Consider the following 60948-nt stretch of genomic DNA (forward strand, 5'->3'; position numbering starts at 1 on the left):
AAGGAAAAAAATAACAACGGATTCCAAACTTCCATCTTAATTCAGTTGCTTGTTAATTTAATCTTTTTTTTTTTTTTAATTTATTATCTGAAAACTGCAGGACCACAGTAATTTGTTCTATTAGTAGTACAATTTCCACCTGTAGTATACTAAGTTTTATGTCTGGAAGCATACATCAGCAGGTAATTCAATCATTGACTGTGTAATGCTCTCCTTTAATAAGGAAGAGGCTCATAATCTTAATCTAATTAAAGAAAAGAGAACTGAAGAAAAATTTGTTGATACTGGAGGATATTATCTGGGCCACTGGCAGCAAGCCCACAACTATTCATCAGGAAATCAGTATCTTCAAATATTTTCATCTTTAGGTGTGGAGGGTACTTGAAAGCAGCTGGCAGTCCCATGTCTCCCATTAAATGAGGGGTTTTTTCCAGCTATAGCTGGCATTTAGGTATGGAGAGTTGTACATTTGGACACTGAGATTTATGAGGAGCTGAGCATACACTTAGTTTTGCTTTTTTGTGCCAGTGCATCTTTGGACATTTATCCTTCAGTTTGCTGCCTCAGGGATGTGCTTTATATATACACAGCCCATCTTATTCCCAAACATCACCTCTGATGTTATTTCAATTCTATGTCCTCCCTGAGAACTACGAGTTCGATACCAACTATTGCCCTGTACCATGAATGAATAATTTTGTTTTCATTGTCTCTTCCACTGTTATGCTCTTGAATGACATTTTGGACTAATAAGTGCTGTAAATGCTGTTTGAAAATTGAGTGTATTTTACCAGTTTGGATCTTTTTACTTTGTCTGCTGTGAGAAAAGAGAAATAAGAATGTGAATTTACTTTTTCCACATTTCATACTTCAGCCATGTACTGTCTGGTGGTGAGAGCTCCTAAATATTCAGTAGCATCAGCCCAAACCCCTCCACAGCATCCCAGCAAACTAAATTATATTGTCTGACTGCTGCTGATGGAAATAGTTTCCTTTTTCATAAGCGAATAACCCCAAAGGCAAAAGAAAGCCTTATTAAAGTAAAAGCAGAAAAATAGAGTAGTAAATCAGCAGGCTGTGGTCTTGCCACAATACGTGGGGGAGTCACTGATCCCATCCCACCTTGGATAAGTCCCACACATGGTTCCTTGCCCACTCTCCAGAGACCCCATCCCTGCACCTGTCGGGGCATGCAGTTCCCCAGGTCCCTGCCATCCCAGAGGGAGCTGGGGGAGGGGATGAGCTGGGCTAAATAGCATTAGTCAGACCACCCCATGCCTTTGCAGTGTCTCTTCAGAAATTACTCTCCCTCTTTTAAACGTCTCACCTCTAAGTGCTGGCCTTGCCTGTGCTGGTCCTCACCTCAGGACACTGTATCAGCACTTCACTAGTGTTTGTATCTTTCCTGAAACCACAGGTGATGGGAGGAAGATGACATTTCTCTGACTGAAATATAGAAAAGTGTTTTGTTCTTTATTCTGTTGTGGACTGAAGGAGCCAAAACCACTGTCCATCTGCCAGGAAAGATCAAAACCCAGACCTTCAGGACACTCACTCGTTGCACAGCTCTGTCCCTTCCTAGTCCTGTTTCTGGTTAAAATTCTATCATCCAGCTGTTAAAGGGCCCCATGCCAATACCTAGACATATTTGGATATCTAGCCAAAGATTTGATTGCCCTTGCCAATAAAAATGCACTTGTTCAAGCCAGGGCCAAAGAATAGTTTAGAGTGGACCCGCCACAGAGAATTGCAGTGTCTGCCCAGCTGTCTAAGTGCAGTGACCACAGAGGCATGAGAATAACAGGAGCTTTGTCTCTCCTCTCTCATTGACTGCTGCTTCCAGACCTTCATTGTAATGAAAATGTATGAAAGAGTTCTACATGCTTGGTGGTCATGCAACATGCATGATCATCCAGACAGGCTATTAGAAGAAGCCTCGTGATCACAGTTTTTCCCTGAAGTAGCTCTTTTTTTGACCTAGGTGAAGATCAAATCCATCTTGGTGCATTTAGTGATAATAAGTCATCCTCATAAAAAGGTTCTCAGCACTTAAAAACTCTTGATGACTTGCTTCAGAAATTAATTGTCCTCAGGATTAGCAATTTATGCCTAGCTTCTCCTCTAAATTTGACTAACTTCAGATTTTTACTAGTAGCTTTTAGACCTGTTTCAAATAGGCTGAAGAGCTGTTAATTGTGAATTTTCTGTGCTATCTCCTCTCCTGTAGCCATAGTCATTTTCATATGCCATAATTAAGTTAGTTCTTCATTTGGGAGGCCTGTAGATGTGCTGCAGGGAAAATGTATTGAGCATGGAGAAGCTGCAGTTATTTTTCATCCCCAGGAAACAGGCTTCAAAGGCTGCTGTAGCTTAGCTTTCAATGGTGTGATTACCAAACCTTTCAAGCCTTCATGATTTATTATGGAGAAGTATCTTGGTTTCAAATGCTTCCCCGGAATTCTTTCTCCTTTTGAACATGGAAGAACTCTTTCTGGTGACCCAGTTTTATTTTCAGCAAGGATAAGTTCAAACCAGAGGGTTAAGAATGATCAATGGCCAGGAGATGATGGATCAACACTAAAAGATTATTATGGTTACTTGCTTAAGAGAAAGGCTTGATTCTTACTATTTTTGATGCTTCCTTATTCCCCAGTTGCCCACCCAGGTCTCCTAGTGTGCTCTACTCATGGACATTGATCACAGGTTTTACAGCATCCGCTATGGCCAGAGTCACACAGAACCGTAGGAAGATTTAGCAACCCACATTGGGTATGCAGCAGAAAAACAGGCATCTGACATTGAGGAGGTGTGGCTGGTGTCACCGGGGTGCCTGGCTGACTTTGCCAAGGTTGTGATATGTCCCAGGTGGGTTGTTGAGCGGGGGCAGCTTCAGGGGCATATTGAGGGCTTGGTTTGACAAAGCAGAACCATCATGGCAAAGTGGGGTCCTGGTGTATAGCTGGAATCACTTTTCAAATCTTTCTCTTACAGTTCGCAGAGATGGGGTCTCCGTAATACTTCAGTTATGAAGGAAGAAGGGCAGCTGAATTGTTGTTTTGCAATGGAGAAGCCAGAGGGAGAAGCACCAGCACTGTGGCACCCACCTTGTTGCTTATCTCCCTGCAAACATGTGCCCCAAATCCTCTCCGTGCTGTATTAAGGAAAGGAAAAGCTTCAACATCTGCTCTCTTACATCATCTTTTCCAATTTTGCATCCTATAACCCCCTGGTGAAAAGAGGAACAATGACTTCATATAGCTGCTGCTTGATTCTTTTGCTGTTTACCTGGAACACTGCTGCCTATGGGCCAAACCAACGGGCACAGAAGAAGGGAGACATTATTCTTGGAGGATTGTTCCCCATTCATTTTGGAGTGGCTGCTAAAGATCAGGATCTAAAATCAAGGCCAGAATCAGTGGAGTGTATAAGGTAAGCTAGTAAAAGGGAAATAAAAAGTTCTGGTGAGGAAGTCTTTACATTTCTTGACTTTAAATTGTGTAAACATGGTCTGTAATCTGATGCTTGCAATTGGAAGGGATGATGTAAATAATAGAAAAAACAAGTGTGCTGTTAAACAGTAACATAAACAATATTTGGACACTAAAAGAGGCCAGCTACCTGGAGCTGCCAAAATATTAATATACTGATATATCTGGCCATTCACAGGGAACATTTGAATAGTATCGGAAAATGATCTTTCCTAGCAGAAGGACAGAAAATTACCAATAATGCCCTTTAGTTCATTTGATTAAAGTAGTGCATGGCAAAATAGCTTAGAAATAATATTTTATCCAGTTCTGCCTGTCATCTTCTAAGACTTTACAAACTGATTAGTTGCCTAAACAACTGTCATAGGGAGGACACACAAGTGTAATTAAGCTGGGATCATTTTGGCTTCTTCTGTGTGTGCACAGGAAAGTTGTGAAATAAATGTATGTGCAACGTCTACTTCATGGGGCAAGAATCTCTGCCAGCTTTTCAGCATTTTTTTCTTTCCCAAATGCAGCACTTTACAAGTGGAATGCTGGAAAGCAATGCATGTTTTCAGCTCCATTGTCTTCTTCTCCTGCTCCAGCTGGCAGGGAGGACAATGCAGATATTTGCAAACTAAACAGCTTTCATTTCTGTCGAGTCTGGATCAGCTTCAGTGACTGTCTTGACATGGTCACATTATTGGAAGAGATCATTGGAAAATGTTCTGCCACAAGTACTACAAGTGTGTGGTTGCCAAAAGGCATGTTAATGAGGTAGCATTGCCAACAACAGGAGAATCCTGAAAAGCCAGACTAGCTGTTTTAAGGACACAATGGGAGATCGTTCTGGGTGGCATTCAGTCGGCTAAAAGGTATCTTCCAGCTGAAATCTGCCTGGTTAAAATCCCTGTTCTTCTTACCCCTGCACCAAGAACATGCAGGTGCAAAAGAGAAAAACAGTGGCTGCGGAGGCAGGCATTTGTGGCATATATCCTTCAGGGAGCTGGATGAATTGTGAGTTGATAACATAATGCTGTTGGAGAAAGAATGAAGGTCAGAGATCTAGCTGCAGAGGTAGTAGAAACTACAAAAGGAACAAGGGGATGATTGGACCAGAAATGACTGGAAGTTACTTCATTGCACACATCTTTACCAGAAAATGTCCATTTGCAGGAAGTGTTTAATTCAAAAGAGGTTGGATTGAGTTATCAGGTTTTAATAATGGCGATGATAAATACATGGGAATGTTTGTGTGTATTCCCTGTTATTGGTCAAATTGGGAGCAGATGTATTTCCTGAAAGGATTTTCTATTTTAAGCAGTACTGAAGTCAGAAAATTCCTCCTGCTGGAGTCGTACAGAAATGTCTCAACACAACCATGGTGGTCCTTTTTGGTTTTGGACCCTGTGATCAGGCATTAGCCCATGGCAGGGTTGTGCATGCTGATTCTAGGAGTCCAATACATTCTTCAAGGTATTTGGTAGAATCTCACATTATCACATGTGAGTTTCCTAAGTTCCAGGCAATTGACTGGTCTGGAATTATCAAACTTATATTTTTGGGGGGAGAAAAAAAATATATGTTCTAGTTTCTTCACAAAGTAAATCTCCCAAGTCTTGTAGTGTCAAAAACTTCTGTAGGGTAGGAAATCCAATAAAGAAGCATAAATGTGACTGTACACGGTCAAACCAAAGGTGCTAAATCTGTCCCATACCTTTAACTCCCTTGTTGCCCTTCTCTGAGCCTTCTCCAGCATTGCTGTATCTTTCCAAAGCTGAGTTTTATGCCTGCCCCCTTTTCAGACAGCTGCATACAGCTTTTAATCTCTTCACTACATAGAAAAATGTATCTCATATCACGTAAGAAAATTAGACCCAGATCACTCTGGGAGTATGAGCATCCTCTCTCTCCTCATGCTCTCTCACACCAGCAAGTCATCAGACCATATGAAGAGCTCCACGACAAGACCTAAGGATCCCACTGAAACCCTGTGGGTGGTTTGTTTTAAAGTTCAGTATCAAACAACTTAAGATAACATGGTTTTCCTCTCTTTTGAGGACTGTTCAACCTGATCTGTGCTGTTTGGACATTTTCCCACACATTTAGCTGTGTGTAGTGCCATCCCTATGCTCCCAAACTGGGCTTCCCAATGGATAGGACAACTTTCTCTCCACTTTTCCAGTTTTTATGTTCTTCATGCTCTTTAGGTGGCTTAGCACCTTTCTCTCCAGCTCAGCAAACGTACTGGCCTGAACCTACCGTGCATGCCTGGCACATGATCATTCAGAAACCACATACATAACTCAGCATTGAAAGGAAAAGGGAACAGTCACAATCTGTTCTCCATTCTTTTTGTGCTGTTGCTCCTGAAAATGCATCCTTGTGCCCTAAACACTGAGTTGTGGAGTCCGAAGTGAAAATATACTCATGATTTTGCCACACCAAATGTCAGAAAGGAATACACAAAGCGAGAGCAGTTTTGTTTCCTGTTTACTGTTTCAGCAATCACGGATCCTGCACTTGATATAAATACACTTCCTATCTTTGTATGCCTCAGGTGCTGCTGCAGCAACTTTCCTTATAACATTTGCTGATGCATATCTGATGTGTGCAGTAGAGGCAGAGACTAAGCACAGCACCAGCAAGCCCTGACCCCCATTCCATTCCCTGTCAGCACCCCCAGAAGCCTATTCATAACCTGATTTCTCTGCCCTTTCTTGATTTCAGGGAGATTAGCAGTACTCCTGTATTCTGATCATCAGTCTAGCCAAGGTCCCACACTGTGACACAAAGCTTTCAAGCTGTGAAACTGTGGTGAGACACTGTCCCCATGTCCTAGTGCAAGACTCACAGGGCATGGCTCCAGGACTCTAGCCCACTGAGTTCCTCTGTCCATCTGAGAGAACAGAATTTTAATTCTAGCTCTTGCAGATGTATTTGCTAATCCCTTTGCAGACCTGAATGTATAACAAGATATTTAGAATTTCTTCCCTAGGATGAAATTACATCCTTTTCTCTCTCTTCCATTCACCTTCTGAATTGTAATTTTTTAATTTTTTATTTTCTTTGTTCTGCATAATTCCCCTTGCCCACAGTCCTTGATTGTAAGACTGGTAAGCAACTCATTACACCCGTGACTGCAGGAATTCAGCAAATGACTGAAGGTCTCCCCTTTGCATAGCTTAGAAATAACAGTGGTAGTAGCAGCAATAACATGCAATTAATGTACTGGAAATCTAGAAAGAACTGAGAAATTAGTATGTGCATGCAGCTACTAGAGAAAGAGGGGTGCTGGTGTGATCGAAAGACATACGCAGGCTCTGCCACCATTTCTGAGTGTAAGTACCTGTCAGATATGGGAGGGTAAGAGAAAGCTGCATTCAGAGCTTTCACATCACTTTCTCCTCTTTTTCCTTCATATTCCATTGCTTAGTCCCTTGCAAGTATGATAAATGAAGGTCATGAATACACATGAGGCTGTGAATTATTTCTTTATGGAGACTAGCAAGAATCAGGACCAATTTCCCTGCCGGATCCAAACAGTAAGAGCTGTTAAGACCAAACCGTACAAACGAACAGGGGATGGAGCTATGAGGAACTTAAACCATGCAGAGAGCTTTGTGTCCCTTAATTTACATAGCCTTGCTTTGAAACATTTACTCAGACTTTTAAGCCATCCTGAGCACCATTTGACAGACATGTTTGGTATCTAGCAAACTGGTCTGCTGCACAGCTGTGCTCTGCAGATGTGACAGTTACAGTGAGGTATTGTTCCCGATTTCTCTCTCCCTGTTTGTGCTCCTCCCTGGGAAGAGAAAGATCGGTGGGTTGAATACTCTGAGAGGTGGGAGAACAGGCATCAGAAGGGGAACCTTTAAGGAAGGAGTGTAAATAAAAATTCCCACCTGCACCTGTGGGCTCTGAATTATTCACATTAAAATCTCATTTAGAGCTTAATGGCCACTTTTCATAGCACCACATCTCAGAAATGTTAAAATGTAAGACTATGTGAACATACCTGTAAAGTAATATGGCCGAAAATGAGCTTTGGAGCCTGCTTCTTTTCCACCAAGAAAATACCAGTGGCTATTTAAATATTCTGGAAATCTAATGAAAGCTTGTTTCTGATAGTAAATCCTGTACAGTTTCTTTGTGGAAATTACCAGTCAGATTTCTGCATGGTTGATAGAGCATTCCAGTGACTGATCATATTAATCACAGCAGCAGCATAGCGCAGGAGGTCAGCTGCATCAGTGGGACCTACTGCCAGGTTCAAAGGCTGCTCTTAGCAATCCCTCATGTACACACCAAGCCAAGAGGAACCTATCTGCAGCCCCTTGCTGGGATCTTACAGTACAGTGGGAGAGAAATTATCCACAAAATATCCATTCATAGAAATTGAAAGAATCTTGTTTCATTTACAGCAGTCTGGCAGCACTGCCTTTGTCTGACCATATCTGTGTTACAGAACTGATTACAATACTGTCTCAGATGACTAAAAGAGAGCTTGTCTGAAGCTCTATCAGGTGTTGGAGCAGGCAGAGTGAGGGGTGCTGTCTTTGTCCCACCTGATCCTGTCCTCCTAAGCTGCTGATGGTGCTATCAGGAGAGGTGCAAGTGAAGAGAACCGCATGTCTCCTGCCTAGGTTAGTTCAAGATAAATTATTGAAAGCATTTCAAAAATATTTTGGAGTCTGGCTCCCAGAAAACAGCTCCTACTCTGCTTTCCCTCCAAAATAAAATTAATCCAAATGCAAGTACATGAAGTAGAGGCCTTATATGGTAAATATACACTAATCAGGAGCGTATGTCAAAAAGGAAAATAAATTGCCTATCATGGGCCTTAGTCTGCATTTACTGAATTAAATGCCAAATATTTCTTTGAAGTGAAGTATAAGACAATCCAGTTCACTGCTTTCAAAGATACCCTCTCTGAAGATACCACCTTGTGGCATTTAAAAACAATAAAGCCAAATTCCTTTCAAGCAGGTAAAATAATTTTGTGTCATACTTTGCCTGCATAATTTAAAGTGAGCAGGTTTAAATTTGCTTTTACATATATTCAAATGTGTGAAGCTTTTCCCAGTAGTATAGTGGTATCTTTGAACTTCCCAGATTCTCAGTAGTCTTCCCTTTAAACATAGAAAATGCAATCAAATTTTTCTCTTTTACATCAGGAGCCTGAATATGGCTCCTTGCTTCAAATCCTATTCATATTAAAAATATCTGTAAACATGTGTAGCTTTTTAAAAAGAAGTGTCACAAACCCCTTCCTTGTTTCCATTTATCCCAGTGTGCATTACTGACCACGTGAGGTAACACTGTGTGCTGAACACATCTTCTTCCTGTGCACAGCACTCACTGACTCAATCCCTCTGAGACTTGCCCTTTTATTTCAGAGCTCTCTCATTGCATCTCATCTCTTAATGGTTTGAAACTAGACCAAAAAGTATTCTAAATTACCAAATTACTTGTATCAGTAACCCACATTCCCATGCTTCTAAAGGCTAATCTTAATAAAGCTAACTGTCTCTTTGGTAATAAGTTATAACTAAGGACTCAAACTTTCTGACCTGAGGAGATCTGTACTGAAATTGTGCTGTCTGGGCTTTGAGGTACAACCTCAGAGCTGAACCTCATTTAGAATTTGGCCAAAGATGTCTGGAGAGGTGAAGTCAAGTTGAATAAATGAAGTTTTTGAGACTTAAAGGTAAACCTTAGATGTGATATCTTTAGAAATTCTGATCCCAGATGAATCAGATAAAACTCATGGAATGGAAGTAATGTGGCTTTGTTCATTCAGCTTTGAAAAAGTCAGACATAGCTAACATCAATTTTGGAAGCAATTAATTTAGTCCAGCAATTAAAAATGTTCAGGTCATATACCTCAGAGACTGGAAGGTTGCAATTTCATGAAGCTTGTCTTTAAAATCTTCACCTTAGTAATGGAAACATTTCCCTAAGCATTTCAAAATGTAACTCATGTGAAACTTACAATTTACCATTTCATATAGAACCTGTTCTTGGGCAGGCTATTTCCCCAGGCTTTTCCAGTTTTGGGGCCCATCACCTTTCCCAGTGGATCTCAAGCATAACAGCATTGATACTTTCCTGTTTTCACCTGCAACTCAGCACAAAACTGCCAACTAACTGGTATCCTGACCCATAGTGCGTTCCAAGGAAGGACAGGTTTCAGTTCATGAAAGTTTCTGCCATTCTAGCTGCATTGCCCTAAAACACAGCAGCCCCTCAGGCACACAACTGGTTGCCAGGGCAGCTTTATAGGAGAAAACACAGTAAAACTTCAGAATAACGTGTCAAAGGTACTTTCTTCCTCCTGCTTTCCTCAAAGAAATTTTTCTCCTTTTTGGATAAGCAATCATCCTGCTTCAGATTCTTCCACTGCCTGCCTACTGATGCCATAAACAGGGACTCCCAGCTCCTGCAGCACATTTGCCACCAATACACAGCTCCGGGTTAGCTCCATGCACAGGTGCGAGACAATCAGAAAACTCAGCTTCTCCATCTTAGGGACAAGAGAAGGCTTCAAAAAAACAGCTTCAGTTTCACAGGCCAGCTCTGGGGGCATCTTCTGAGTTCATGTCTAAACCAAATGTGTGAGAGCACCATAATAATGAGAAAAGTTACTCCTTCAGTGAAGGCACTGAAGTATCTAATAAATGAGTTACCAGTTTACACCAGGATTTGTATTTATAGCTTATCTCTGTTCTCTGGTATGAACAGTGCGGCTGTGCTCTCTCTCACAAAGTGAAGTGTGTCATGTGAGGCCGAATTTCCCTGAGCAGAGCTCCCAGGCACCTCTGCATCCAGAAGCATGCCAGTGCTCTGCCTGCCCAAAGCCAAGAGGAGCTGACACACTCCAGGAGTATCCCTGAGCCTAAGTCCCAGGCAGCATCAGCACAGGCTTAGCAGACACTGCCATCTGCATTCAGAAACATGTCAGAGGAGCCTGGAAGCAAACCTGGTAAGTGTAGCTTTGAGTCAGAGGATCACAAGTGATCCATTTCCTCAGGGATCACAAGATCAGGTTTAGGGTCCTGAGCACAAGGGGCAGGCCAGAGTCATCAGTCCACACATGCTGTCTTTCAACTTTCCCAGATTTTAGGGGACTTAGAAAACTTCACCTCTGGAGTGAGGTCCCAAACTGAAAAGTTGAGAGCCAGAACTAAACCTCATAGCGTAAGGGCGCCTCTTCTGTAAACACTGGAGACAAAAGCAAAACTTTCCAAATTTAGTAGGATGAAAGAAATAGTGTAAGTTGCTTTTGCCTTTTTGTATCTGGAATTTTACCCTCTGTCTTTGCCTCATTCCTGATCTCCTCTTCTTGGATTTCCTCCTTCTCACTCTATTTTGTTTTTAATTTTGCTCCCCCAGGTATAATTTCCGAGGCTTCCGCTGGCTCCAGGCTATGATCTTTGCCATAGAAGAAATAAACAGTAGCCCAACTCTCCTTCCCAACATGACCCTGGGATACAGGATATTTGACACTTGCAATACAGTCTCAAAAGCCCTGGAGGCCACACTGAGTTTTGTGGCCCAGAACAAGATAGACTCCTTGAACCTGGACGAATTCTGTAACTGCTCAGAACATATCCCTTCCACCATTGCAGTCGTGGGAGCAACTGGCTCTGGCATCTCCACTGCTGTGGCCAATCTGCTGGGACTCTTTTACATACCTCAGGTATGGTTCCACCTCACTTGTTTAGGTTACAAGAAGTGGCCTGCTTCTCTACTCTGCAGAGGTTAAGTAAAGATCACTTAATCTTTGCCATTTCCAATAGAACTTTAAGGAGAGAAACAATAAAATGGGGGTTGGGAGGGGGGTGGGTGTTGTTATGATAGAAATGTGTCTTGCTAGCACTTTGCAGTCCCCAAATACAAGTGTTACTGAGCAGCCAGTAACAACATTTGGCCAACAGCAGCTTAGTCTAGGAGGACTGAAGTCCTCTAGAGTGGTTTAATCTGTGAATACAGGTGTTTTAGGTCAGCCAATGACAGTTGCCAGACCTGACAGCTTAGTTGTGCTGTTACTTCACAGTGGTGACTCTCTGGTCTGGCCCAGCTCCCACAGAGAGCCCACTCCATGCAGAGTTCAATCGCTGCCAGCTGCTCTTTAGGTCTCTCACCATCTCTGATCATTCAAGTAGGTGACCTGTAAAGTTGTTGCTTATGCTGATCAGGTGCTGTGGAGGTTTCTTCTGAGCTGACTTGCCTTTCTTTTGCCCTAGGGGACCCAAAACAAGGTTTGTGAAATCACATGGATATGCCCCTTTGTCCTGAGGTCCTCCGTGCGGTGATGTGGTTGTACCAATTCCTGTGTCACAGCATCCTTCGGGCTGCATTCTGACTCTGCTGGGGCCAGTGCCAGCCTCCATGGTCCCATCCTTTTGTTTAAGAGGCTTGTTGCTCTGCCAAGACCTTAAGCAAAGTACAAGGCTGGCTTAACATTGTTGCTCTTGACTTTAGATTTCTACACTGAAGTCACCTTTGGAAAAAATGCTTGGCCTTATCCATTTAAGTGTTACCTTGTATAGCCTAACACTTCCAATTCCTCTTCTAAAATTGATACAGGTGCCAGAGCTCACAAGAGGCCTTATAACAAGATTGTGTCACAATGTGCTCTCAGTCTGTCCTGAGAGATATAACTTTGCTTCACCCAGGGTTCCAATTCCCATCTGCATCATGAATGAAGAAGGAAGGATTGCCCTGTGCACAGTAATATATCTTGTCTGTTGAGTCTTATCACTCTGACTTCTTTGCAGGAGTCTGAAAAACTGGACATTTGGTCTCTAAGCAGGGCAGGAATGGTTTAAGATGTGATATCTGGGTATTGCCCAGAGTGGCATTAGAAGTTGGCATGTAATAAACACCCTGATGACATCTTATGAGGCATTGTTGATTTACACACCACATTACCAGGTGAACAAGGGCAGTCGAGAAGGGTTGGTGAGTTCAACTGAACATAAGAGATGTTTGCAGTTTGCAGACTTTCTCTTTAAACAGAGAATGACATTTGTCCTGTGAGGCAGTAGCCTTATCTAGAGGCTGCAGAAAAGGGTAGATGTCAAAAGGTTCCATTCTGGAACGAAGTCTCAGCCAGGTGGTTGAAGCATGACAACTGAAAACAGGCTTTTAGACTGGCAGCAGTCAGGTAGAATTGTCACAGCCATTTTTAGCAAGGCCATTAGCAAATCCAGGCTTGTTAGGCATTGCATTTCAGTACAAGTTGAAGGTGTATTTTACAATTAATGTACAGCTCATTACTCATTCTGTTGATGTAGACAATGAAAATGTTATGACTTCTGCTCTGTTTCTCAGTACCCCACCTCAGTGTCCCCTTACAGCACGTGTGGCAGTGGGATACATTGCCTGTACCTCTTGGCAAAAGGTTGAAGGGGCTGAGAGTAGCACTGGGGAAGAGCCTGTCCAGGGGGGAGTACAGCTCTGTGAAAGGAGGGTTTACTCCTGTGGCCCTTGAAACTGCACTGGAAGACCTTCTTTTCTTTCTTCTTGCAGAAACATTAAATAACAGAGTTTAAGGAGGAGATCAGGTTTTCTGTAAATTTCCACTTTGTACAAAATGAACTGTTTATAAAAGACTTTTTCAAATGAGAGTCAGTCTTAAAGAATTCAGATACCAATCTCAAAATACATTTTAGAAGTTCTTGAGATCTTTAAACAGTTATTATCTGGAGTTTATGGATTTCTTCCTACTTGTAGGTAATTCACATTATAACTTAAGAGCATATGGCACTTGTTCTGATTAGGGAAAATAAAATATTTCTTGGTAGTTTTAGAAAAGGAAATAAAATCCAATTTAAACCATAAAACATGGTGGCTTATAAAGCAAGGAATGCCCACTGGCTTCTTTGCTTATTCTGGCCAGCAATCAGGAAACGCTGCTAAAGTAGCATTACCATAACGCTCTGCAGGATCAAAGGAGCTGATATACATCACATTCTTCTTATGCCAACTGACAGGGATTGTATATAAAAGGCATATGGTGCCTGATGGAGCCTGTTTAAGAATGGGGATGGATGTCAAATCCAAGGAGAGACAGATGGAGTAGCTTCAGGATGGCAGTATCACTGTGCTGTCTCATGTCTGCTTCAGAATAGAGAAAACCTGTGGTTTGTCTTAATTAAGTGCATTGCCCTCATTTATCTAGATGGCACATTCTTTTTATTTCTGGATTTGACAGAAATCTTTGCCATTCCTCCAATCTAGTGTCTATTTCTCTCTCTCTCAGATCCTTGACCTTGCAGGTGGGCATAAGCTGGCATAAGGTCTGAGCAGCTGCTCCTGTGTGTGTGCCTCTGTAGGACAGGCACAGCTACAAGAACATGCAGGCTCTCGGAGTGGATCACCTGCAAACACAGACTAAGAAAATGGGGCTGCCAGTGTGGTGCTCAGCTCCCTCCCTGCCCCATCTGGGGTTACACAGGCTGACAGTGATGCTAGGTAAATGGATGCAATTTATTTCTAGGCATTTCACTTTATGGTGTGTTTTGCTTGTTTGCTGTGCTCTGACAGGTCAGCTATGCCTCATCCAGTCGCCTCCTGAGCAATAAGAACCAGTTCAAGTCCTTCCTGCGCACAATCCCCAATGATGAGCATCAGGCCACAGCCATGGCAGACATCATCGAGTACTTTCGCTGGAACTGGGTGGGAACAATCGCAGCTGATGATGACTATGGCCGGCCAGGGATTGAAAAGTTTCGGGAAGAGGCGGAGGAGAGAGATATCTGCATTGATTTCAGCGAGCTCATCTCCCAGTACTCAGATGAAGAGGAGATCCAGCAGGTGGTAGAGGTCATCCAGAACTCCACAGCAAGAGTGATTGTTGTTTTCTCCAGTGGCCCAGACCTAGAGCCTCTCATCAAAGAGATTGTCAGGCGAAACATCACTGGCAAGATCTGGCTGGCAAGTGAGGCCTGGGCCAGCTCTTCCCTAATAGCCATGCCAGAGTTCTTCCGTGTGATCGGCAGCACCATTGGGTTTGCACTGAAGGCAGGACAGATCCCAGGCTTTCGTGAGTTCCTGCAGAAGGTGCATCCCAAGAAGTCCACCAACAACGGCTTTGCCAAGGAGTTTTGGGAGGAGACATTTAACTGCTATCTCCCTGATGGGTCCAAAAATTCTCCTGCTTCAACTTCCTTCCACAAGGGCCATGAAGAGGGGCTGGGAGCTGGAAATGGAACATCTGCCTTCCGACCTCCATGCACAGGGGATGAGAACATCACGAGCGTGGAGACGCCGTACATGGACTACACACACTTGCGGATATCCTATAACGTGTACTTGGCAGTGTATTCAATTGCCCATGCCTTGCAGGATATTTATACCTGTACCCCTGGGAAGGGACTCTTCACCAATGGGTCCTGTGCAGACATTAAGAAGGTGGAGGCGTGGCAGGTAAGCCCTTCATTCTTGTGCCTGTGCAATATATCTGCAGAAGGAAAGACAAGCTGTCCCAAATGCCCTTTAGGGTGCCTTTCATAATCCTGGGTCTCAGACATAGCATAAGGCTCCTGGGTTGCAGTGTGTGACTGTGTGTGAGGTAGGTGCATGCTCCCACCCCACAGGAAATGTAAGGTAAGTTGGGTTAGGCCTGCAGTGAAAGAGGCTTAAACCAAGTTAAATTTTCTTGCATTTGCTGCGGGCCAAAAGTGCACACACAGACAATTACCACAGCCTGGCTGACGCAAGGTAACTTGATCATATATTGAGCCTTACATAAACAAGAGGGCCTGGAGAGAACACATAAACAAGGAAAACAGTTTTTAGAGTTCATTTTCTTTGGCAAGCTTTACATCTTTTGCAATCCCATGACAATTTTCCATACAGGCTGTATTTTTTTCCTCGCAGTTTTAAGCTTATATAGGATCAAACTAAAGAAGATTGAGTAATGAAGGAAAATAATGTGTGGCTCCTGGGCAGAAAATAGATGGCTGCTTTGATTTGGCAGTGGTATTTGTGAATTGATGAAATTATACTAATGACTTAGTCCCATTTACCCATTCATTCAATGCATTCTGCCCACTGGCACATGGATTATATTCTGGCATTTTGTCTCCTGATCCTTTATGAATGCTCTATACCCTACTATGTGTTTGATCATGCTATCCAATGTGGTATTCACTTTGTGGTTTTAATATCTACTTCATTCTTAACACAATTAGCATGGACTATCAAATGATGATATGTCAAATATGTAGCAAATTCTGTCTGCCTCATTCTAATTGTCACAAAATGCTTGAGTCCAAACATGCCTGAAATCAGAACAGCACAGGTGAATAAATGGGAAATCACCTCTCCATTTGCATGGGTAATTTCCTTTCTTTGGGATAGCCTAACCAAAACAAAGTCTGTCCTTGCCACAAACTGCAGATGTCAGGTCACATTTACGTGAGAACTGCAGTTTGGTTCCTGTCTAGTCTCAGTTAACTCAAAAACATCAGCCAGATCAAAGTAAAAGGCTTTGTCTTGGCATTTATAGGAAACCTGCACTGCTCTAGGTGCCTGATTGGGTTTAACAAAACCACTTTACTCAGAGTTGATGAGTGCAGGGTTTGACCTTGATTTAGAGGAATCCTGCAATTGCTGGCTGTCTCTGAAGTTTCTGTCTTTCAAAGCTATTCTGCTTTTCAGGAAAATACTGGTAGAAATGGGCAAGTTACAGACAGATTTAGCTTTCACTGTTGTCAGTAAAAACGATCCAGAATAAATGTAGTTCATTCCTTTATGCCTTGTCAACTTGGAAAGTGGAGCTGGATATTCATGCCATTGCTAAGTAAAATAATGTGTTTGTTGAAGATTCCACAGTTGGGAAGAACAACCTCTCATTTCTGTGTTGCTTGTCAGGTGCTGAAGGATATATGCATCAAAATGTAAGGCATCCTGCTGATCTAGGCATTTGGATATACATACTTGCCTGAGAGGAGGGAATCAGCATCAAGGATTATGTAGAGAATAACCTGGCTGGGCAGGAATAGGGAGTGCTACAAAGGATCAGGCTATACTTATAATGACCACCATCACATGTGTTGGCTTTCAAGCCTACTTGCACATTTTTTTCACTTTGTTTCAAAATCAAACACATGAATAGCAGGTAAATGCCAAATTTGTGTGCACACCTACTTCATACTAGGCATTGCAGCTCATTACCCTCAGGAAGCTTTCCTCAGCCCTGGGAGTAATGAGTTCACCTCACAAACATGCAGCCTCCAGCATCTCCAGAGAGTGATTTTCTCACAACCATGCAGAAGAAAATCATTCTAGTAAAGTCAATCTCATTTGCAGTGGTACTTCTGCCAGTGTTCACTGCCTGCTCCCTTTTTCACAATCAGCTCTGGGTTTTCTTGATGGGAAGTGACCCAAGAGAGCAGGGACAGTGTTATGAGGCCCCCATACCTGTGACTGGAGGGCAGCTGCCCACAGTGTCTGCACTTACTGGCCAGGTGCTGTGTGGTACAAATAAGGTGAACCTGCTGAACTCGTGGCTCCATTAGCCTGAGCTCCTGTCCGGAGCAGCACTTGCCAGCAGGGCCGGTGGCTGAGGAGCAAAAATGGTACATTCCACAATTTAATTATGTACCATTTAATTTTGTTGCCTTTCAATGGCAACAGTATTAACACATAGGAGATTTTATTGTTGTCTGCTAATTGTTAATTTTATGTACTTATAATACAAATCTTTTGGGGGATGTGTTCTCTATCATTTGTGGAGGGTGCTTGTGCAGGTCCATATATAAACCCAGCATTTTTACCTCAGTGATCAGGTCGTTTGAAGTGGACAGCCTAGCAGAGAATCAGTGCGAGCTGGTTAAACTAAGTGAAGTTCTCCTATTAAGAATTTACCATCTACAGTTTAAGAAGGCTCTACATATATTTCAGGATGGGGAGTGCAGGATTTTTCTGTCTCCTAAGCTGAAATATCATATACTACCATTTTTCATATTTACTTATTTATAGCTACTTGTTTAAGGAACTGTTTGCTCATTTTCTCCACCTGAGTCGGTGATCTTTGACAGATCCTGTCCATAAACCCAGTCATGCTTCCTTTTGTTTTACCAGTGCCTCTGAAGCTGGCTGTGGGCAGTTCCACAGGAGATGGGACTGTCCAGCTGCCTTGGCATGTGCAGAGATGCAGACACAGGCAGAGCTGGTGAACAGGCAGGACGGCTTCCAGGCTGTGCTCAAAGGAACCTGTGCCACTCATTCCACATGCAGAGCTGGCCAGGGAATTCAGAATCCTTTATCTGAAAATGGGACAGCTGGCACTTCAGAATTCTGCAGACAATTGCAGATTTTATTAGGATGTCTGTGCTGCCCTTACTTTGAGCCATCTGAGCTGTCTTAAGAATCTGTGCTGCTTCAAGGCAGAAGATAATCAAGGTGCACACCTTTGCAAGATGCCTTGCAAAGGGCAGACAGTATTGTCTGCATGTGCCATTGTTGTGTCCTGCACAGTATTGAACAAGATCAGATCAATTACTTTTTGCACTGTTTTTCTCAGGTAACAAAAATGTGCAGAGCAATCCAGAACAAAATGTATAAATTCTGTCGCTTTGGGGCAAGACAAAATTTTACAAAAAGCACTAAGAATTGAAGTGCATGAGTGCAAATAGTACAACAGAAAAAATCCTCCTAAGGGTTTCCAATACCTCTGGCTGTCACAAGACCACTGTCTTCTGCTGAGGGGTTGTGACTTTACAGGAGACCGTATCAAGTAGAGCTAATTCTGTGTGTTGCTCTCATTCATGGACTTGCCCAAACACAAGCTCCCATAAGCCACAAAATGGAAGCAGGAAGTTACGGCAGGAGGTGGGATACCGGCTCAGAACTGCTGTACTGATGTTGCCTCTTTGTCAAAATTCCCTGCATTTTCAGCCTGTTCCTCCATAACTTCTTTAACAGTCTGGTTTGAAGCCCTTTTTCTTAACATCTTCCCTCATAAGATTTCTCAGCTCCTTCAAGTTCCTTCATTTCCTTGGTCTCTGCTCATGAGGCTATTTCCGTGGTCACTTCTAGGAAAAAGTCCACCTGCTCTTTTTTTCAGTTCCCCTCTGAGCATTAACAGGAGCCTCTCTGGTGTCTCTATCTCACTTCAAGCATTGTGTGATCCTGCAAAAAAATAGGGAGAAAACTAATAGGGAATCCTAATCTGTCCTTCAGGGCAAATATTTACTTCTTCATATTATCAATGTGTGAGAAGATGAAAGACCTGCCTTTTCTTTGGACTGAGTTCACTCGGTTTCTGCCCATTCATCTGGATCCTTGATGAGCATCTTTGGGCCTCTCTTTGTGTCTTGCATTAAAAGCATTGTGATTAAATGGGGAAGATAGGCTCCCAAGGATTTGAGAAGGTAAAGATGTGCAGTCACAGGGTCATTGAGCAGAGCATCTTTGGGTCGTCTCCCAGACAATTTGCAGGTTGCTGTTAAATTGGAGGCTGTGAACTTTGGCATGAATGAAAAATGAGAGCTCCTCTAGGCACCAAGGCAAAGCACAGTGCAAGGGCTGAAATATGTGTTGTGCTAATGACTCACAGGTTAGAGACATACTCCTGCGTTTTTCTATGCCTGGAAATCTGATTGACTTCAGACTTAGTAAAAAGCTGCCATATGCTGTTCCACAAAATAAAATCAAATACAATTTGACTTCACCTAGCAACATCTAAAGACTTTTATTACACTTGTGCACCTCCCAGCCAACAGTTCCTTCCTCAGTGCTGGTGATGTGCATCGTGAAGAGGCAAAAATGGATTGGCACCTTCTCCAGCTTTACATTTAGGCATGTCTGCCTGGCTGGAAATTGATTCTGCAGGGCTTTAAAGAAGAAAATAATGCCTTAGATGACATAGACCTTTGAGCCGAATGGCTTATCTAATCAATTTTTGTGTCTATTAAAGTATAGAGGCCTGTCTGAACAATTCAAAATCAGCTGCTTTGTGCTATACAGAATTAAACAGTATCAGAACCTCTATTAACTATGGCTGGTGTGAACATTAGTCATTTGGGAAGAATCTCAGTGAAAACAGAGGAACCTGTTGAATGTCATGCAACTGCAAAACCTCCCCTACTCTGCATCACAAATGCACTGAAGATGTATTTGTTGTGAACAGAAGGCAAGAGGTGTGCCTTTGTTGTGGGAGACAGAATTGAGAGGGACACAACTTGGGCCATGCACAGAAATGTTGGGGGTCAATAGAGCAAACACAGATATTTCCCTCCCCGGGCAACAACAGACAATTGCTTATTCATCAATTTGAAGATAACAACTTGCCATCAGCTGAGAGCATCACTTGAGAGATCTTCCACTAAGCAGACAACAGATGGAGTATTATTTAGATGTCTCTACAGCTAAAAGGAGAAAGACCTAACTGGACTCACCAGTAGAAAAGGTGCTGGGAAACAATGGCCCTGACAAGGCTGCTAGAAGAAGGGTGAATGACCTGCATGCAGCAAATACAACAAAGGAGTTATGGTTAATAATTACTAAGTAAAGAATGGCTGAGATTCTTCTGAGTTGGGGTAGGACACACTGCCTGATGACCAAACCCACAGTATTCTTGTCTGCCCCTAAACACGTTAAATTTTTCATAAAAGTCACTTTCAATAGAGTCACTTATGTGCTGCTTTACAACAGAAGCTGTATTTGAAAAGAACTTTTTTATATTTATGAAGCTCATTTATGAAGTTCTTTTGTCAGTTGGGGAAAAGTCAGTTTTGCAGCCTGTAGTGGGAATTTTAGGGAAGGCTCCATTAAATGCTCCTATAATATATCGCTGTAGCAACCTCAGATAACAATTATCCCTTGAATTACCAAGACATCAGACACCAGTATCTGTTATAAAGACACAGCATGTCTTTGTTACAGAAAAGAATGTAAAGTTTCTTCTGGCACTGATACTACTCACAAATGGAGCTGGTGATAAAGGGCACCTTGAGAGCTTCCTAACAGCACTCACAAAGTGGGATGAGGAAACAAGTGGATATATAAAAAATTTCCATTTATCCCAAGGTAGGGTTGAAGCTATCTTCAAAGGCATGATAATCATAGCATAGTTTATTATTTCATTTTTTTATGGGTAGTCAGCCATCTTCACAAACGCTTTACTAACCAGCCACAGAGTTTTATCCCTAAAGTGAACTTTCATGCACTACGAAGGACTGGTGTTGCTCCACACACAAGTTAGAAGGAATGAGAACAAATTACTTTTTATGGTGTAAATTTACCATCTACAGTTTAAGAAGTCTCTACATATATTTCAGCATGGGGAGTGCTTTGTCTTGTAGAATTATAAGAGTGGTCTTCCAACGGGACTAGAAGCAATACTTTGCTCTGAAAGGACTTTCACTCGTGTCTGTAGGAAGAATGACATGAAAGACTGAAAATCAAAGTCTTGACATGAGATTTCTTTGTTGGCCAAGACTCACGTTGGTAGAGGAAATGGAAAAAATGGATTTAAGCCAGTAGCCAAGTGGAACATGTGCCCAGACACAGTAACTGAATCCCCTGGAACGTTAGTTACCACTGATGGGACCTATGACTGTGCTTGCCCACTCTGAATGTCTGAAACACTTGCATGAGTTCAGTCAACTCATTGTGACTGTAGGAAACTTGGGGACTCTTTTTTTTCCCCCCATGGACAGTACTTTTTGAATAGATTATAAATAAGCATTGAACCCAGGTTTCATGAATTACCATGGTTTTGTTAAAAGCAATGACTCCTTGAGTGCAGAATCTGTTGGTTCTCATTCCAACAAAGAGTTTACCCAAGCATTGAAGTAATTCATCCTATAGCTCCAAATAGGAAAGAATTTACAGTCAAAAGTTATGGCATTCTCCTGGTCTAGAGAGCAGAATAGTTCTTCAAAGCAGTATCAGCAGTGCTTTGTGCAGGATGCAGTTTCAGACCTCACTGGGACTTTGAAGACACTGATCCATAAAGGGCTGTTTGAAGAAAGTGACAGCAAAGGGGTGTAAAGGGACACATGTACACAATTGTTCTCTGCACAGCTGCGTAAGGATGGCATTAAACACCTTCCAGAAAAATCATTTCAATCAGACTTCAATTACACAACACAACATATGTGAATTATACTACCTGAAAACACTGAGCACTTGAACCTATGAATCTATTAGTAGCTTTAATAATATGACAATTTTTAATGTATTATTTAATATTAAACTAAATTAATAAGAAGAGCCCTATCTTGTTAGATACTTCACCATAACAGTTACTGTGCAGTGTGGCAATGTCCCAAGAGCATTAAAGCATCATTTACTCAGTTAGGACTTCTGCCAATAGATCCCTCAACGTTAGTACACAGCAACCTGGGCTATCGTACCCAATGGATTTCTCCATATTATATTTGCTGCAAGTGAAAACCAAAGCAATTATGGCAGTAAGTCTAGACTAAGTGGCTCTGATTTTTTTCATGTCATGGCTGTAGGTAAAGACAGGAGCACACAGCACAAAGTACCGTCTAACAGCGCTGACGATTAGTTTTCATTGTACCTGTACAATTATGTTTTTCTGTCCAGAGACCATCCCTCCCCACAAAACCTTAACAGAAACCTAAAAAATGTTCAAATGGGGTCTCTTTCCAAATGATCATGCAGCTTGAAATCCTTTGTATAATTAACTATGTAAATTTATGCCACGTTCAGGAAAGCAAGTAATCTTGATCCAGCTAAGGGCTGCTTCACATCGGATGTAAAACCTAGGTATTTCACTTCTGAAGGGCTGTGTTTGACAGCCAAACTTGTGTTTAGCAAGATTTATTTTCCCCAAAGACATACTGGCTAGTAGACCTTTTTTTTAATTAGTATGATCCATGGCAAGCCACATCTCTTGTCACAGATTGTGTCTGATTTCCAGTTGGAATTTACTGACCTTTAGTTTCATTGGTCCTTACTTGGGCTTGCTTTATTAGATTTAAAAGTCCAGATGAAGTATGCATCATTTTTCTCCATATAATATTTATGCACATTGATCAAATTATCCCTCAGTCTTACCTTGATAATTTAAACAGAGTGGACTTTTAGTCATAAGGTAGGTTTTGTGCTTTAGTTCTGTATCTTGTCCATTCACTCATCCTTCTTTTGGCACGTATTCAGTGTTCCTTCAACAGACTCAGCACAGCCAGACAGTGAAAAAATCCCACATTTGCATACTCCTCTTACTTCCTCTTTTGTAGGAGCACAAGGTGCCTGACCCTTCCATGCCACTGCATGCAATGGAAAGGTCACATTTAGTAGCCAGTAATACTTTGCAGCAGATGGTACCCTTTCTGTGCCTGGTGTGAATTCCTTATGCCTTGATGCACAGGCCCAAATTTCTCTGTATTAAACACAGATGTTTGAAAGCAATCTGGGGGCCAGTGCTTTTTCTTGAATATTATTTACCGTTACCTTAATCCATGAATTTTCTGCGAATTTTCCCAGCAGTGCTTTTGTAGCTGCTGCCAGAGTACTGATGAACATATGGTTACTGAGGCTGGAGGAATTCCCCGTGAACTGATGATCTGCCTCTGTTCATATCTGTTGGGCAATTCTTGATCCACGTTACATAAAGTGTAAAGCTCAGTTACTTCACTTCTGAAGGGCTATGTCTGTCAACCCAACTTGAATTTAAGAAGATCTGTATTCCTCTAATGTTATTAGGTGGCAGCAATTATGTTTTAGACCAATAGTTTTGTATTAATTGCTCCTCAGCCCTAAACTCTTGTTTTCCATTGTTTTTCCTGTGATTGATGTCAGGCTAACCAGCCTTTGGCTACAGAGGACATCCCTCTGCCTTTTACAGTATTGTTTTTTCTTGGCAGCCGTTGCAGCCCACCAGAGGCTGACACGGAGCAGAACTTTGGACACAGGGCTGGGAATGCACTACACTCGCAGGTGTAGCAAAAAGGTGGATTGGGGTTGCTGTGGAATAAGATTAGATAGCATATTGGCTTTATCATTCAAAGCCAGTGGCATTTTTATGTGTATATCATAAACCTACTGTATTAGTGCTCTCTTTATTGCTTATGGAGTGCTGTGATGAACTGTCTGGTTCTGTCAGCCTTTTAGATCCAATTTATATTCCTCAGGCTGCCCTCTAATCCCTCTTTAAGGACCTTCTACCTCAGTTAATGTCACATTATGGTTCCAAAACAAGTGCCCTTGAGATAAGAATGTCTGGCTTTTTTTCTGATAGTAAGGGCACTAACATATCATTCATTTAGCTCTCCTGCTTCTCCTCAGCTCTCTCTTTAGCTTTCCATCCTCTTTAGCTGTCTCTTACAGCCTTAATATCATGAGGATCTGGCATACATGACATCTATCAATTTTAATATGTACAAGGAACTCCTTAATACATTGCCTGGTGATTTTTTTCTTCTTTGTTCTCCAGGATTTTTTATGTTCTAGTTTCTGCCAATACAACACCTGTGTTTTTCAGCCTTATTTGAATGTTCAGTGTTGGATTAGTGCTTTTAGAGCCCACCATAATAAATACTGCTGTTTGACCTCTATTTGTATGATGAGGATGGCATCAACTTACTCCCTAATTAATGAGTTTTTATTTTAATGAACACAGGCAACATTCTGAACTGATGAGTTTATCATGCATAAGGTACCATCAGTCAGTCCCTTCCTGTAGCTTGTCCATGGATTTTTTCCATTCTGTGGAGTTCAGAGGCCTCCATCCTCACTGTCCTATGCTTGTACATCACCAGAGCAGAGACTAGTCAGAAGCCTCCTTGATTTTATATAGCGTTATAGCCTGCATCTAGGGGTTTTCCACAGACATTATTTTTCATTTTGCTACCATTATTTTTGTCCTGATTCCTAGGAACTGAATTAATGCTTACAGGATTTGTAAGGAGGGGAGAGGTGCTGTCACTCCAGCCATCTCTCCCCAGAAGAAACTTACTGCAGATCAGATTAAGTCTGTTTGGAATGGCACTGAACTGGGACTGAGGCTACTCCAGGATGCCCCAGGTCCTGAAGTTGCATGTAGGAAAGATTTTTTGGACTTTAGGGAACTAATATTACAACATCATGCTTTGGGCCATACAAATATGTTGGGGTACCATCATACAGCTGGGTCTTGATTTAAAACAGAAAAAGGGAAAATGTTAGCGGTAAAAAGTATTTTGTCATCTCTTTTCTACTCTAGAGCTAATCAAACTCACTAATTGCAGTTAATGGAAACATCACTGTCCAAACCAGCATTTTGACAGACTCAAAATGAGTTGTTTCCCCTTTTTCCCACTAAAAAAAATGTAATTACAGTTGAAAATGGAACTGGCACTTGAAGGTCACATTTTTGAGTTTGACTTTAAAAAATATATTTGTCCTGAATTTCATTTGACAAGATTTCACATGATGTTTTCCTATGCAAATCTTCGGTCACGCTGAGCCAAATCATTATTTTTTACCATGGCACATCTGTGTGAGGTGCTGTTTGCTATCAGCTAAGCATTACGCAGATAATGGGACTGGTGTTCTATGGACAACTGCATTTAGAACTGCAGGTGTGCACAGGGCCAGCAGGAGTTGTGGAGGACCTTGGGGAAACAAAATATCCTGGTCCCATCCTTAGTGTGTCCTGCAACCTCCTAACTGATGGTTAAATCAGTCTGGAAAAGCAGCCACGCAATGCCAAAATGTCGCAAGATCATTTCTTGATTCCTTTGGGAGCCTCTGTGACTCATCAGATAGATCTTTCAGAACCATTTCAGACCCAGATTTGTAATGGAATTGAGGCATCTGCAAACACCAGTAAATACCTAATGGGTTTTTCTGAAGTATCTCAGTTGGACCTGACTTGTGCAGCCTCTGTTGTGAAATCCACTAGGCTTGGGTTTTGATTTCTCTCTGGACATCCTTGTAAATATGGTACTGTAGTAAATCTAATCCTAAATCAGATTACTCCCATTTTTTTATCAAGTTCCATTTAGAAATGCTTGCCTTTGACATTTTTGGTTTAAGTTGCTTCTACTGCTGTAGTAGTAGCTATTAATTTGTTCGTTTTGTCACCTTTCATCATCAAGAAAGCATCAAAGCTGCTGCAGGTTTTAATCAGCAGAGCAGGCTTGCTGGGCTGCTGGTGAGAAGACACATAAACTGACCCATCAAGTCCAGTTACAGGCAAAAAACTGGTCCTTGTCTTCAGAAATTCTAGGCTTCACCAGTTTCCAAGCAGACTAAGCACTCACAGCACCAAATGAGACAAGGGAAGCACCAAGCACCTTCTTCTGAGCAGAAGGTGATGGTGTTTTCAGTGCAGTCCACATGAGTTCCTTCCTCTCCCAATTTCTGCAAGTTTCTGTTGGAGATCCTGCTTCTCTCTCACAAAGAAAGGACATCCCATACGTATGGGTCCCCACATCAGCACCAGTGCTGCCCCTCCTCAAGGACAGGGCATTGATCAATGGAAGAGGCAGAGAGAGATCCAGCCCCCATCTGCCCAGGGATCATATCCTTGACAGAAGCAGAATGGAACCAATTGTCAGTTACAATATGACAATCAGCACATCTTGTCATGTCAGCTTGATATCCTGTACTTCTCTGGAGACCTGAATATTGCACAGACAGGTGTCTCTGCTTCTGTGAGAATATATCACCTCTCTCCCACAAGTCACTACATGTTTCATAAACAATTAAATAATTCCATGCTTTCATCTCTCTTGAAATGGAAGACTGACTGTCCAAGAGCTATCATCACCACTTCTGGACTTCTCTGATCTTCCTTTATTTTATTCTTCTTTTCTGATGAAATGAATAGAACTAAGAGCTTTTTTCCAGAGGAGACTTGTACTACTGGCACTAGATTTTCAGTATCATTTTCCTTCTTACTTTCATATCCTAATATTTTGTTTGTTCCTTCTGCTGCATAATGCACAGAGTGTTTTTACTGACCTGCCTACAATAATGAACAGGTCTTTGTCCTCAGCAGTTAGTTAATTTTCTTCAATAAAGGTTATGAATAGCTTAAATTATTACTTCTAACATATGGCACATTGTTTTTGTCATACACATTTAATTGTGTTATCCAATGACCTTCCTAGATTTTACAAGGACGTCATTCTGTTCTTATCAAAGCATAACAACATTGAATCTTCTAGAGTTATTCTCAGGCTTCACACAGCTATTCTTGAGTATTGAATGAACTCTTGCTTTCACTCTGTTTTTCAAGTCAGTGCAGATCTAGCATTTCACCAGAGCTGAGATGTCCATCCCATCTTGCCAAATTTCCCTTGGAGTATTGTCAGTGTATCCCTGGCTGACTATCAATTCCTCTCTCTTTGACACCAGCCCTTCCAGAGTCTGTCTCCTTTTGTTCATCTGCCCTGTTGCCAACCTGACAGTTTCAATCCTGGAGTACAGCCCAGGCCTTGCACAGTAGGTGCTGACTGGTTTTCATTATTTTGGCATTAAGTGCTCAGTATCCCAACTACACACCAGGCACTCCTTGTGCATGAAGCTGGATGTGTGTGACAGGAAGACGTCCAAATTTTTTGTGAGGTATTTACAGTGAGAATCATAGCTCTGTTCCTGGGTCCCTTTCAGCTTCTCCACCTGAGTTACCCTTATAGTGATAAAAAGTATTAACAGTCACTTCTTCAGAGCAGAAAACCAATAGAAAACAGGCAGCTTAGGTGGAATCTGGTCACCAGAGATAGGAGTTAAGAGAATGGGCTGAAACTGTGTCAAGGGAGGTTTAGATTAGATATTAAGAAAAGGTTCTTCACCCAGAGGGTGGCTGGGCACTGGAACAGGCTCCCCAGGGCAGTGGTCACAGCACCAAGCCTGACAGAGTTCAAGAAGCATTTGAACAATGCTCTCAGGCACAGGGTGTGACTCTTGGTGTGTCCTGTGCAGGGCCAGGAGTTGGACTTGATGATCCTTGTGGGCCTCTTCCAACTTAGAATATTCTATGATTCTGTGAATATAGCAAGTGGTGTGAGGCAATGAATCACATCCTTCACTGGCTGAAGAATTCTGTTGTCTTCTGAACGGCCTTTGGAAAAAGGTGAGATTAATGGTGCTGGCATATTCTGGCAGCTTGGTTTTAAAAAAAAGATCAGCACTACAACACTACTGTCCCTCTTGGTGTACAAAGGGCAGCAGGGAAGGAGGAGAGGTAGAGGGGAAGGAAAGTGCAGCTCCTGCTAGCAAGAAGAATGCTTTGGAGAGAAGGGTGAAATTCATCTTCCCCTGCCTCAGGCTTCTGGAAACAGGTGTTACTGACACAAGGGGTCAGGGCCAGCACCTTCCTGTCTGCTTGGGTCCTGTGTGTCAGGACTGCTTGATGCTGTGATGACAGCACTACCTTTCAGAGAGCCTAAGAGTTGGCCCTACATAAAAAACCAGGCAGAACAAGATATTCCAAAGTAGAGGATGCAGCAGGAATTAAGGATTTGATACAGAAACTAAAAATTAGAGTTTTGCTAGCCTGTAAATGAAGATTGACACATAGGTAGTTGAAAGTGAAAGGAAGAAAGAAAAAAACACCAAAAAACTATTGCTTCAGATAACATTTCTCTTAAAGCATTTTACAGGCAGCTGGGCCTATTTCTTCATGACACTTGACCACAGGCAAAACCCAAGCCCTGTGCACCATGAGCCCTGGACTAATGCAATAACTGATCTCTCAAGTCCTTACACCTGTTATAGAATTATGAAGGCAGCTTCTCCATGTGCTTGATGAGGGATCCAAAACAAGAAAGGGGATTGGGCTCTCTGCAATTCAAAATGAAAGTCAGGACTTGCCATCTTGAGGACAGTTGCCAGCTTTTCATCTTGATTCGCACTTAGCCATTACATGGTATTGTTGGCTGCAGAAAAACTTTTGGTACCTATCAGTCCAGAACAGTTTTACAGGCCTGCAGAGGGATAGGTAGACAGAAATTAAAACTCAAGTGGGAAAATGTATATTAATTGTTAAGACAGGATTGCTTGCAACTGTGTGTTAGGAGGGGAAATCTTTTGTCCTTTATGGTGACAGACACCTATAAGGTGCCCAGGTTCTCTTCCATAGCAGGACCATTTGACCTAGGGAGGAAACACATCAGAAAGTAGCTGCAGAAGGAAGCCAAGGATATTAACCCTTGACAGTATATGGAGACTAGTTAAGGACCTGGCACAGATGGGACAGCTCATAGCACACCTAGATACTGATGTTTATTTACATGTATTTAAGAATTAAAAGGACTGCAGCTTTTAACAACTTTTGGTATCTCACACACTCTTGCTCTCCCCACAGCTCTACATCATCAAGTCTTGCCTTCCCTTCCTGGCAGGGGTATGATGGAGGTTGGCCAAGGTGGAAGTTGTCCATTTATGCAGCTCTTCTCAGTTGCCTTTCTTGAGCATTACTGGCCTAGGTTACTGAGCATCCCCCAACATTTGTCTCCACACATCACCTTCATCTCCAAGATCTTTCCCTACTTCCAGTGTTTTTCATGCAGACATGATCTTTGCTTTCTTGTTTCTAGCTCTGAGCTCTAGGTTTTGGTTGCAATCAGCCTCCAAACTGGGGGATCTGTCTCCTAACTTGTTACTAATTGGCGTATTTAGGACATGCCACTATTGTTTAGTCCAGCTGCTATCAAAATGTCCAACTAGTCCATGGCTTGTGCTTCAGAGAACAGCTCAAAGTTCAGCTTTGGGCATGCATATACACACACAGTTCTCTGCTATCTGACAGCATTCAAAATTTTAAATGGATGTTTTTGCCTGCCACCAGCCTCAATACTAGTGACAGAAAGTAAGTGTATACTGCAGATCAAGAAAAGGTGGAGAAAGGAAGCTGGCAAGACAAAACAAAGGTATTAGGTGGTGTTTGTTAAAAGTGAGGACAGCATCCTTCAAATAACTGAGTTATGTCCAGTGAGTAAAATCGGAAGATTCATAAACTCTGGCAGGATAAATGTAAAAATAAAATAAGGTAGATCAAAAAACCGAATGAGCAACAGCTTGTAAATGGGGCAAATGCTCATAAATCCTTTTTTAAACATTTCAGGAGTAGGACTGTCTGTTGAGCTGTAGATTATCACTGCAAAAGACAAGCAAAGGCCATGACAGAAGAAAAGTGTGCTCCTCATGGACAAACTTAAGAAGATTTATTTATTTATGGGGAACTTTAGAGGATCTGTCTAATTGAACTGACTATAGAAGAAACTATGGAACACGAGCAAAATGAACCTTGATACTTCAGGGCAAGTGAACAATATTCACCCAAGGGATCTGCCAGAGCTCACAGAAGAAGTAGCTGAACAGCTGGCTGTGGTGTCCACCTCCTCAGACGTGAAGAGTGTTAGGCCCTGAGGACAAGAAATGTGACAGATGTGACCTCAGTTTTCTGAAAGGGTTGTGGGGGAGATCCGAGGAACTAGCAGAGCCTGATTGAGCCCATTATTAGAAACTGGGGTAAAAAAAAAAAAATCAGGAAGAAAAAATAGAGTAAAAAAACAGAGGAAGAGTGACCATGACTTCTCTAAAGAGAAACCTTACCTCACAAACTTCCTGAAGTGCTTGGAAGGCTTTGGGATGTGTATGGATAAGGAAACTTCTATTCATAGGGTATGCTCAGGCTTCTTAAAGACATCTTCTGGTAGTCGGTCAACAAATTCAGAACTTACGTGTGTGTTGGTTGAAAGATACTCAGCAGAGTATAAAAATAAATTATGAGACCTGACTTATCTGAAATGAAGTTGATCAAGTCTATGGGTAGATCCTCAGGTCTGTCTGAATAGCAGTCAAAAAAAGCAAACATACTTCTAAGAATAGTCACACTGGAAAAGGGACAGAGAGGTAAACAGAGTGTCCTGGGGCCACTTTCTCAACCCTTTGGTGCACCTCACTTCAGTATCATGTGCATGATGAAGAAGACTGGGAATGTTTAGAGAAGGGTTAGTGGAACATCTTCTGTACAAAACGTAGCAACATCAGATAGGGCTCATCAACCTGAAAAAGAGGTGTCTGAAGAGAGATCTGACAAAGGTTTGTAGAATCGTGAGAGGCGTGGAAGAGATGACTGGCAAATGACTGTTCTTTGCCAATATAAGCATGAAGGTCATCGAAAGAGATTAGTAGCTGCTCTGTTCCAAAAGAGATGAAGAGGTGCTTGTCTCATAAAATGTTAGTCTCTGTGCTGTAGGGGGTTGTGGCTGTGAAAAGTTTGCACAGGTGCAGAACACAAATGTGCAACATCATGGAAGAAAAATCCACCCAAAGGTTATCAGGTACAAAGCCTCTGGCTCAGGAAGTCACGGAGCTGCAAAATGTATGAGAGTGTTCAGGGGTAGTATCGCATCACTGTATGCTCCTGTGTAGGTATTTGCTGTTGGCCACAGTCAGAAACAGATCCTGGGCAGGTGAGCTGCCACCTGCTCTAATACAACTGTATTTATGTTATGGCTTTATGATCCTCCTATAAGAGTGGAAACAACATGTCCCAGAATATCTAGCCTGAATAAAGCATGGGGCGCTGCATGGCTGGGAATGGCCTTACCAGGAATTATGGGAGGGTGAACTAGAGGGCAGCTTGCAAGTCCTTTCAGATAAGAGGTGTTTTAATTAAAAGGCATTGCAATTCAACCTGAAGTCTGTGGCAGAGAGAAAAGAAAAGAAGGAAAAATTACAGAAAGAAATATCTGAAGACAGCAGCTTGCACAATGCTCTCCCTGCAGGAGCAGCTGCTCCACCAGCGGCTGATGGTATATCCGAGCCACAAGGTCAACACTTCTTCCATAAATTCTTGGTTCCAGGGTATGGTACATGTACCCCTGACACATGCTCTTGGCCTGGCTGAAGCAGGGTCTTTTAGGTCTTTGTAGATTGAGTCCTGGTTATTTATGTTTCTATCTTTAGTTACAAAACGTAGTGACACATTTTTAACTGAAAAGCCTTTAGCTAATCATTGATAGTCTGGTGACTATAAAATAGTGCTGTAGTTATTCAGAGCCTACAACTTCCTCTTTCAACATTTAATGCATATATATTCTTTGTCTTCATTTTTACCCTGTAAAGAGCAGAACTTGTGAGATACAGATATATGATCCTGGGATCTTCTTGCTCTAAAAAAGGAACATGTTCTGGTAGCTGTTCATTTTACAAGCTGCCCCTCAGGATTTAGATTTGAAGCAAAACTTTGGTGTTTCCTGTAAAGAAAAAAACAGGCTTTGTTACTTCTGTTGTTCCTGCTGCCTCTCCATTTGGGATTTAATCAAGTCACATGCCTTTCCTGCGTGAACTGATACATATTCTTCTGCTCCCTAGCTACAGCTGCAGAGCTGAAGCTGCTATACTGTGCCTGGGGAAAGACAACATTAATTGCAAATCAGTGCTTTTATATGAATTAACAGTCAGATAGACATATCAGGTCATACATGAAATTATTTATAACCTGAATCCTCAGGTGTAGAGTGTATGTGACCAAGGGAAAGATCCTGTCAAACTAATCCTACAAAACCCCACTAAAAGCCAGGAGTACATACTGCTTTTGAAGCAACCTAGTGTCAGGAGGGAAGGCAAAGGAACAGACTAATTGAGGTGAATGTTATGAAATTAAACAAACAAAAAATTGCATTCAGGGAATCCAGAAGTTCTTCACCATTCATCTTGTTGACTCTAAGACCAGTGAGCCTCCTGCTGCTGCAGCTGACCAGGAGAGGCAGGACTTGAACTGAAGAATCCTCAATATTGCTCTTGCAAGATTGTCTCCTAGTGTGTGTAGCAACTGCAGTCAAAACAAGGGCAAGGTCTCCTGTCTAAACAGGTAACAGTCAACTCAGCAGTGATACCCAGTCAGGACATCCTGATGTCATTCAGAAGGATGCAGTACTGCTGAGAGAGAGTGCCATGCTGAGTTGGAGTGAGGAGAAACACAGCATTAGGCTCAGTGTAAGGACAAACCTGATCTGGACATCAAAGCTGCAGCTGTCACCCTGTGGTAGGTGCCAGAGCCTGCAGAGGAATGTGAGCTGCCCTGCTGAGCACCTGCACTGCTGATGGACAAAGTTTCTGGTAACAACCAGGCCAAGACTGCAGCCCCCATGCAGATGAGGCCAAAGGGAGGTGAGGCACTACAACACATCACTGTGCATCTGCAGACCCTGTCACCCGTTCTGACCTCAGAGCTGCTTCTGTTCTGCTCTCACTGTCCCCTGATGGAGCTGGGCAAGTAGCATCTTCCTGGGTACGGTACCCTGAGGTAATGAGGGGAATGAGAGGGGAGCAGTGTGGGTATTTCCTTACCCACAGCAGGCAATGCCCCAGCTCCCCACAGCAAAGTGCCAGCACAGAGCACCTTCTTTTGCTGTGTCCACCACAGGGTGAGATCTTCCAAGGACAGGTCCTGGCTCTTCAGTGAGATCATTCCAGCTGCACACCTTATGGGTGAGCTGGTCTGCAGAGGAGGGGCAGCATGGATGAGAAAGACAGAAAAAAATCCTGCCTTCTCTGTCTCACCCATTATTCAAAGACTAAATACTGTGGAAATATTTTTATATCCTTCCATCAGCATCACACAAGCTGAAAAGGTATTGTTGGCCACATCCTGTGTAGTACTACAAAGATTTTTCCGGACTCTCTCAGGCTGGCAGTGATATAGGCAGTGAGAGGAGGGTATCTGTGGCTCTGGGGATTTTAGCTTGAGATAGGAGGATCCCAAAAGGAAACAGCGAAAAATGAGACAATTTAGCAAAACTGACAGGAATTAATGAAGTGATTCTGTTCCCCTGTCCCTGTGTTTCCAGGTAAAAAGGATTCATCAAAACAATATTGTCTGTTCTGTCTGTGGGGTTAAGAGGGCTCTGCCTGCCCAGACAAATTGATTTAGTTTGGTTTCTATTACATTTTGCCATCCAGAGTTGTATGTTTGGGCACTCACAGGTGGGGGGCACTGGGCTTACAAGCTGTCACAGGTAGTAGAACCAGAGCAGCAACTATGTTGCTGTGGTCTAGGGGCAGCTGACAGCCAGGTGCCCTCACAGTCACCTCATCTTTCCATAGATGAGCATGGGGAGAAATCTGGTAAGTGCATAAACCAGTAAGTAACTTTTGAACAGCAATACAGTGTGGATGAATTGTATCACAGTTGCCAGTACAGGCTTGCTTTCATGCTGCAGTTTCTTAGGTCTACTTGTCAGGCTATCTAGATCATGAACTTTACAACTGCAGTTGTCCCTGGGATTAGGGACATGCAGCATACTGATTGAGAGCCAGCTGAACACGAGCCAACTGCACCCAGGTGACCAAAAAGGCCAATGGCACCGGGCCTGTATCAGCAATAGTGTGTCCAGCAGGGCCAGGGCAGTGATTGTCCCCTGTACTTGGCACTGCTGAGGCCACACCTTGAGTGCTCTGTCCAGTTTTGGGCCCTTCACTACAAGATGGACATTGAGGTGCTGGAGCATGTCCAGAGAAGAGCAACAGAGCTGGTGAAGGGTCTGGAGCACAAGTCTGATGAGGAGTGGCTGAGGGAAGGGGGGCCTGTTTAGCTGATGAAAAGGAGGCTTAGGGGGACCTTATCACTCTCTATAACTCCCTAAAAGGAGGTTGTGGCAAGAAGGGGGTTGGTCTTTTCTCACAGGTAACAAGTGACATGATGACAGGAAATGGCCAGAGAAGGCTTAGATTGAATATTAAGAAAAAATTTCTTCACTGAAATGGTGATCAGGCATTGGAATAGGCTGTCAAGGAAAGTCGGGCAATCATCGTTCCTGGAAGTGTTCAAAAAATGTGTGGAGATGGCACCTGGGGACATGGTTTAGTGGTGAATACAGCAGTGCTGGGTTAATGGTTGGACTTGATGATCTTGGAGGTATTTTTCAGCCTTAGTGATTTGTGATTGTATATGACACTTTAAAGCATGAGGTGAAAATTACAGGGAAGGACTCCTGAAAACAGGCAGAATGTAATTACTTTCAACTATGCAACCAGGAGACAGAAGCCAAAAAAGTGGTAAGAATTCTCCAGGTCTGCCATAAGGCAAATGATCTTGATTTGTTGGGGTTTTCTTACTGAAGTGCATTGGGCTTGGGTCTTTTCAATCCAGAGTCAAGTCCGAGTTGTTTCTCAAGCACTCCTGTTTCTGAGTGATTGATCATTCAGAGACTAGAGATACCAACTGAGAGCATTTATGCAGTGGTTTCGAGAGCAGGGTGGGAGCGATGCATGGGTGACTGAAACATATCAGAGGCTGCTGCCACTTCTCTTGCCCTAAGAAAGAGCTCTGGGCTTGCAGAGGTGACTCAGAGGACCAAAGAGGAATGCTCAGTGGATGATGGGAGAGCATCAGTAAGTGTTACAGATGGGTTGCCAACCACTCTGAGGGCCATGATACCGTGTGTAGTCTACAAAGTTTGTACAGGCTGTGTGTGTTCATGTGATAGAAAGCTTCCTACTGCTGTGAGTAAAACATTTGGAGAGGTTAAGGTCTGTAGTAAAGAGATTCTTCCTAGTTCTGTCCCCATAGCAGATGTGTGCTGCGGTAGGGTGGTAACACACAGGCATTCATAGTGTCTCTCTGTCTCTCTCTAGGTTCTCAAGCATCTGCGACACTTAAATTTCACCAATAATATGGGGGAGCAAGTGGATTTTGATGAGTTTGGGGACCTGGTAGGAAATTACTCAATAATCAATTGGCATCTCTCTCCGGAGGATGGCTCAGTCGTCTTTGAAGAGGTTGGGCACTACAACGTTTATGCCAAGAAAGGGGAGAGGCTTTTTATCAATGAAAACAAGATCCTATGGGGTGGACTGTCTAAGGAGGTAAGTGCTTAAATCCTCACAGCAATGTTTTCCAGGTTTCCACAAGCTGAAATTTGAACTAGCCCTGCAGACTCCTCATATTATGCCTTCATGTCTCATTAAAAGATCCATTCACCTTACTGTGTACACAGTCGCTACCACAGTCTTTCATACCCTTCTTATACACTGAAATAACAGACAACATCTCCTCCCCTCCTGTACGTTTGATGACCCTGGGTGTTAATGTTTTAAATGAAGTCTTTTTCTCCTTGCCCAAACAGATAGAGTAGAATTTTATAGCACTGTTTCAACAGGGATGAGAAATTTATTACACAAGTCTGCTTGTTGACTAAATCAAGTTTTCCTGAGCTCAGTAGTTTCATTGCTGAAAAGAACCATCTCTTTCACTCCCATTATCTCTGTATCAAGAAGTGTCTCTTCTTGCCCTGTTGTATTTGCAACTCTTTCTACTGGCTTCACCCATCCAGTCTCAGAGCCTTCCTCACACCCTTGCCTTGCAAACCAACAGAACAACCCCTGTCAATCTGCCTGGGTTAACTTGGACATGGTGCTCAAATAGTGGAAGATGCCAACACCTGCTACCTTTCTTTGTATTCTCCTTGAGGGTGCTTCTGCAGTCTCATAAGCAGTGATCTCAAGATGTATTAATTGACTTCAGTCAGGCCTAAGTCCTTCTCCACTGTCCTGCATATGTTAAATCTTTTCAGCATAATTATTGTCACTAGGAGCCAGGCTGTGTCTGACCCACAGGCTGGAAACATGGTGCAGACATCTCCAGACAAGAGCCAGATGAACTGCAGCCATAGCTCTGACTCACAGAGGGAATACTGAGTGGGCATATGGTTTGTGGTCTGCGAATTGACACAGGGAGTAGAGTATTCACTCAGAAATGTCACTGCCAGGCCCTGCTGCGATGTTTAGATGTGTTAAACCAACACCTGATTAATGAGCAAGGCAATTCACTTCCAGGAGATTACTCACATTGGCTGGCAGATCAGGTAATGCTTCTGCCTTAGCTACACTTGCCCAAAACAGCTACAGCATCAGTTCAGCCTTGCCTTTACTCCAGCTTCACTTCTGGTTCAAGTGCAGAGCACTCTGAAGGAGGCATGAATTGAACAGAGCATACTACCACAGAAATACTGAGCTCAGAGCTTTTCTAAGCCCAGCTGGAGACTCTAAGCACAAACTATAAGTGGAACTTTAAAAACCATGATATTTTAATCCCTCCTTCTGGTTGTTGCAAATGAAACTTACTTACTTTTCCAACAGTTAGGATTTACTGTTTTTTACTTAAACTGAATAATTGTGTTCTCTTGGTCTAAATATTTCTAGCAGTGCAATATTTAACTTCATTCTCTGTCCTAAACTGTTGAAGATGTGACAGGATGTTGCTGAGTGTAATGCCAGGGCATGTAAAGTTTGTGCAGTGGAGGGGTTTGCGATCTCTATGTCTGCAGCATTTTTTTTCCAGTTTATAGACTTCTAATTTCTTTCAGATAAAAGGACCTGTTCAAAAAGAGTAGTCAATACTTCACTCACTGTGCCTCTTGTCATCCCCAACAAAAGTTTAAATGTAGGTAATTTTAACATAGGAACTTCAAGCATTGGGCAGATTTGCAAAAGAATGAGTTAAGGAGTAGGTAAGATAGATAGATTCATTTTGGCAGAACTTGATAAAACTCCCCACAGAATACTTAAGGATTCAGCCAAAGCAATCACAAAAGTACTAGCAATTCATCTTTGAGAAATGTGGAGGATGCATGATGTCTCAAAGGATTAGAGAGTAATCGTAATACCTGTTTTTAAAGCAGTTATAGGAGAGCCAAGGGAATTACACACAATTGTGTTGAATTTCAGTAACCTAAAAGACTTGATAAAAAAAATGAACAGTTTATAAACACTTAGATGATAATAAACTGATAAGAACAGACCAACATGTATTTGTCAAGATAAAATCATGCCAAACCAATTTAATTTTCCTCCTTAGAAGCTCAATCAGCTTAGTAGATAATGGGGAAGCAGTGTGTGACTTGAGCCAGGCCTTTGATTCAGCCCTGTTCAAAATCACTGTTGGCAGCCTAGGGAAAGACAACCTAGACTGATGAAGTCCTCTTGATGGATGCACTCGCTGCTCAAAGACTGTCCCGAGGAACAGGAACACTGTGTTAATAGCAATAGGCGCTAAGAGCAAAGAGTGCTTCAAGTGGGGAGCTGCAGGGATCTGCCCTGGGTATGTGTCCATCCAATCAATCATGTAATCCTTATGAACAACTTAGGAACAGCATTCCCAAACTCTGCTGCAGCTGCATTTCAGAGTGAAAGGCAACAGAGCCAACGTTCACCTGAGCCACGGAGCGGTCATCTTTGCATAGGAGTTGCCATTACTGAGGACTTGCTTCCCCTAGGGCTGAGGTCAATGCCTGCATACAGGCAACCTCCAAACCATGCCTAGGACTCATTGTGTAAGTGCATCAGCACAGGAGGTTCCTGGTTGGCAGCACTTGGGTAAAGTAGCATCAAACGTCCAAAAAGGTGAATGGAGGCTTCCAAACAGAACAGCCCTTAAGTATGTATGGGTCATGGTACTGTGCTAGCAGAGGAAAGTGTAGGTTTAACCCTCCTGAGCTGAGAAAGCCATGTTCTGTGTCATCTGTCTTTCCTTAATTTAGTTGGGAAAAGGTGAGCTCAACCTCAGGTCATGACTCTGTGTGACAAAGGCCCAGGCTTCCATTTGTCATGCTGAAGTCCTTGTGTCAGTGCACTTCAGGCATGCAGTGAGTGTGCCCATGCAACCACTTGGTGCCAAGACACGACAATGCTCACGTGGGCTCAGGCACAGCATAAATGCACAGCCAGCAGTTGACATAATTTACAGCAGCAGAGGTCTGGAAACCCTTGGATCTGTATAGCACTACTGATTTGCATCTTTACATGCTCAGTGTTCCTAAAGAAGAAGTGAGTTTCAGAAAACCATTTTAATTTCCATAAATTATTAGCAGACAAATACGCAATATACAGGATTGGGGATCAGAAGTCAGAGCCCATCATCTCCAAGGCTGACTCAAATTCCTGCCAATAGAGATTGATTGTCTTTTCTTTTAACCATCTAATGACTGTTTTTGGATTATGTATATCATGGTCACATTCCAGTTTGCAATGCCCACACAGCACAGATTACGAAGGTCTGCTGATCTTCTTTACCATCCCTTGATGTGCTCCTTCAAAGAAATCCCACTGTAGTGGGTTAGGGAAGGACTCTTGTGCAAAATGGCTGTTCTGGCAGGGAGAAGAGGTAAGCATTTGAGGCTCTTCATCCAGCATGCCAACCAAGCAATAACACCTTTGGAAGAAGCCCAAGGTCTTGCCATAGAAAGGCACTGGCACCATTAATCTGCTTGGGCTCTTTTCTTGCAGGTGCCTTTTTCCAACTGCAGCCGGGACTGCCTGCCAGGCACGAGGAAGGGCATCATTGAGGGGGAGCCCACCTGCTGCTTCGAGTGCGTGGACTGTCCCGACGGGGAGTACAGCGACGAGACAGGTAACACCCACAGAGCTGCTCTGGGCCTTGAGCGAGGGCGGTGCCCGCCAGGCATCACCAGCAGTCGTGCTGAAATTGCTTCCCTGCAGTGCTGGGCTGGCGCCTGCCTTGCCAAGAGGCTTCACAGAAAGTCTGAGGGACTTCTGAAAAGCTTACAGGAGATGAGTGCTGTGGTCCTCAGGTCCTGTCTACTGCTAAGCCTGATTGTCCCTTCTGCTCTGCATTCGGAAAATTAAGGCAGAGAACTTGAAAAACAACTTGCATATAGAAAGCCTCTCAGGCAGCCACAAGCAAACTCTATTGCACAGTAGCAGTAGCTTTTCTTCCTCCAAAAACCTGGAGGAGGGAGATATTCCCCATCCTAAATTCTGTAGTTACGTCTGCCTCCATCTTTTCCTCATGTTGCCAGGGTTTTATTTCATGCTTTACAAAGAAATAAAATCCATTACATCCCAGATTTCACATGCAGAGAGGAATACTGCCCTTTATGGACTCAACAACTACAGGTTCTGTTGATCACTGGCACTGCAAAAGATCAGAATCTGTGGATCCTACCAAGCACCCACAGACATGCTTTTTGTTTCTTTTGTTGGTAGCTTGGATCAAGCCACTCAGGTCCAGCAGTAGATGGAAAAGGTAACCTCAGTTTTAGAAATGGTTGAAAAATGTTGAATTTCCAACACCACTAATGCTCTCTCAGTGTCAGGCACTCCCAGGGTAACAAAGGCAAGTGAATTCTATCAGGATATCAGTCGTCTCCACGCTGTAGGGCACTTGGGACCTCCTCACACCCTCTCCAGTGCACTGGTCCCAGCAAACACTGCAGACCTTCACTGAGAGGAACAATTCAGTAAACTGCTTGCAAAACTGTACAAGTGTTCTTTGGGAGAATCTAATTTGTGTCCTATCAGACAGGAATGATATTTTTTTAGCATGACCATATAGTACTACAGGATGCCTGAAAGCAGCATTTTCAGATTGAATAGAAGCAATTCTGGTCATGTGTAAAAGGGGTCTTCTGGTGTTTGTCACATAATTTTGGGAGCTAGCTCTGGTGTGGAGGTGAAATTTATGGGGCTGAGGTGATGACTGTCTTCTGCCTCTACAGTTTCCTGCTGCAATTTCAGCTGACAGTAATGGTCTTTATTTCCTGAGCTTGCCAGTTTTATAGGCATAGAGAGCAGTTTTACAACCAGTTTCATCCAGCTGAGACGGGGATGCTACCAAAGGAAACAATCTGTCCTTTCCCAGCTGTTTCCTCCTACCCTTTGTCTGGGAGCAGTACTGGTACCTGTGCAACCATAGAGGGTGTTGGATCAGGTCTTTGGAGTTCCCGAAAACAAGCTCTTGGGAGGCTGAGTTTCCAACCAGAATGATAAGCTGCACGCCCTCTAGTGTTATCAACACAAAGGAGGGGGCAAGAATGAGCAGCCTTGCAGGAGGAGGGAGACCTGGTTTACTCCCTTCAGTGGCAGCACGGTCTCTAAGCCACCACAGGACAGCAGTGAAAGCGTTATCTTTAGGATGCAGTGCTAAATAGCTGTCCCTGTCACTGGTAGAGGCAGCTGGATTCCCTGCTACACAAAATTAGCTTTGCTTTGTCTGCAGCTTGCAGTTTGCAGTGAGCTTTCAGGTAAAAGGCACAAGAAAAATAAGAATTATGGGCTGAATGGATGTAAATGAAATGACCTGGTGATGACAGCTTCTGACTGAGCTTTTGCAACTAGTGCCAGGTTTTCAAATGAACATCTTAGGTGAGGCAAAAAGTCCTTAGGAAAGCAGTACCATATCAGGTCATGGATGTTCCAACCACACCTCAAGACCAAGAGAGCTTGAAAACATTTGCCCTTGTTAGCTGGGCATTCCTGACTTTCCCATTAGCATCCACCTCTGCTCTGGAAGCTATGGTCAGAGTCTCTGTCTGTGCTCAGGTGCAAAGCTCAGAGGGTGCTTACTGTCAAAGGGGTTTGTGAACTCACCACATCCCCTTGCCATCCTGCTGGGATCCCAAAAGCAGAGGTAATTGGAGACCTCCAACTCTCTGCTCTTAGCCCCTTTCTACTGCCATCAAAGGAGTCATGACCCTCCCTGCTGGACCACGAAACCCATTTGAATTAAAGAACAAGAGCAGAAGCAGCAGGTCTTTGCTTTTTGATCATGCCAGCTGTTGGCATGACCATGCCATCTCAGCAGGCACAACTTCTTTCATGTAGAGGAAGGAGATGGAGGCACCAATTTTCCCTTTGCAAGTGTTAATGGGACATTTGCTGGGTGTAGGGAGAGTGATATCATTAACACACATCTTCCCCTGGCATTCCAACATGAAATGAGAATGTGCTGGGAATCAAGGGCATTGCCTGCCTTCAGGGAAGAGCAATTTAAACACTAAGACTTGCCTCCATGGAATAGGAAATAGGCTCTCAAAAGCATTTAAGAGGGCAAGAACGTTTTTAATTTTCTCTAGAATAGAAAAAGGCAGGATATTCAAATGATGATAAAAGTGTGAGAGGTATGAAGACAGAAGTAGAAGATAAAAGTGAAGGAACAAGGAAGAGGGAAAAACAGAGCCTACATAAGAGCTGATAACAATCAAAGTTTGCAAAGTTTTGCCAAGAAATGGATTACAAAAAACATGAGTGCAGAGGCAGCACTTCTTTTAAGCTGGAACCAAGTATACTTTGTGCTTTGCTCTGTAGCCCATGAGAGGCTGGTTGTTTCGGTGTAAGAAACTCAGACATCAATATATGACTCGGGGGATCTGCAGACACAGGAGTGGAACACGCCTTGTGTTTAAGATCAAGGCTGGTGCACAGCTGCCATATATGTCATCCCATATTTCAGCCTCTCATTCTGACAAACCTTCCCTCTCGTTATCACTTCTTTTTCAGATGCAAGTGCCTGTGACAAGTGCCCTGAGGATTACTGGTCCAATGAGAACCACACGTCCTGCATCCCCAAGCAGATAGAATTTTTGGCCTGGACTGAGCCCTTTGGGATTGCTCTGACTCTCTTTGCTGTGCTTGGAATTTTCCTGACTTCTTTTGTTCTGGGAGTCTTCACCAAATTTCGCAACACACCCATCGTCAAGGCCACAAACCGGGAGCTATCCTACCTCCTCCTCTTTTCCTTGCTATGCTGCTTCTCCAGCTCATTGTTCTTCATTGGCGAGCCCCAGAACTGGACTTGCCGTCTGCGGCAACCAGCTTTTGGCATCAGCTTTGTCCTCTGCATCTCCTGCATCCTGGTGAAAACCAACCGTGTCCTGCTCGTCTTCGAGGCAAAGATCCCCACGAGTCTCCACCGAAAGTGGTGGGGCCTCAACCTTCAGTTCCTCTTGGTCTTCTTGTGCACATTTGTGCAGATTGTCATCTGTGTGATTTGGCTCTATACGGCCCCACCATCCAGTTACAGAAACCATGAACTGGAGGATGAGATCATCTTCATCACCTGCCATGAAGGCTCCCTGATGGCCCTCGGCTTCCTCATTGGCTACACCTGCCTACTGGCAGCCATCTGTTTCTTCTTTGCCTTCAAGTCTCGAAAGCTGCCTGAGAATTTTAACGAGGCCAAGTTCATCACCTTCAGCATGTTGATATTCTTCATCGTGTGGATCTCTTTCATCCCGGCTTATGCCAGCACGTACGGCAAGTTTGTGTCTGCTGTGGAGGTGATTGCAATACTGGCTGCCAGCTTTGGGCTTCTGGCCTGCATCTTCTTCAACAAAGTCTACATCATCCTCTTCAAGCCCTCCCGCAACACAATCGAGGAGGTGCGCTGCAGCACAGCTGCCCACGCTTTCAAAGTGGCTGCCAGGGCCACGCTGAGACGGAGCAACGTGTCCCGCAAGCGCTCCAACAGCCTGGGGGGCTCCACCGGCTCCACCCCTTCCTCCTCCATCAGCAGCAAGAGCAACCACGAGGACCCTTTTCCTCTACCAGCCTGCGCAGAGCGGCAGCGCCAGCAGCAGCGTGGCTGCAAGCAAAAAGTCAGCTTTGGGAGTGGTACGGTGACCCTGTCGCTGAGCTTTGAGGAGCCGCAGAAGAACGCCATGGCCAACAGGAACGCCAAGCACAGGAACTCGCTGGAGGCCCAGAACAGCGACGACAGCCTGATGCGGCACCGGGCACTGCTTCCCCTGCAGATCAACGAGCCCCTCGGGGCTGAGCCTGGCTTCCAGGCAGCTTCCAGCCCAGAGACCAGCTCACAGGAGTCAGTGGTGGGAGACAACAAAGAAGAAGTACCAAGCCCTGAGGCGGAGCCTTCCCTGCCATCGGCTAACTCCCGAAATTTTATAGGCACTGGAGGTGGCTCTGTCACAGAGAACACAGTACATTCCTAACGAAAGAAAATTGTGAAAAGTACACCAGCCCCTAAGAGGAACTTGCTCACCTCTTGCTTCTGAATGGGAAAGGCAACAAAGACACACCGCTGTGACACAGCCCCACCACACCTTAACGTTAGCGCCGGCAGGGTAACACATGTGCCTCCAGAGAGAGGAAGGACTGTGTCTGGGGAGCCTTGGATTGAATTTGCATTTGCTTTATTGAAACCAGGACATCTCAGAAGGACAAGTGAAGATCCCCTCTGGTGGGGCTTAAGCAGAAGTCTACATGCTGCCTTGCCTCCATAAGCTTTTCCTGCCAGACTGCAACTCAGCTGACTATGGGAGGCACTAGGCAATTCCACTATACCCTGCTTTTACATTTATGTATAATATTCCTCTTTCCCACTATGTATAATATTCCCTCTTTATCCAGTATATGTGATCTGTAACCATGTGCATCAGGACTCTCAGCTCTACAAAAGCAAGGTACACGGTTTCACTTCAGGAAAGCACAGTCATGGGGAAAATAAAAAAGCCCCCAACATCCTGCATGCTGTGTACAGCCAAGGGTGTGAGCATGTAAAGTATTTAATGTGACAGAGCGCCCTGCTATTTATATTTAGTGATGTCCCAGTCTCTCCTTTCTGCCCAACAGGAAATATTGGACAATACTCTCCACAGACTCCATTGCACTAGACCAAGCTACTTAGGTTCCTGCCAGTTCCCTCCAGCTGCAGTAGCTTTACCTCCAGCCTGCCTGCTTTGGTGGAGGGGGAGAACAGCTTGTAAATCCCTCCCGGAGAATGTTGCGAGAGCACAATGAGATGTATCCCTGACTGATTATGTCGCTAGTAGTTGTATGCTTAACCAAGTGTTGCTGCCATACTATCCCACAAGGCATACATGGCTAACCCTTTCACACCATAGTCAGTGTTGTGCTTTGCCATATTAATCTGCCTCACACCTACGCGGAGCATTGCGCCAGTCCTGGCGGTACTGGTGGGCCTGACACAGCAAATGAAACAAGGAGAAATGGAGGAGGAGCCCCCAGCTGTGGTAATAGGATCGCCAGAGCGGGTGAATATCTGAAGTGTGTGTGCTGGTAGATGACTGGGTGGGAAAGACATTCAGGCCTGGGTTCTTGGACACACATAGAGACAAATGGATGAACTGGATATAGCTTGGTGCCTACAGGCCACCTTCTAGGTTATTTCCCATTTTGAAGAGAGGGCACCTAGCACAAGAATGAAAGAAAAACAGTAAAGACGTCAGCAGAGAGCATAGCAGAACTTCATTACTCTTGTCCCACTCTTCCTAAGGCAGACATAAGTGCTCCTGGTTTTGCAAGGCATGCCTGGTTCTTTTTGATTCATGCTGGAAAAGTTGAAGAGAGTGATTAGAAGAGAGATTTGTCACAGCCTGGTGAGAGAAAAAGCACCCCTGGACAGCCTGGTGGGAGGGGCTAGGGTTACATTGCAGAATTTATTTCCCTCTTCCCAGATTCCCCATGCAAGAACAAGCATCTGTCAGGAAGATGTCAGTACCCTCCCTCATTAAGCACGAAGGTATTCTAGACCTCTGTGGAAAGGTAGGTGGGCCTGCAGTTCAGTGTAAGCAGAGACAAAAGGACTGTGTTCGAATGCATTGGGGAAAACACCACAATTCTCTTGTTACTGTTTTTGCTTGGTTGTTGTTTTGCCAGGGCAGGCAAATAAAACTTACAGGTGACATTACTGCATAAAAACTTTGTTTTGCCACCTCCACTTGTTGTTGACAAGGAAGAGACGTTTTGACTTAGGAGAGCAAAGTGGAAGTCCAGAACCCCAAGAAGCAGACTGTTCAGAGAAGTTACTTTAACCCTTTTGTTGATCTGTTATATCCCCCTTGGAGTGCGCTCAAATTTTAATTAGAGCACATAAGAACCAATCAAACTATAACTGTAAGGCTTGCAAATGACAATATTTGATTAACACTATGGCACAGATGGTGGGGGGCGGGGGGGAAAGAGTGAGTTTGAAAACACAAATCCTTCCAACCTCAATTTTGGAAACTGCCTTCTACCCCTGGACTCAGTAAGAGTTGCTCACTTCTTCTGAAACCCCGGTCCCTTCCCTAAGCTGCTGGCTGTGGCGTGTGGGCTCAGTTTAGGGTATAGAATTGAGCCCTGAGGTCTCCCGAGTCGAACTGCACGAACAGGGATGAGCACTAGATGGCAGAAAGGGCTAAAAAGAGCATTTTGGTTATGGCCTACACTTCCCAAAATTCCAATAGCTGAGTAGTTTTGGTGCTAGTGAATCATTCCTATTGGAGCAAACCCTGCTCAGTAGCCCTCAAAGTGAAACTGACAGCATTGGAACATGTAAGAGTTCAATGAGTGAAATGAAAGTGATGCAATTTACAAACCAAAGGCTGTGTACAAACACAAGCAGTGTAAGAAACAGAAAGTCACCATCAGCTGCCTTGTTTGGAGAGCAGTATTCACTAGCTATGTATACAGTCGATAATATTGACATTTGGGTGCTTTTCATTCCTTGGGTGTTCTTCACTCTTTACATTTACTTGAGAGGAACTTATACCTTGGCACACAATGAGTCTCCAAGACCTGCAATCATTTTTTAGCACAGCCAACTGTGTTGTAGTTGCTGGAGAAGTCTCACCCACCCTCCCTGCTCTCATAGTTGGAGCCCTAAGCCTCCAGCTCCAATGCTGTGTGAGAGCTGCTGCTGCAGCTGATAGGTGTGACACACACCTGGACACAAGGGAAGTTCAGTAAGAAAGGACCCCTTTGGGAAGGTGCTTTTTAAGTAAACCCTTTTTCCCATGCACAAAGAGGGGGATATGTTCTCATCTTGCCAAGTCCAGGAGAAGAGAAGGCTTGATCAGGCACCTGTCCAAAAGCCTGTCAGTTTGTCACACATGACAACACTGATGAAGACACACCAGGGAACACTACTCTGTTGAAAGCATGAGCCTGAGAACCTCCACTGACATTTCCTACCAGAAGATGCTCACATGAATGGCTGCCTCATCCTACCCACCATGAATCAAAAACCCACTGGAAAGCCTGCCACAGTGTGGGGTTTCCTGAACCATCCAGTAGTGAAGCAACAACAGAGTGTGCCACATGGAATTTCCACTGGAAAACTTGGGAACCATCCCAAGCCCCTTCACAAACCTGGCAGAGTTCTGCCTATGCAAAGCCCCAGCAGAGAATTTATCTATAGATGATACCAGGAAAGAAAACCTTCCCCATTATATTGCATGCTTCTCACCGTGTCCTCCTTGTCAGTCCATGAGCTCTGCTCAGTTTGCAATACCTGCTGTTGTTAAATTTAGGTTTATATTGACCAATTTTACCAAGGGGCGTTGCAAAGCGGGAGGAGGAAGGTAGGTGTTTGTTGCTGGTTTTGCAAGGAGTCTGGATGTTTAAATTGTGGGGAAATTTAGGTAAAGACCTGAACATTTAGACTGAAATATCCCCAGGGAATTCAGAGGTTGGGTAATTCACCACCACCTTCAGCTTGCTGGCTGAGGAGCGGCACAATCAGCCTGGGAGAGGGAATGATGAACGAGGTGAACGAGGGAGTCTGGAGATGGAACTTTCCATACGGCTAAAGCGAACATGCCGCTGCTGGAAAAGGTGACACACGCAAAGGGAAAACGCAGAGGCTGAGGGCAGCCCTGTCCTCCCGCGGGGCTGTCACGGAGGCGCCGCTCGCTGAGGAGCGGCTGCTGCCCTTCTGTCCAGGGCGCAGAATAAATTCTGCCGGCAGCTTTCACTGCAAGTGTCGCTTTGGGCTATTTTTGTCTTCAATCAGCCCTCGGGCCGCGACGGCCCCGCCAAGCGTGGGCAGCGCTGGTGCCGCTGGGCCGCGCTGAGGCCCCCCCGGGCTGGGTGGTGCCAGGCCCGAGCGCTCCCGCCCGCCGCCGCCTCGGGCTTTAGCCCCGGGCCCGGCACCGCCCCCGACACCGCCCCGGCACCGCCCGGGGAGCAGGATCGGCCCGGAGGAGAGCGGGGAGGACCAGAGCGGGGAGGACCGGAGCGGTGCCACCATGTTGTGCGGGGGTGCCTCGGCGGCCCGGCCCGCCACCGACGAGACGCAGCGGATCGCGGAGCAGGTGAGGGGCCGGGGCGCGCCCCGGGAGGGTCCCGCGGGCGGGGGAAAGGCCCGTGCAGGGCTCGTCCGGGGGCCCAGGGTGTGCTCGGCCATTGCTCTGCGCGGCCGAGCGCCGAGACACCGCCCCGCAGTGTGGAAGGTGGAAGGAATGGGGAACGCACGGAGCAGTCCACGGCTCCCGGAGCTCGCCTTCCCTGTGCCCGCCTGGCGTCTCTGTTGACTCCAGTGGGACCGTGGGCAGCGCTGTGTGCGCGGGGAGAGCTGGGATGGAGCCAGCGCCGGCCCCGGCGGGGCGGGGGATGTGCTGCGACCCCCGGGAAGCCGCGCACGGCCCGGCCCGGCCCCGACAGGGCCACTGGCTCGGGGAACGAGCTCCAGCGCGTCCTACAAGGCCTGAACCTCGTGCACACGTTGGGGTTTGCGTTTTGGTTGGCTTGGGGTTTTTGATTTGGTTTTTTTGCTTGGTTGGGTTTTAGGTTCTTTGGGGTTTGTTTGTTTTTGGTTATGTTTTTTTTTTTTTGCGGAGGCGGAATAAGGAATAAACAAGAAGGCTTCTTCACTGCTTTCTGCTTTTCCCCAACGCAGAAGTCAGCTCCAACCACTACCAGCTCCAAATCCTGATACTATTTACTGTACCTTAGATTACTGCTCATGTTATTGGAGCACATGCTTTTACTCTAAAAATGCCAGTGTGCAACTAAGATCTTTCAAAAGCGCATGTTTATCTTTTTGTCATGGAAGCTCAAGTTCCTTCTGCTTTTTGCCTTTGTTGGCTAGGATGCGATAAGCTAGAGAGCAAAGATGAAGGATGCGGTCCAGCTTCTGGCACTCTTTGTCATTGCCCGGGTTTGTTCTCCAGGCTGCACTAGTCACTGAAATTAGCATTTAGCTTGTAAAGTCTGATGATTCTGTGTTTTTAAAAAAGGGAGAGATGTGCATCTCCTAAGCACCAACCTGAGTTTGCAGTACTAAGCAAATGATTGAGAATTGCTAAGGGAGTCACAAGTATTGCTTTGACCTGAAAAGGCCTACATGCCATGTTAAAGGTAATGCAAATATGCAATTAACATTGCACATGATCCTGACTTTCTGTTTTGTGGCAGACTGCAGTGAAAATACAAAATCCCAAAATAAGGGAGTATGAAAATGAAACCCGTGGGGTACAGAAATGAACAGAATTAACCAAATATATTGTATTTTCATTTAAGTCACATAAATACTTCAAAGTTTGACCAGCTTGTTTTGACTGGTAGTTAAAATTACTTTAACGAAATACAGGTGGGAACACCCAAACCTGGAACTTGTCCATGCACTCATATCCTCATCTGGACACTGCTGGAAAACATTAGTTTTGTTAAATTGAGGTAGACTTCTCAAATCGTTTTGTTTGCTTAAAGTCAGATCTTTGTGGAGATTTATTAGAGCCTGCGAGTTTGCTTGCCATAAACATAGTTCCTATTCCTGCTTTTCCAGTTCTTGCCTTCATTTTACAGTTTCATAGGAATCCTTGTAATGGCCGAGTGTTGTTCAGTTTTGTGACCCAGAGCAGGTGTAGTGTCACACAGGGCAGGACAGCTTCCTTTGGCAGTGTCTGGCTTAGGAATCCTATAGGAACAGCCTCCTCACGGCAAGGATTTCCACCCAGACCTGTTCAGCTTTGGCTTCTCACTGGTGACTGTGGCAGAGCTTATTCAGGGTGATTCTGAAGCATCTGCTTTTTAGTTAACTGCTCTGGGAGTACATGACAAACAGGCCATGCAGGGCAGTGCAGAGCCTTCAGGCCGTGACTGAATCATGGATTGTTTATGTGGGAAGGGACTGCACCTCCTGCCTGAGCACAGGGTCAGCATCCTCAGGCTGCTCAGAGCTTTGTCCTGTCAGGTCTTGAAAACTTCCAAGGATGGAAACTGCAGTTTCTCTGAACACTTCTGCTGTACTGCAGGAGAGTCATCAGGGGAAATGTTTCTCCTTATATCCAGTCTGAACCCCCAGTTTCAGTTTATGACCACTGTGTCTCATTCTTCTGCCATCATCTCCCTGGGAAGAGCCTGGCTTCTTGTAGATACTGGGAAGTTTTCCTCAAAGCCTTTTCTTCCCTGGGCTGAGCAAGCTCATTTTCTTCTCACAGCACAAGTGCTCCAGCCTCCAGCCATCCTGGTGTGCTCATGGAGTGCTCCTGGCAGCCCGTCACTGAGCTCACTACGGTTTATTGGTGTTTGTCTTGTACTGGGGACCCAAAACTGGACACAGTATTCCACATTTTCTAACAAGGGCCAAGTAAACAGCAATAATCACTTGCCTGCCTTCTGGCTAGGCTCCTGCTGATGCAGCCCAGTATGCCATTAACTTTGGTCCCACCAAGACAGTGCTGGCTCCTGTCCTCCAGGACTCCCACATCCAGACTGGGATAGGGAACCACGTCTTTGGGAGAGCACTTCTGTCTGGAATCTCCCTCTCCACACTGACTCAGGATGCTGGTTTGTCACATGCTGTGGTGACTCACTGCCGCAAGTGATAACACCCTGATGAGCTTGCAGCTGCAGGACTCTGAGCTGTCTGCACGAACGGCCCAGTGTTTGGTTCGCTGGTGGAAATACAAAATGTGCTGAGCTGGGGTGATTTAGAGACCTCAGAAACTAACATCACACGGTGCCTAGGATTGCTAGAGCAGCACAGGACAAGATAGGGTCAGCAGGATACTTATGTCTGCCCTGCTGCTTAAAATTTACAAAAGTAGCTCTAGTGATGAAAACTGAAACCACTTGCTCCATCCTTTGACTCAGAAGAAGGGGAGGAGATAGGACTGAACCATGGTGCTTTCTGGGGCTGTGCCCTTCAGTGCATCTTTAGAATGCAGCTTGGATTTCCATATGGCAAAAAAACAAATAGAAAAGTGTCCAAACATCATTATCTTGCTTGTGACATACTGTTCATAACCTGGAGGAAGTGTAGAGGTATGGTCTCTGAGAGAAGATAAGAAGCATGGACACAGCTCCCAGGGACAGGATGGTCACTGGAAAGGCACCAGAGTTCCAGATGTTGGAGAGGTGGGAGAACATACCCTGTTGCAGGAATTGTTTCTCTTCTTGCTTCACCTACAGCACCTGAGCAGTGGCAGGCTGGCACTTGTTTTTCCCTAAGGAAGCATGTGGGATTTAGGCAGGAGAGCAGATATATCTATATCCCTTGAATTTGGGAAGAAGTACACCATATAGCTGGAGAATCTACTCATTGCTGATACTACTGCCCTGGGAGTGAAGGGAGGGCTAAGCAATGATGCAGTGCAGGAGGTACAGCCTGGAGCAGGCAAGGACTTGCAAGCAAGGACTCCAGGACTAACTCATCTTGCCCTGCAAAACAAAGGCTGAAACCTTCTGCTTCCCTGACCAGGAATTTTCCATATTGCCACAATGTTCTAAAGGGCCAAGGGCAGGAGAGAGGAGCTGCATCTCAGGAGTTCATGGCTCCCTCTAGGGTATTGGTCAGGTTATTTTGACTTCTTGAGCACTGATTTGCAGTTTGAAAAATAGATTCCATGCTGAAAGAACTGTCAAGTGTTGTCCAGACTCGGTGTCCAGCCTGTAGTGACTGACTCCCACCACGGTTTTAGCTTTGCCACCTCCCTAGATTCCTGGTCCTGCTTTCACAAAACTTAACATGATTCATTTTGATCTTTTAATATCTTGGAAAAGCAGGAACTCTGTCTGGGAATTCAGCAGCAATGACCTGTAAGCCTTAAGTCCTAAATACTTGAATCAGTCTTAAAGAACCTGTTGTTTCCTTAAGGTAAAAGCTCAGCTAGAAGAAAAAGAAGGGAAAACCTTTGATGTCTTCACTGCAGTGGAGTTTAAAACTCAGGTGGTTGCTGGAACAAACTACTTCATCAAGGTAGAGGACACTGGGTTGTTTTTTTTTATATTAATGTGTATAATCTTTGGAATGGTGGGGGGTTTTTTCTTTCTTAACTAGAAGAGAATGCTTATGATTTGGCCTTAATAAGAAAAAAAATGTGCATTAAAAAACTGCATTCACCTCCCAGCCCCTCTCCCCTATCTGTTAAGTAGAAAGATTCTCTTTTCTCCATTTTCATGGGAAGATTAGGTGGTATTTCTGCAAAGTCATGGCTCCTAGCCTGGTTTAAAACAAGCCAATAGTTTTTCTTACTGCTTTTCTGCTGCTCCATCCTCAAACCAGCCCAGCCTCTGCCACCCCTCCTGCTGCAGGCTGCTCCCCCTCCAAGGATCTCACTGGGTTTCGTGCTTTGCAGGTCCATGTTGGGAATGAGGAGTTCATGCACCTGCGGGTGTTCAAGAGCCTCCCCCATGAGAATGAGCAGCTGAGCCTCCACAGTTACCAGGCCAGCAAGACAAAGCACGATGAACTGACTTATTTCTAGCAACCTCTGCTGTGTTTCCCTAACCTGGTTCTTACGTGCATTTTCTACAGGCTGCAAAATGTTGATTCCTGTGCCAACAAAGGCAGAAAAAAGTGTATTTTTTTTAACATAATGCTGGAAAAAATCAATTTCTTTTATGTCATTCCCTTCCTGTAAAATCTCCAAATCTGAGAGTCACAGGGCTCTCCTATTACCTACACTAATGTAAACCCAACTTTTGTTGCAGCTTAACTTAGACTTTAGTGCAACTTAACCAGAATACTGTGCCTGTTTGTGGACTTCCTCGGTCTTGGAAATTGGAAGGGGAGTGACACCAGCACTCATATATTTGCAGCAAGGAACAAGAGGAAAGCCTGTCTTTTCTGTGCTGTTTTGCAACTGTGAATATATGTGTAGATTTAAATTGTACTTTTTATTTTATGGGCAAAAAGACCTGATGAGAAACTCGAGCTGAAGCAATTTTGCAAGGAAGAGAAAGAGGCTTACAGTAGTTTGAAACAAACATTCCCGTGGTAATCATGCTCATCCTCTTGCAGCAGCAGCATGTAATGTCCCATAGAGGGTGTGTGAGTTTAAGATACCAAACCAGCTTGCTTATGTTCTCGGTCCTATGGAAAAGTCCTGGAAAGGAACTTAAGCTGGACAAGCATTTCTGCATTTATAACAATAAACATTTCTTTTGACTTGAAATGGCCTCTTCGACTGGTGCTTTAGTGTTTTCACTGGCTTTCACTATTGGTTATTATCTTGCTCAGCTTTTTTCCTTAAGTGCTTTTTATATTCCAGATAACCTTATGTTTATTCTGTATCTTAATTAGAAATACTTTATTTTAGTCTTGTGACAGACACGAAAGATAACTTCTGCAGGTGTATCAGCAGCAAAAGGAAAATATGGACAATAGCTTTCCAAACTTATTTTATTTATGGTCACGGGCAGAACCCGCATAGGACTTGCAGAGGTGAGGCCCTGCACCTCATCATCTCTCAGAAGTAGGTCAGAGGGTCACCTCTGGTTTTGCCAGTCTGAAAACCAACAAGGCTGGGGCCTTGGTTCTCATAAGGAAGACTCTGAAACACCTTTAAGTGGACATATTCGTCATTGGAAACTTGGACCTAGAGACCAAAAGAGTGGGGAAGTGAGGATCACAGGCTCAAAGCAGGTTCAAACAAAAGGCTGTTCTCTATTTCTTGAAAGAACATCTTTGCTCTTTCTTTTCAAAGAAATTCACCTTTTCCCCCACCCCCGAAAGTCATCACGTAAAGACTTGGTAGGAAGCTGTAACATTTCATTCTTAAAGAGCCAAGCACAACAGGCACTAAAGTCTCCCTTGGAGGTACGTGGAAACTGGAATGCCTTATGCCCCAGGAGGTTTTTGCACGCTTTCTGGTGGCTGCAGTGTGGCACTATGCTTGGTCTGGGTTGCAGCTCAGCTGTAAGTCTCCTGGTAAAGTATCAGTGATGTGGAACACTCAGAAATGTAAAAGACTGAATCTTGTGGCAGAACTTCTTCCAGTTAATGCTAAAATGAGTAACTGTTTTCCATCACTGGTAAAATCGGGAAAGAAGACACAAATCATCCATTTTGAGTGTTACAAATGGATTTCTTCCAAGTTCAGTAACACACCAATTTTCATTTCAGAGTAGTTTGGTCACAAGGCTTAGCAGGGACAGCAGACAAGTATTTTACATTGCCTAGGTCAGCAATAAGACGGAACTAAGCGTAGAAATCCAAGAAGGCCTGACTTCTGGCTGTACCTGGAAATTGTTACTCTTCATTACTCAGTGCTTTGTCCACAAAGTGAAAGCACATTTCACAGGAGCGAGGGAAGGATAAACATCTTTCATGTAGGTGAGACTCTGATTGGCCACATAATAGGTAGCCTGTCAGTACCATCCCCTGGTACCCGCAGAGCACAAATAGCAAAGTTATTTTAAGGAAGCACCTGGGAAAGAAGAAGGTTTGGCAGCACCTGTCCTTCCTGAGATCAACTAAATATGAGAAGTGTGGAGCTAATGCTCACAGTGTCTCTCTGCAGAACTACTTGCCCCCAAACATTCCAGGCCAATTTCTCTAATAAAAGAACTCTTCCAATTCCCATGTCAAGGGAGTGTATCCTGCCAGGCATATGTCCACACACATGTGGGGTTTCAGACACAGCAGTCACAAGCCATGCCTGCCCTGCTCCAGAAGGCCAGCCTGCTGCTCAGCAGTGCTTGCTAGCCTTCAGATGCAAAATACACCCAGCCATTTCTTCTGTGCTACTTCACAGAAAGCTGCTCACATCCATCGGTCAGGGCTTCCAGTAGAGGATGAATGGTGCCATCAGAGGGCTGATTAAATTACCCATTCTTCCTCTGCAGCAGAGAGGGAGTTTTGAAAATACAGAAGAAACCAGCAGGCAGGCTGTACCTCTGCAGCACCTGATGCAGAACCAAAAGATGAACACACCTGCTTGCATGCAAAACTAGTCAGCAGAGATGCTTGCACTGCATTACACAATTGACTCTATCTCTCCATCAGTTTCTCAAGATGACTTCAGTTTCATCTGACACTACTTTGCCTTGAAAGCAAACAGGAGACCAGTTATGACTTGTTTAAATCATTTGAGTTGGGAAGGCAATCTGTAGTCCTTGAGGGCGATGATCCCAAGAAGCCTACCAGTCACATCTGAATAAGTACAGGGCATGTTTTGTAATATTTCTATTCCTGCTTACAGTAGTGCCAAACAGGAATTTTGTAAGTATTTGGAGGTAGTCCCCACTTCTTTTACTCACATCAGACAGTTTCCTATGATGTTTGCTTCTCTTTCTAGCTGTAAGCCACTCTGCAAGACACCTGTATCATTTAATTCCAAAACACTCCCTCCTAAAATATATACAAACCTTAATAAAGTAGATTATCCCAGCAACTACTTGAGTCTTATATTCTACAGCTGCAAAGACAACACAGTTCATGTTTGCCTGGCTTTCAAACTTCACCTTCACCTGTAAAAAGAAAGGGAAAAATTACTGGCAGGTTGATATTTAGGGATTTCTTTCACATATACCACTCCCAATTTTCATCCTTTCAAACCTGCTCCCTTAATGGAAGTCTGCAAAGTGACTGAGGGCACCCTCAAACCCCTCATCCAAATCATCAGTAAAGATATTAAACAGGTCTAGCCCCAACACTGAGCCCTGGGTGCACCACCTCTGCCCAGCCAGATGTAGCTCCATTCTCCACCTCTCCCTGGGTCTGGCCATCAAGCCAGTTTTTCACCCAGTGAGCAGTGCTTCTTCAGGAGAATGCTGCAGAAAGTGGTGTCAGAGGCTTTACTAAGGTCCAGGGAGACAACAACCACAGCCTTTCCCTCATCCACTCGGTAGGATCCCTGTCATGGAAAGACATCAAGTTGATCAAGCAAAATCTGCCTTGCATGAACTTGCCTTGCATGAATCCATCATGGCTGGGCTTGAATCCCTGGTTGCCCTGCACATGCTGTGTCAGGATGAGCTGTTCCATGACCTTCCCCAGCACTGAGGTCAGCCTGACAGGTCTGTAGTTCCCTGGATCCTCCTTCCTGTCATTCTTGTAGATGTTCTTTTAGAGGAGCATCACATTAGCCAAACTCCAGTTGTGTGAGACCTCTCTGGTTCACCAGGACCTCTGGTAAATCACAGACAGTGGCTTGGAGAGCTCTTCCATGAGCTCCCTCAGTACCCTCAGGTGGATTCCATCCAGCCCCATAGATTTATGCATGTTTAAGTAGAGAAGCAGGTCACGAACTGTTTCCTGCTGGATTGTGGGAGCTTCATTCTGCTCCTTGTCTCTGTCTTCCAGCTCAGGGAGCCAGTACCCTCAGGACAACTGGTCTGACTACTAATGATTGAGGCATTAAGTACCTCAGCCTTTATTTTTTGTAGCAATGATTTCCCTAGCATCCAGCAAATGATGGAGATTCTCCTTAGCCCTCTTTGTTGCTGATGTATTCATCAAAAAGAATACTTTTTGTCATATCTTTTGGCAGTGGCCAGACTGAAGTTCTGATAGGGGTTTTACCTTTCTAACTTTCTCTCTGCATAACTTCACAACACCTTTGTAATCCTCCTGAGTTGCCTGCCCCATCTTCCAAAGCTCATAAACTCTATTTTTAACCCTGAGTTCCAGCCAAAACTCTCTGTTCAGCCAGTCCAGTCTTCTTCCCCACTGTCTCGTCTTTTGGCACAGGGGGACACCTTGCTCTTGCGCCTGTAGGATTTCCTTCTTGAAGAATGCCCAGCTTTCCTGGATCTCTTTGCCTTTCAGAACTGCCTCCCAAGGGACTCTCTCAACCAGTCTCCCAAACAGGCCAAAGTCTGCCCTTCAGAAGTCCAAGGCAGTGGTTTTGCTGTTGCCCTTCCTTACTTCTCCTAGAACTAGAAACTCTCTCATTTCATGATCACTGTGGGACCGCCACCCAGAAAGCAGAAACAATCTTTCCTGGGCTGGGTGACGCGGTGCCCTTCTGCACATGACACCCACCCTGATGACTGGATGCATTACTGAGTTTGGGCAGAGAAGCAGCGTCAGTGTCAACCTGCTCAGGCTGCCCTGGGCAGGGCCAGCAGCACCTCAGTGCTTCTCACCACCCATTTCAAAGGAACGCACAGAATTAATTTGGTTTCTCAGCACATGCACCTACAGCTGTCTGCCACTCCCATGACATTCCTTCCTAGCAGGAAGGCCATGGAAAGCACCCAAGGAACATCCAGATCATTTCCAGAGACCCAGAAATTATCCTATTCAGCTTCCTCATGATCTCTTACTCTGCTCTTCTGCTGAGCAGCTTCCACAAGGTTTCTATCCCCAGGAACCAACAACTATACTTTCAACTCAAGAGCTGCTAACTCTGGCAAACCTGGGAAACTTTAATTCCAAACACCCTTCCAGCTGACTGGGGCAGGGGCCTCCTAGAATGCTCCTAAGTGGCAACTTTTGGTACATCATATTCCTCTCTCAAAACAAAACAAAACAAGGCCATTTCTGTCCAGTTTTGCTCTCTCTCCTCTGGCCACTGTGTCCCCCACTTGTTATTTACAGACTGAGCCTTCAGTAAAATCAAGCAGGCAAACAGCTCCTTAATCCTCAGGTGAAAAAACAGAACATTCCTAAACTCTTATCTAACAGCACTCTAAAGCCAAAACATTCCTCAGTTTTGGGCAACAGCTGTAAAACAAGGAGACCAAATAAATAACATTCCCCAGCTCACTAATGATGGCTAGAGACAAGGCACAGGTATAAGTAAATAATTATGTGCTCCCAAGAGCAGACAGACCTTGAGCACCCCAAGCTCTGCAGATGCTCTTCACAACTTCACTGGAATCATAGGAATTGCTTCTCTGCTCAGCAGAACATAAAATCCCACAGAATTGCTTCATAAAAGGGTGACACTTATGCTGGAAGCATAGCAGGATTTCCCCAACATAAGGTTTCCATAAGAATATTTTCCTTAGAGAACTATACCAAAGCCTCTGCAAGGGAGGAAAGGACCAGGAAGAGTGCTCTCTCCCACTGTCAGCACAGGGCAGAAATTTCGCCTTGCAGAAAATAAAGAGCAAAGAACAATCTGTTTTCATTTTCCTGAAGCTACTGAGAACAAAAGAACACTAAAATTAGGATCAGTCCTTTTCTGGAATCAAACAGAAACTGTACCATCCACATTTCAGATTCCGTATTTGCCCTGTACCCCCTGGGAGCATTAGCACTGCCTGAAACCAACCTTCACATTTTTTAGTGCCTGTTTGCTCACGGACACCCAAGTGCTGTGCTTTCACCTCCAATACACACTGCAAGATTTCTGATCACCCATAAATAACACAGCCCAGCATTGAAAACAAAGCTCAGTATCTGGCATGGGTGCCTGAGGCATTTCACAGACTCATTAATTAAATTTCACAGCCCTCAGCTGGCCCCATCTTAAACATGAGGAAACAAGAATGGCAAATACACAAAGGTGCTACAAGTCCCTTGCTAGGGTCTCCCTTCCACAGGTAAAAGGGAATTTCTGATCTCTGCAAGTGCTGCTCCTTCAAGCGTTCCTGCCAGCACAGAAGGAACAGTGATACTGCTCCCAAGTAATTCAGTCAGTGTCTCCCAAACAATTGTAGATCACCCATTTCTCTTTCTGGTCCACAATAAATCATCTCTCCTCTGACTAACCTGTTATCCCAAACTCCAGCCCTCCCCCATGTACGTGTTCCCCACTCTGGTGACCCCAGCTGGGACTGACCAATAAAGCCCTAAAGTGGAAGAAGGCTCAGAGGAGCTGAGGAGGGTGATGTGCCACCCATGAAACCCAGGGAATAATGCAGGGTGTGAATGACCACAGCTTTTGCAAATAAGCTGACTTTATCTCAACACAAAGGTTGAGCACATGTGGTTTAGATAAGTAGCTCTGTCAGTCGAGAGGATCATGTGGTGGTGGAACTCCCTGAGTTCACTAAAAGAAAGTGAACACACTCCTGAGTTAGCCAGATCAGCATGGGGGGAGTGAACACATGGCTCTGCCCAACCCTGAGTATAAAAACTAAACAGTGGACAAAAAAATTCTGAAGAAAACAGCTGACTAAAGCTGACTTAAACCCACCTCCCCTTTCCCAGTGACTGAGGCTGCCCAGTGTTGTGACACGGAGCTTGTACAGACCAGGAGTGAAGAACATACTGGTGTCCTCAGGGACCTGGGATTGCAGTCGCTACATTTTGCGAAGAGTAACTTAGACCTGTATCAAGTGACCAGTATATTTGTATCACTCTGCTAAACCAGAAGCCTCGTGTAACATGGAATCTCTTCAAATCAGTAAACTGGATCTTAAACGTAATCCCCTCCGTCTGTGGACTATGGAAAAGAACCCTGTCAGAGTACTGGGCTGCCTGGTCTCAGCCTGCAAGATTGCAGGAGACATGGAAGGATGCTGGTGCAAACTCTGTCCTCGGTAGCACAGCAAAGGAGAGAGCTGGGAGCCCTGCACACCAGGTATAGGGAGTGTGCAGTGGTATTGGCCAATGCATTCAGCCCCAACTACTTCCTATTTTTGTTTCCTCAGAGCGCCCGAGTGCAATTGCCAAAGGAGAAGAGCTCATCTTTCAGAGTCATAAGGGTGAAGAGGATTGGGTGGGTGGGAGCATAAGATGGGAATTTTCCCATGCCATGTTGTTCCCCTTTCATTCCTCAGGATGCACTTTATACTTTCTCTAACAAGAGCTGCTGCACTGCAGGGCATTAGAGGATCTGCAGAGCTGCTGCTCACACACCTGCTCCAGGACAGGAGCACTGCCTGTAACGTGGCAACTGGGCTCACTCGCTGGCCTGCCTTGTGCCAAGCTCACCTTGCTTCACCAGCAGCCCCTGCATCACAGCTGTGACTCTAGAATATAAACACTGAATGCCAGCAGGCAACACACAATTTAAAAATAGCTTTGTTCTGCATATATAATTGTTTGCTGCATATTTGCATGTGGTTTGTCCTATGCAGCCCTTCACTGAGGTATGAATTCTACCAGGTACAAGCTTTTCCCTTCCAATATGCCACCTCTTATTTCAAACAGGTGACCTCAGTGCTGGCATAGCAGAGCTAGGCTTTGAATTTCACATGGACATTAACTGAAGGTAGCCAGTACCATGCCCGGCCATGGACAGAGGAGACAGAGAAGTGGTTTGTCTCAGTCTTACCAGGGCACTGCCTACACAGAACGCTGAGAAAACACTGCCAGTCAATGGGATTCCCACTTTCAGCACAGGCTTCTTCAGTTTAAACCCTGGCTCAGTCTCCCAGGCTCTACACAAGCTTCAGGAATGACATCCCTGCACACATTAAGTAACTCAATCTACAGACAGGGTAACAAATAACTTACCTGGTTAGCAATCTGCTGAACTTCTGGAGTAGCAGGCTTGGTGTCAGATAAGCCCCCAGGCATCATAGTGGCAGGTGACCTCTCTGAAGTGATGGGTGGCTCTGAAGAGGGAAGTTCAGTGCAGTCTGAGTGGATTCCCCAGGTATCTCACATATATACACACACACACGTGTGTCATAGAGTCATGGGACCTGCAACACATGGAGCCTACCATTACTGAACTGAAGAAGGAAACAAATGGGGAAGAGGGGGGAAAAGCAATGTAAAGCACTGGCAATATTAATAATAAATGTAAAAAGCACTTAAAGAACTGTTTATGGTCTTCACATCAAAAAGGCAAACATCAGCCTCCAGTCACCCCCATCTTAAAAGAGAGTTGGTTTGGGTTGCAACTGGAACCTCTTGCTCTCCACCCATGTGCAGATGACTAGGCTGAGCTCTTGGGAAACAGATCAGACACACCCAGTATTTCCCAACACCTTTCCTGATCAGAGGAAAGAATGCAGTTATTTCCTTAGCATAGGTCCCATTCATCTTGAAATTGTATTGTCTCAATATCCTTCTAAGAGGGGAAATGGGAGCAGATGGCATCTTACTTTCAGTGACTTGACTTCCCTCTACCTCACCAGACAGGTGCCAAGGTAAACACCAGCACCAGAAGTGGAAATAAATTCGATCCCAGATTCAGGTAAGTACTGCAGATAAGGTATTTCTGCTTCTTTCCCATCAAACTGACAGGTGCATTCAGGCAATCATAGTAGCAACAGAATATGCAATAAAATCTACTTTTTAACTCTAGTGCCAATTTCCTGGAAGACAAAGTACAATCCCCCTCACTAGAGGAGTAGTGTGTACACAAAAGCCATCCTAATTTCAAGGTACGCTGCTGAAACACATAACATGAGAATATAGTTTAAGAAGTATTCATTCTGTAGTTACAGTCACATGGCACAGTCACATTCGTGAATGTGAATATACAAAGCTCAAAACCTACTGGGGGAAGGCTAACAACTCTAGCAGCCCTCCCTGGTAAGGGAGAACTAACGCTTCAAGACCACAGAAAAAGTCACTCCCTATCAGTATTCCTGACATTCTCCTCTCCATCAAACACAAGGAATGTTGTTCCAGAGCAACTACCAGAGAAGCAGCAACAGACCAGACACTTTTTAGTCTCTAGGGGTGAGTACATGGGAGCAGGTGAAATAAGAATATGTGCTGCACACAGGCAATGGGCATTTCTACTGGAATCAGCATTAGGGAATTTGCTAAGAACAGGTGGGTTTATGGCCACAGCAAAAAACTTATCTCTGTCCTACCCATACTACTGACCCTCCTCTTCACAGATAACCAGTGATGCAACAGATTGTTAAAAAGTACTTCAGATCTGACTTCAAGGCCTGGTTTTGGTACAAAGCCCCTGAAATTGAG

General features: G+C 44.3%; 3 protein-coding genes across 4 annotated transcripts; 2 read left to right on the forward strand and 1 right to left on the reverse strand.

Annotated features, from left to right (window-relative positions):
- Positions 1 to 3244: 3244 nt before the first annotated feature.
- CASR (calcium sensing receptor) lies at positions 3245 to 43150 on the forward strand (the record flags this gene model as incomplete). Its single annotated transcript, XM_082278474.1, has 6 exons — positions 3245 to 3429; positions 10869 to 11175; positions 14028 to 14909; positions 35040 to 35270; positions 38688 to 38811; positions 41700 to 43150. The coding sequence occupies 6 exons, from the start codon at positions 3245 to 3247 to the stop codon at positions 43148 to 43150; spliced, it is 3180 nt and encodes a 1059-aa protein (XP_082134600.1).
- Positions 43151 to 46967: 3817 nt separating this feature from the next.
- LOC309570878 (cystatin-B-like) lies at positions 46968 to 52339 on the forward strand. Its single transcript, XM_082277891.1, has 3 exons — positions 46968 to 47254; positions 51040 to 51141; positions 51521 to 52339. Exons 1-3 carry the CDS (start codon positions 47189 to 47191, stop codon positions 51647 to 51649), a joined length of 297 nt encoding a protein of 98 aa, XP_082134017.1. The 5' UTR covers positions 46968 to 47188; the 3' UTR covers positions 51650 to 52339.
- LOC309570879 (cystatin-A-like) lies at positions 48310 to 59987 on the reverse strand (the record flags this gene model as incomplete). 2 transcript variants are annotated; one of them, XM_082277893.1, is made up of 3 exons in its annotated part: positions 59521 to 59987; positions 54534 to 54635; positions 48310 to 49837 (listed from the first exon to the last, which is right to left on the reverse strand). In XM_082277893.1, exons 1-3 carry the CDS (start codon positions 59584 to 59586, stop codon positions 49736 to 49738), a joined length of 270 nt encoding a protein of 89 aa, XP_082134019.1. In that variant the 5' UTR covers positions 59587 to 59987. The 2 variants fall into 2 exon arrangements, with proteins under 2 accessions (XP_082134019.1, XP_082134018.1); XM_082277892.1 differs by lacking the exon at positions 48310 to 49837 and adding an exon at positions 52634 to 52762.
- Between the last annotated feature and the right edge of the window lie 961 nt (positions 59988 to 60948).

The sequence above is a fragment of the Coloeus monedula genome (assembly GCF_965178545.1).
Source record: "Coloeus monedula genome assembly, chromosome: 3".
NCBI lineage: Eukaryota > Metazoa > Chordata > Aves > Passeriformes > Corvidae > Coloeus > Coloeus monedula.

Excerpts from the sequence above, each read along its gene's own strand:
- LOC309570878 (XM_082277891.1), top strand. The coding sequence starts at position 47,189 with ATGTTGTGCGGGGGTGCCTCGGCGGCCCGGCCCGCCACCGACGAGACG. Across the intron at positions 47,255-51,039 it reads CGCAGCGGATCGCGGAGCAG|GTAAAAGCTCAGCTAGAAGA; the intron begins GTGAGGGGCCGG and ends TGTTTCCTTAAG. Across the intron at positions 51,142-51,520 it reads GAACAAACTACTTCATCAAG|GTCCATGTTGGGAATGAGGA; the intron begins GTAGAGGACACT and ends CGTGCTTTGCAG.